This window comes from Melanerpes formicivorus, unplaced genomic scaffold (assembly GCF_026170545.1).
Source record: "Melanerpes formicivorus ecotype bairdi unplaced genomic scaffold, bMelFor1.0.p_v2 SCAF_50, whole genome shotgun sequence".
In the NCBI taxonomy this organism is placed as follows: domain Eukaryota; kingdom Metazoa; phylum Chordata; class Aves; order Piciformes; family Picidae; genus Melanerpes; species Melanerpes formicivorus.
In genome coordinates this window covers 735,018-805,870 of record NW_027142402.1, presented here as the reverse complement: position 1 = coordinate 805,870, position 70,853 = coordinate 735,018, and the positions used below count along the sequence as shown (strand labels likewise).

At 50.2% G+C, this 70,853-nt stretch overlaps 1 long non-coding RNA gene across 1 annotated transcript; it reads right to left on the bottom strand.

Moving 5' to 3' along the window:
* Window positions 1-35,269: 35,269 nt before the first annotated feature.
* LOC137452175 (uncharacterized) lies at window positions 35,270-55,623 on the bottom strand. The gene is made up of 4 exons (XR_010989991.1): window positions 55,457-55,623; window positions 52,666-52,699; window positions 38,848-38,961; window positions 35,270-35,413 (listed from the first exon to the last, which is right to left on the bottom strand). It is a non-coding gene; the product is annotated as an uncharacterized lncRNA (long non-coding RNA).
* Between the last annotated feature and the right edge of the window lie 15,230 nt (window positions 55,624-70,853).

Sequence of the window (70,853 nt, the reverse complement as noted above, 5' to 3'; positions counted from 1 at the left end):
GCAGGGTCACCCAGGGCAGGCCACACAGGAACACATCCAGGCAGGTCTTGAAAGTGTCCAGAGAAGGAGACTTCACAAAGCTTGGCAAGGGATGGGGCTCAGTCCCGGCAGCTAGCTGGGGAGGTTGCTTGAACCTTCCTTATCTGCTTGTAGGGAGAGTAAAGAGGCACATGAGGCCATGGGCCAAAATGATGGCATGAAAATGAGCTCCAGCAAGTGGTGTGGGCTGCTGGGACAGCACCAAATACAAACCCAGCCCATGGGGCCCTGCACCATCATCCACAAGAAAGCTTCAGAAACCAGAGCTTTGTCCCACTGAGACATCTGACAGCCTTGTGAGCAGAAGAGGCTTGGGTGTGGGACTGAGCTGGGCTGAATGCTTTGGATTAACATGGACCCTGGCTCCACCTTCCTGGCAGTCCAGAGCCCATACATCAGTCAGAGATCTGCCACTGACACCAGGTTTAAAGGGCTAAGAGGGCACTGTGCTCTCTCGTGACCCTGCCTGAGACCCCAGCTCCCTCAGGCTGCCACTGAAGAGCAGAGATGGTGACTCCTGCAAGGAACAGAAGTGTCCAACACCTACAGCTTGTGTTTGCTGTGCTGGGTTCTGGTACTGGCATACAAATGCCTTTATACTGAGGTGTGGAGTGTATTAGAGATGATGAATGGCACTGAGATATCAATTTTATCCTTCCTGTAAAAGCAGAGACCATAACTCACGACAGGTGCAGCCTCCAGATGCCAGCAGTGCCTTTGGTTTCAGGGCCAGGAGCAGGCAGACACAGAGAATCTTGCTAATTCCCTCCATTACACGGTTGTGCTCTTACCTGCAGTGTGAGGCAGCTTCTCATGGAGCTAGCAGGGCAAACCAAGCATTTTCAGTGCTATATTCCTGGAATTTGGGCTCCTCTCCCTAGGTGTGGCCTTCATGCGGTCTCCAGGTGCATGTCAAATGAAACTGTGCCAGGGGAGGCTTAGGTTGGAGACTGGGAAAAATGCCTTTGCTGCAGGAGTGGTCAGGGACTGGCAGAGGCTGCCCAGGGGGGTGGTGGAGTCCCCATCCCTGGAGGGGTTCCAGAAATGTGTGGCTTTGGCACCTGGGCAATGGTTTGGTGGCCATGGAGGTGCTGGGTTGCTGGTTGGACTGGATGGTCCCAGAGGCTTCTTCAATCAAAACAGCCCCATGATGCTGTGCCCACACCATCAGCTGCCCCACCTGTGAGCCTATGGAATGGGGCATTTTGTTTCTTTCTAGTGGTGTTTGGGGTCTTGCTGAATGTGGTTGCAAGGTGCTGGCAGAGAGGATGCAGTGTTAGAGCAGAGGCATCATGGTGAAATCCCCACTATCCAAGCCCCCTGTGCCAAGTAACTCCCAGGGCCTGCAGACTGCCTTTGGAATGCCAGGTCTCTGCCACCCCCCAGGGCAGTGGGAGTTAGGACCAGCTGGAAATGAAACACTTTACACCTTGAATTTGAAGTCCATCCCAGGAATCTTCTTTTTGTCTACCAGGATGCTACATCTTCCTCATACCTATTGGCAAAGGAGATCCAAATGGATGGAAATTACAGGAGGTGAGAACTTCATTAGGTCAAAAGAAGAGTTCATAAGTTCATTTAGTCCTCTGCAACACTTGATTAGCAGTAAAGATGCCTGACAGAGTTCAGCCTGCTCCAGCTGTGAATTGGCCAGCACTGTGATGCCAGGGTGGCACCTTAGATATGTACATTTACACTGTGTCTCTTTGCTGCATGAAAAAAGGCTTAACGAATGTATCTGTGGCTTTGCCAACTTTCCTTTCCTTAAGCTGATGGAAGTGCACTGTGCTGGAGCACTCTCCTCCTGCCCCTGCAGCACCGGGTCTGTGTGGCACCCAGCACTCGCCCATTCCTCCTGCACGCTGCCTTCTGCTGCACTGCCCAGCACTCACCCCAATCAGCCCGGACAGCTCCATGGGAATACCCGGACGCAAACCTCATTAGAAAGCCATTTGCTGCTTTCTGTAAAGGTTTGTAATTAGGGGAGGGGGGGCTGCTGCACAGAAGCCTGGAAAGTTTGAGGGTTTCTTCCAGGCTTTACCAGTTGGATCCAGGAATAATTTCACCTTGAGTGCAGCAGGGACGGTGAGCAAGGAGAGATTAGATGCACAAAACCCTTCTGGTCTGAGGTCATCCTAGGCTTTTATCCAGGAGCTTGCTGCACTGGCAGACTGAAGCCGGTTTGAGGGTTCCTGCACCACAGTGAGGGGGACCAGTGGCATGAGATGGTACCCAGGCAGAAGCTGATGCTCCTGCAGCCCTGGCTGTCCCCTGGTGCAGAGCAGAGGCGCTCTCAGCCGAGCAGCTCAAACCCAGGCTCAGCACCGAGATCCTCTGCTAAGATCTACCCAAAGAGGACCAGACTCCCGGTGGGAGCCATGCCCAGTGCTGCAGTCCAGTGGAGAATTCCTGCCTGAGAGCTTCCCTTTCCTCTGCAGCCACCCCCACAGCACGGCTCGGCACAAGCCTCGGGTCCCTCCGGCATGGGGCTCCTGCTCCTCTCAGCCAGCTCTTCCCCTTCCCCTGCCCTTACGCTTTCCCCTCTCAGCTCTTCTCCCCCTCCCACCCACAGCCATCGACTCCTCCTTCCCCCCACCTCCAGCATTACAGAACCACTGCCTCCAACTCTATAAAACCCTTGGCCTCAAACCAGAGAAGACCTAAATGCAGGCAAGTAAGGATAAATTAAAGTGACAGGGTCTCAGCAGTGGAAATTAGTGCAACTCTTCTAATTGCATGTCTAGCCTGAATGATGGGATACTTAATTCCTACACATCCCAGACAATTGCTTTATACTAACATGAGCTCTGGGAAAAAGGCAGATTCCAGAGACATATGGAGCAGTAGATGGAGTGGAAAAATAAATCAGTTGTCCCAGCCAGGGTGGAAAAAATGCTTTATCTGCACTGTTAATATAAGGTGTTGCCACCATCCAACCACAGTGCTGATGTCTCTGTTGCCCATTCCTGCTACACAAACAGAACAGCAAACAACCAGGTGGCAAAAGGGGGCGTCAGGCTCTGGTTGGTGTTGCTTGACCAAGAAACGAGCTTGGAGTGAGGGGGTTGCATTCCTCCAGTTAGTGGACGCAGTCCTGACTGGAGGATCCCAGGAGACACAGTCAGGGAGCAGAATGTTCTGCTCCACCTCTAGGACTGCTAATAAAAGGTTTCAAAACTCGCATGGGTTCTTATATCTATTTAACCTTTTGCCCCAAGAAGCAAAGAGCATCTGGTTAAGTGGGGAGTAAAAGCAGAGCTACTTTTCATTATCAAGGCTTAGAGCCAGACTCTGTGCAAGCCTGAGCTGCCAAGCCTGGGTTAAATGCTTGTTGCCTTCACTGCCTGAGGCCATCTAGCGTGTTTAGAAATGATTAAGTACTGCAGCCTAGAAAGGACCTGTCCTGAGCGTTCATCTCTGACTTCCAGCAGAAAAGAGAGCCTGGCAATGACAGAGGCAGATGGATGAGTCTCATTAGTATGGCGAAGCAGCCAAGCAGGCTGCCTTCCCAGAGCTGTCCGAGGGAAAGAGAGCAAATTAAAGCAGGAGCCCAGAAAAGCAACCCGCGAGTGCTTTAACTCTCTGGTACCTGGATTCCTCCCCAGCAGCTCAGGCAGCTGACTGTCCTCCCCCAGGAGCAATGAGCCGTGAGCCCACGGTGAGTGCTCGGTCGACATGGGAATGCCCACCTGCCCAGCTCTCGTCTTTGCATCTGCTCTGGGCAGCCTTGGGAAAGTGCAGGGTGCCCACACGTGCTGTCCCTCACACACACCTGCTCTGCTCCATGCTAGGGAAGAGCAAACCAAAGCATCCTGCACTCACAGTCTCCGAGTCGGGCTCAGTCCTCATCAGAACCCACAAAGCATCTTCGTCAGGTAAGGGCAGGGACCCACAAAGGCAGGGGGGGTCCAGTCTCACCCGAGCAAGCACCAGAGATACCCTTGAGGGGGATTGTTGCCACTCTGCAGGAGAGCATCTTGCTGAGCAGGGCTTCAGCTGAAACAGCCTTGCACGAAGGAGCAGCAGCCCTAGCACTGAGAAGTCCCAGGACAAGAGTTTGTGACTCAATAGCACCAGATGCCCCACCTTGGAAGCCTTCATGATGTGAGGGGCTGGCAATCCTGCAGCTGGTCTGAATGAAACCTTCTGCAAGACTGGTGAGAAGTTTTATCAGTTTATTACCAGCCTGAACTGATCCAGGCACCATCCTACCACGAGAGGAGAAAGAGAAAGCGCCTCAAGTGCAGGCTGTGCTTTGCCTTGCGTTCAGGTTAAACACTGCAGAAGTGTCCCTGCTGCCCTTCAGCTTTTCCTGATGAGTAAGGAGGACCAGAAGCCACAAGTGAAATGAAGACCTTTGTGAGCAGATCTAGGATCTCCTCAGTGGGAAAGGGGGGAAAACTTTAATCCTCCAACACAGGGAATTCTCCACCATCACTTCTCTGCTGCCAGTGAGGAGATGAATGAAGCCACTTCAGAAAAGGAATCTCATGGAGGGTTTGTTTTTCATGGGGTCACAGGAAAAGACTTCCACAGCTGCTGTGGAAAACAGGGTCCTTGGGCACTCTTTAGCCTCTGGAGTCTACAAGGACAAAGGTTTCAGCCATGTTAACATCTCTGTTCTCCTTTGCTGCTCAGCACTCTTGGCTTGCACTGCTCCCACGTTTGCCCAGAGCCCTCATTCCACCACTGTCGCTGTGCCCAGGAGAGGCCGGGAACAGAGATGAGCATTTTGCTTTTTCTGTTTGTTTCCAGTTTGATTTTTCTGTTCAAGCTGAACCAGAGGTCAGTGCTCAAGGGGTGCTAGGAGCCCAGGTGTTTCTGAGGAGGAACAGAAGTGCTCTTCTGCAGCGTGGGTCAGCCATTACAGCAAGGATTGGGAAAATGGGAGCTGCCACCTCCTCCCCAGTTCCCAAATTACTTATCATTTGAAGCAGGAAAGACGACCTGGTAGAGCATCTTCCTCATCCCTGTACTTTCCCTTACCACCTTCTCCTCTCTGCTTCCCTCCACCTGCCAGCGCCAGGCAGCTGCCCTCTACCCACTGCTCATTCACCGCGCCTGGGCCAGGCTGTTAAAGCCACAATAAGCCAGGAGGAGAATATTCTTCTTTCTTAATCATCTCACAAAGATGATTATGGCACCTAAAAGCCTACAGAAATATTTCTTGTTCCCTTTTTTTGTTTAGCTAATAGAGATCAATGCCATTTTCCCCCAACTGCTTCAATTTAAGGTTATGTTAAGTTAGTGATTAACTTTCAGGTTTCCAGGGAGACCACGGTGGGCAACTAATCTGAGCTGAGATAGAGGCAGAGCAGAGACAATGCTGATTTCTTGTGTTTAATGCTTATTTGAACTAGAGTATTTCCTTTGCTGAAAATCTAATCTGGAATCAAAAGCTACTTGAGACAGTGAATTGAAAGCTGCTCTTAATAAGTTCTTCTAGTGGTCAGATGCTTTTGATAGCACATCATTATAATTCCTCTCTAATCTGAATTTATGGAGCTTTCCCACTCAGCTGCCGAGCACCTCACACATTTGGGAAGAATGGGGGCTACAGCAAATGGTTCAAGCTTCCAACTGTGATGCTTCAGATGGATGCCTGGAAGATGTGGGGCTTGCTGATCAAAGAAGTACTGTTCCGTGCATTGCTTCCAAAGCCCAGTGCTAGCCACAGGAAAGGATTTCATCTTTCCTCTCTGAAACCCCCAGCTGAGCTATCACCTGACACTGGAAGTGCCAGAAGCCACAGCCTCAGTCTCTGCCATTCTTCACCCCTAAGTTTCTCACAACTGCCCCAGCACTGCCAGGGCTGAGTCACCAGATGCCTTGCCCACGCCTAAACCCTATCATCATCATCATCAGTAGAGATGTTTCTCCTCTTAGCTTCATGCAAGGCTTGAGAGAGACTCAGCCAACTTCACCCCTCCCAGGAGCAGGCTACTTTCTTGAAGAGCTCATATTAAGAAAAGAGAAAGGATGAGAGGAGCAGAGTGCTGTTTGGAAAGCTGAGGGAGCAGGGGAGGTACCACAGCACAACAGCTGCCCAGGCATCGTTGCTGGGATTCAGCTCTGGAGGCAGGAGAAGCAAAGGGCTTTGCCCTCCCAGGAGTTCTGGGAACATAGCAGCTGAACATTTTCTTATGGAGAAGCATATCTGGCAGTGAGGCAGGGTGAAAGGAGAAGGAGAAAGGTGGGAGATGGGAGGAGGATTGGAGGAGTTGGACTCCACCTGCAGCTCTCACCATGGCCTGAGGATTTCTGCCTGGGTGGCACCCTGTGAACACAGTGCCAGCAGAACACCTGCAGACACACCAACGTGCACCTGACTGCGTGTGCTGGGGGCACAGGCAGCTAGCACCAAGCCTGGTAGAGCTCCTGGCCAATGCTCTGAGCCCCCACACAGGCAGGCTCCTGACTTGCAGACAACTGAGCAGCGAAAGAGCAGCAGAGGCAGTGCTGAACTCCTGGGGGCCTGGGCTCCTGCCACAACTTACATTTGGGTGTGATCCCCGGAGCTGTTCAAGGCATGTGTGGAAATGACACTTTGGGACATGGTCTAACAGCCCGTGGTGCTGGGTTGATGGTTGACCTGGATGATCTTGGAGGGCTTTTCCCACTGTGAGGATCTGTGAGGATCCCTGTGCCTCACTTGCCAGGTCTCCAGAAGCAAGGGAGACATCTCCTCCAAAACAATAGCAGGTGCCAGTGGTAGGAAAATGCTGGTGGACAGGGGTCAGGAGTTATCCTGCTGTGCTGACCTCAGGAGAAGAGAGAAATTGCAGTAGGTTTACAATCAGATTTAATTACATATTCCAAATTGACCATGAAATTTTATCATTAGGTAACTTTCCTCTTTGAAGTGGGAAAGGTGAGTGATGGAGTGAGGCAGCCTCACCGACTGCTACTGCTTCACCTGCATTCCTGGGCCTCCCTAACGCATCTCCTCATCCTTGAACTGCATCTGAGGAAGGAGCAGGCTTTGTTCAGGCCATTTGCAGAATGAGGAGATGCCAACTTCCCCCTCCTCTCTGGTATTTATTTTAGCTAACAACACAAGAAGGAGCCCTGGAGTTAATCACTTTCAATCAATGTCAGCCACATTATTACTTAATGGGAATTTATCCCTCCTAATATTATTTGTTTGTGAGCCATTTTCTGATGTATTACATCCAGTTAAATGCCTTCTCCTCCTCTGCTCTCAATGGAGAACAAATGCAGGCTAGAACCAGTGAATCTGTAAACATTGGCATAGAGAATTCATTTTACTCAGCCACAACGAGGACACAAGTCAGGAAGGGGATTTACTTCTGCAGGCCTTGTGTAGCAGGCTCTACATGGAGCCACCTTCTGCCTTTGAAGCCTTGTGCCAGCTGACTCTGAGCAGGCCATTACTTCTGATGACTACTCTGAAGAGGAGTTAATCTATTGCAATGGAATTCTCTAACAGAAAATCTGCACCAATATTTCTGATGAGAGGAAGAACAGTTTTTAGCTAGGAATGGAACAACTTCTGCTTTCCATGTCGCTGTGCAAGCCTCTCAAACCCCATAAGCAAACCCTACGCTCCAGCCTCTTTCAAGCACCCCACTGGGCTGCATCTGCTGGGTGTAACCCCCCTTTTGTGGCTGGGGGATCTGGGAGAACTTTCAAACCTGCAGGTTTGCCTTGAATGAAGAAAACTCAAATCAGAGAAGAACCCCAAACCCTAAATTGGCCTGAACTTCACAGCTGAACTGCCCAGGAGCTCTGCATTTGCCATGCTCCACTCCTACTCTCACCTCATATTCCCTCTTCCTCCTGCAGATCCCCTTCTCCTTTGCATCATCCCAACCATTAAGCAAATGGCTCTGAGTAATAGTAGAGGAACAAGTAGATGGACCTTGAATGAGAAAGGAATGAACTGCAGCTGACATAACTCTTCGTAGAAAGGACTTCCTGGGCCATTATTACTTCATAGTACAACAAAAGCCTGACCTGAAAGTTAATAAAGAGAGCATGTTTACTAATTAGGCTTTATTCTCATTGGTCCATGCTAATTGCAAAATATCAATCTATCTCACTTATGAATATGCAAATGGGTGTCAGTGTGGCACAAGTTTCCAGCACCCAGGACTCTGCTAGCTTTAATTAGATCAGAAGTGGGTCCAGCTCCAATTCAACAAGATGGGCCCTACCCTTTAATCAGGAGAAGAAGTTTGTCTCCTAACAGTATCTTCTTTTGACAGTCAGCAAACACTAATTAACAGACATAGCTATATTAATTGCATTACTCCACTGTGCTCTTATCAGCTGGTTGATGTTGCCTGTTTGCTAATGCAAATAGTTGCTGCTTTGGTAAAGTCAACTTGCAGAAGTCTTTCTAATGCTAACTAGCAATCAATGCAGGGAAGATCTCGCAGATTTCTGTAGGGAATTCTGCATAATAGATGTGTGCTGCCTTTGGAGGGATCCACGGCCATTTAGGATAATTATTCCTCAGAGCTGAACCTATCACATTATCAGCTCCTGCAGAGGATAAAGAACACAACTTATTTGTTTAAGAACAAAGGACTATCATAATTTCCTTTAGGAATCACTAACTCACTAAGTTAAATGAAGATGTATGACAATGGAAAACTTGCATTTATAGCAATTATGTGGTGGGGGTTTTTCCCCTTAACATTCCTTGAGCATCTTTGAAGAGGCACCTTCCTGCTTTTAGCAAGTGGTGACTTCCCAGCCCTGCAGTCTGCACTCCCACGGGATGGCTTTACACCAGCTGTGGGAAGACACAGCAGGGATGCCATCAAAAACTTCCACCTTAGCTGGCTCAGCCAACCAGATGTGGATTCTGCTCCTCTGGCTCGCTGACCCACGAATCAGTTCCTGTCCTCAGCCAGTTTGGAGTGAAAGTGCCAAGCTGTCAGGCCTGGGAAATCCCTACCTAAACCCCTGGTGTTCGGTAGAGAGGCTGAAGCTCGGTTCCCAGCACAAAGTATTGCACCTCCCACCTTCCAGGAGGTGAATCTGGTGACTGCACCCTGGGGTAAAGGGGCACAGATGCCATCTTCTGCAACTGAGCTTCAGCCTCTCACATCTTCTGTTTGTGCCTCAGAAGAGTAAATCCAAAGGCTGCATTAGCCTTCCAGAGAATGATGGAAGTGAACTATCTCAGGCTAAGGAAGTTGGGCTCCTGCCCTTTCGGCTCTCCCCTCCTCTGCCAGTCAGCCTTAAAGAACTTTTAGTCTGTTGGGCAGTTTAAGCCAGATTTGAAAGAGGAGCTGAAGCCCTAGACAATGAAGTGCACTTTCTGATATCTGCAGCTGGGAAGTGGAGAGAGTCCCAGGATCCAAAGGCCACTGACAGGAGGCCAGGCCGAGCTGCGCTGCGCTGCGCTGCGTGGGGCGGTGGTCGCCAGCTGCCCCATCTGCATATGCATGGCTGCAGCCCAGCCAGGCCCTGTGCTCCTGCTTGCCTGGCAGATGTCAGAGGGCTGCAGAGGGAGGCAGAGCTATTGTGGAGGGGGTGAGGCAGGGAGAGGGGATACATATCTGCAGGAAGCCAGGCTCCAGGAGCTGGGGCACTCACAGGAATGCTTTTTCATTTCTGGTAAGAGAAAATGATAAGCATTGGAGGGCTGCCTCTGACCAAATGCTGCTCTTTTGTTCCAGTTCCTCACTCAGCTAATTAAAACCCCCTCTGTTGTGCAGCCTGAGGTTTTAAAAGGGCAACCTGGGGAAAGTTCTACCATGCATAGAAAAAAACTGCACTCAAAGTGGTTTCCAGTGCTAGTAGGCAGCATCAGTTGTCACCCAAAGGGGCAGAAGGGCCATGATGAGGTAGAAAAGAGATGTGGGGTGACCAGTCAGGGAATGGTGGCAGCAGTGGCAAGGAAACCAGAGCCCTCTGGGTTAACAGGGCTTGAGAGCAGGAGCCAGGGGGAGAGCTGGGAGATGGCAGCACGCTGTGGTGAGCTCTCAGCACACTCACCTCTGAGAAATGGCAGTCACCACTCTGTCAGATTTCCCTTCTCACCTCATAGCAACTAACCCAGATCCAGGGCTTCAGGGACAAGTTCCTTTTCCCTTTAGAGGGCCTGTAGCCAATGACATCACCCAAAGGTCCCTCCAAAAGAGCATTTTAAATTCATCTCATGGGCTGCCACCCTACAAAGTCAGTCAGAGAACACAACCAAATCAGTGACACTTGATGAAGAGCAAAATCTTGGTCTTGTGGGCCCCCTGAGCTTGTTCTTCTCTCTGAGGAAACCTCTGTGAGGGCTGCCCACAGAGTGGTGTGGGGCAGGCAGGGACATCTGCTTGCCTGACTGCAAACCTGCAGGAGCCAGGCACCAACTCAGCGTGCAGCAGCCCTCTGGAGTGCAGACCTGGTCCTCATGTTCAGAGAGAAGGTCCTGCAAAGATTAAAGGCTGAGCACCAAAGTGCCCTTAGAAAACACTTCTTGAGCAAGTTCTGGTTCTACACAGCCAGCAAACCCCTTCTTAGACCCCACTGTGTGCTTGGTGAGCAGAGCTGGACGTGGAGCATTTGCAGCCTGGCTTGGTGAGTTGAGAAGCATGAACAGCCATGACTGTGAGGAGCAGGGCTGGCTCCTCTGGGTACAGCACACAGCCCTCACTGACAGCAAAAATTCTGGAGGCAATTGTCAACAGCCTACTCAGCACGAGGAAGAAAGGACAAAAAAGAAATGTTACCTCTAGCCACCCTCTTTGCCAAACTTTAATCCTTATCAAATGGAAATCACCATCTGTCCATTAGATCAATGCCTGGCACTTGGGCCTGGCTGCTGTGGCTGTTATGGAGCAGATACCATAGGAGGTAGAGGATAAACGGGGCTCCTTCGTGGATATTTGGTCAGGTTTTGCTCAGCCTCTCCAAATGAGATAATTAGCTATAGCTTTCTAGTTTTAAACTAGTGTAAGTGGTGCAGATTAAGTGACTGTAATCTCCCTTATCCACTTTTCTTTTCACATACATGCATAATGAGCCTTTTGTCTATAATTTTGGTGTCACACTAAAAACATTCAGAGATGTAAGGAGGAGATTTTTTTCCCTCCTGAGTCTGAGATGTAAAAAGTTCTTTATTAGCTAGGATCAGTCGTGACAAATCAGTTCAAAGTTACTCTGTGTAGGATAAGCAAATACCAAAATGCCCCAAACAAGCTGCAGCCCTCTGCTCCCCAAACTGCACAGAGTTTGTGCATCTCTCACGCTCCTGAGCAGTCACAGTGCCACCCCACGTGGCTGTCATCATTCACAGACCTCTGGGCCCTTCTTTGAGCTTCCTGTCACAGCAGAAGGACAAAGCAATAACTGCAGCAACCTGGCAACTGCTGGGGCTCAAACCTTCACTCCAGGGCATCTCCAGGCTGCTGTGGTGGAAGGTCTCATAGGCACACACTTGACAGCAGCTGCCTTTGTCCCCAGCCCTTTGGAAGCCTGTCCTCCCTGTGGCGACTGCAGAACCTGGCTTTGTTCCTGGGGGTGCACATGGGATGGGCTGGATGCAGAGATTTAATCCATGTCATGGAATAGAGTTGCAGAATCATTAAGGTTGGCAAAGACCTCTAAGATCATCAGGTCCACCCAGCAGACTCAGAAGGCACTTTTCTCCCTTTCTCTGGGTTGGATCCATCTGTCCTCGTGGGTTATCTGAGCTGGGCAATGTGGCCTACAGCTGAGTCTTGCCACCTCAGCCCTCTGTGCTCTGCCCTGCACCCCAATGCCACACACTTACCTCTGCCTGCACAGTGTGAAGGGCTAACAGCATCAGCCTTGCTGCCAAGTGCAGCAATCATCTCCCTTATGGCTTCCCTCCTTGTCCACAGCTCCTCCAGGGCAGCCCTGCAGGCAGCTGGCTCAGGGGACAGGGACAGCAGTGACTGCCACCCCCATGCTGTGTCTGTCCATGGAGTGGGCCACACAGGTCAGCTGCTGGAGGTGTTCTGAGCTGTGCTTGTAGGTGTGATGGTGTGGGCTGATGGCAGGGAGGAGGATGGGTGGCAGTGCCCACTTGGGAGTGCTGCTTCTGGTGGCAGTGCTGCTACAGCACACCTCAGCTGCCTGTGGAGCCACAGAGCTGAGTGGCACCATGAGTGCACGGACCTGGCCTCACTGCCCCTGTGCTAGCTGCACTGAGCCCTGTGCCAGCTGCAGAATGAGGCTCCACAACTGATGCTGGAAATGGAAGAGTTTGAACTCGATAAAGGGGCAGAAATAGAGAGGAGGGCACTGGGCAGCCTGAAGGGCTTGAGCCCTAAGCTCCAGCTGACAGCTGAAGCTGCCACATCTCTGCATCCAGCACAGCACCGAACCAGCAGCCTGGTTAGCTCAGGAGCCACACCTCCCCCAGCTCCCTCTTCCTTCCTTCCTTCCCTACCCCACAGGCTTTTGCTAACTGTTTTAAAGTGCTTCTCTCAGTGAGTAATTGCCACCTTCTCCTTGTTTAGATTAAGTTGCTGTCAGTTCATTTTGATCCAGATTCCTGCTTCAGACATTGAGAACTGCTAATGAGAGTGTAAGCTGAACCCAAAGAATATTTTCCCTGCTTAAAGCATTCTCAGATGACCTCAGACACTGGGCTGCATGCAGGGCTGTGGTAAGTGGTGGCCGCAGGACCAAGGGCAGGTTGCACAGCTCTGATCCCACAAAGTTCTGTGGAAAATACTCAAGATACAATTAGCTCCAATGTGGTTTTTAAGCTGTCCAGAATACTTCCAGCTGAGGTAGATTTGTGCTGCTGGACCTGCCAAGAGCAGAAAGCACTTCCTAGGGAGGGGAGGACTGTGCCCCTTACTTGCAGCTGTTACTCCTGAAGGCTACCGGAGATGATGCACATCTTAGTACTTAGTGACATCAGCTGTCAATCCTCCTGACCAAACCGCGGTGATGTGGCTGCTGGGGTGGCTACTTCGCACCGCGCAGCTCCCACTCACTTGTCAGGAAACCTCTCAACCCCTACAGATGACTGCAGAGTGTGGGGCTGGAAATCAGCCCCGGAATGCAGCTAGCAAAAAGCACCCCCCCCGGAGGGTCTTGGCAATGGTTGTTGTGTTTCCCTTGACTAGAAACATTCCAGGTTTTGTTTGTTTTGTTACCTGAGCCTGTGTCAGGGTTTCCGAGGAGCTGTTACAAACTGCCATTGAAATGAGCGAAGCCGGCCAGGGGAGCAGATGGCCAGAGCCTGGCCGCAGGATGCTCAAGCCCTGGATTTCATAGGGATGGGAAAGATGCAAACGTCAGGGGGGCCAACAGTACCAAGGACTGGGCAGGTAGAGCACAGCCACACAGCCACCCCTGGCACTAGCCCTTTGCTGCGTCAGGGGAGTCCTGTTGACTACGAGTGGAGCTTTCAGTCTCCAAACAGAGGCAGAATCTGCCTGTCCCCTGCCTGATGCTGCTCCAGAGAAGCCAGGGGCATTCTCTGGCATTTCATGGGAGGATTTGCTGCTGTTGTGCTCTGGCAGGTGCCCATTTCCTTGGAGCTGGCTCTACTAGAGCTTTTCAAGCCATCAAACTGCTTCTGTATTAGCTTCCCATTATTTTTTCATGACACCTCCCAGCCACTGTAACTTGCTCAGTGCTGCAAGATTTGCAGTCCTGAAAGCAAGCCCTTTGCTGGCCCAGAGGATAATGTGATGTCTTTCCAGTTTGGCTGTGTTCCTCCCGCAAATCCCCACAACAAAACCCAACCAAAGCCCTCAGTAAGACACCGACCCAGAGGAGCTACTGAATGAGGGTACCTGCTAGGGAACTAATTCACCAGAGCCTGTTTCACAGCAACCCAAAGAGCACAGAGCAGCATTACTGCCCAGCACAGGATGATGTGAAGTGGGGTAAGAGCCACAGAGCAAGGGCTGCCTCTGAAGCCTGCTGCTGACAGCTTGTGAGGACTAATTGCTCTGATGATCCACTTTCAGCTTCCCTCCTACCTTGGGTGACAGGTTGGACTCGATGATCTTTGAGGTCTTTTCCAACCTTACTGATTCTGTGATTCTCACCTAACTTCCCCTCCCTCTGCAGTGCTGTTTTCAATGAATCAATTTATTGCCCAGTTGCTGTTTCCTGATGTGTCTTTGTTCGAACACGGCAAGAGTCAGCGTGGGAATCTTTTGTTATGCAGAGCTCCTGCTCCAGTGGAGCTGCAGCCACTCTGCTCCGTGGCTTTTGGGAGGGTTTTGTTTGTTTGTTTGTTTTCATTATTTATTTAATAAAGGCCATAGAAGTTGTCACCAATTGGAGGGGGTTTAAGCTCCTGTAAAGTGGTCAGGTTCACATCAGAAAATGCATGAAGTGGGAATCTGCATCTGCTGCACACACACTAGAAGATGCATTCAGGTAGAGCCCTCTTTAATACTCTGCTACCAATGATATTTACACTCAGGCTGTCACAAAAAATAAGCTTGTTAGGGGCCCCAGGTTATTGTGCAGCAGTAATGACATCAGGTTAACCCCACCCCCCCAAAACCCCTCAGCTCCCAAGCAGACCAGAGCAAACCCCCCTACCCATATAGTTTAGGCCAAGCTGCCAAATCCTATTACAAATTCAATCCTATTAAAATGTTCCCAGGTTTAAGCCTGCTTTGGAGTTTTTCACAGGGGTGCATGACCCCAGCCCAAACCCCTCCATGTGTGGCCGAGGGACCTGCAGATAATTGTAAACTTCAGGGGCTCCCATTAATCTGGGCACAGTCAGATATTAGCCCTTGTAAATCAGCACCTAAACAAGGACAATGGTTAAAGCCAGCAATAGGCTTTTAATGAGGCAGATCAAAAACAAATGGAAGCAGCAGGACACTGGGATCTGCCAAGGAGGGGCAGGGGAAGCCAGGGGGCTTTGTCCTCCTCCCTCCATGCAAGTAGATGGAAGGAGCCCAGGCCCTCTCCTCTGCAATGTCTGCTCCTGAGGGCTGGGCAGATGATGGCTGCCTGGGAAACAGCACAGGACTCAGACTCTCCTGCCTGCTGGTCACCTCCTCACCACCAGGCAGGCAGAGCCCTGCTCCCACCGTTACCGGGCAGCACGCGGCCATGGGCAGCAGGGAAGGAGCGTGGTGGTGGCAGCCATGGGGAGGGGAGGTGGCAGATCCCACCCTGGAGCTGGGCATGGCAGGGGAGGTTGCAGCATTAAGTAATAGCAGGGACACAAAGTGTTGCTGGTGTGCCAAGCACAGAAACCATTAAGCCTCTCCTGAGGATGCTGCCCCTTTGTTCCCTGATTCCCTTTCTCCCCTCCAAGGGTTAAACACCAAAGGGGAGGAATGCAATTGCTGCCTGTGCAGTCCCGAGGTGAGCACACTCGTGTTGTTCCCGAGCCTCATGCTCCTGCCGGTGCCCTGCAGTGGAAGGGGCACCATGAACAAAGAACCTGGGCTGTGAGGGCAGAACTGGGCATGAAGGCCACACTCTGCCTCTTGCTTTTAGCTGTGCTCTGGTCAAACACCTTCACACTGGGGGCAGTAGTGGCTTACAAAGCACCTCCTGCTGGCTTGGCTGAGCAGGAGAGAGGGATGGGATTTTAGGGCAGACACTTAGAGGACTCTCAGACCCTCCTTACTCTGACACCAGCCTTTGCCAGCAGGACCCTGGAGGTGCTGGGAGCTGTGTGTGTGTGGTCAGTTCACTCTCACTTCCCTTCTTCCTTGGAGAGATGTCAGGAGGTAATTCTAGACACCTGCTTATCCTCACTGGGAGTGCTGCATGCCACTTCCCTGCTCCACGTGTGTGTAATTGCAAAGCCAGCAGGGGATACTGGATGATATTAGGAGCTATGGCACCATTAGTATGCAATGCAGCTTCTTCTCTCCAAATACAAGGTGTGCACTCTGTTGCCATCAGGCAGGAAACCACGGGAGAAGGAAGTGATTGTCCAGGCGAGCTGAAGGGATTAGAGCATGGCTCTGGGGTGCTCAGCCCATCCTTTACCAGCCAATGTGTTCTCCAGGCTGTCCTGTCCCACTGTCCAATGCAGGTGGCTTCCCCAGGATCAGCTGTGGCTTCTGCCTTTGTTGTCACCTGCAGCTGTCACACTCTCTTGATGTGCAGCTTGCTGAGGTCAAGCACAAGCCAGGTTCTGCAAGTGCCTCTCTTCAAAACACTGCCTGCCCCCCGGCCTGAGCAAGAGCTGCTCTCAGCATCGCCCTTACCTTGTGCCTCTGTTAGAGCTGCAGACACTGCTGTGTCCAAACTGTGTGCATCCAGACTCCTGCTCAGGCACTGCATTCCTACTGCTTTTGCCAGGCAGTTTAACGAGTGGAGATGGTATTGGTGGGCATTGGATCCCTACTAATTTTGCCAGGCAGATGGTATTGGTGGCAGTAACTGCTCAGAAGTGAGATGCCCACTCTGTGTCTTGGTGCCAGCAGTAGTCACGGGCAAGAGATTGGCTTCTTCAGAAGGCAGTTGATGTGTTTGCCTTCAGAACCCATCTTGGAGGGAGAGAAGCCTCCTGCTGAAGTGCAGCTTTTCTGTCTAGAGGGACTCTACATCACTTAGAGATCTGAGTTCTCAGCCATCAATGATCAGTCTCTGCTTGGTGATTACCACACATCACTGAATACCACAGGTCCTCCTTCCCTGCCTGCTACATTTGGTGACTCTCCATTCCTCCCTAGCTTTATCTTAACTGAATCTTACAGCACAGAGCACTGTAACCCAAACTATTAACTGCCATACTCATTATCACCATCATCTTGCTGTAGAGGACTTGCCTATTAATCATGGCAGCTCTGGTGGTGAGGGAGGCTCATCAGCCCAGAGGAGGCAGAACAATGCTCAATTCCCAGTACCCCTCTGCAGGCTGAGCCTCAAAGCTTGTTGTGAGGTAGAGAAATGTTGGTGGTGATGTGTGGCACAGAAAATCAGAAGGAAAGCTTTGGGAGGATGCATACTGCACAACGCTTCAGATTATCCTTGTGCCTTGAGCATGGTAAAAGATATCACCAAAATACTGCAAACAAACCTCTTGTCTCCAAGTCTGCAACGTGGGTTTGTAATCTGAGGGGGTCTGGGGAAATGGAGCAGTGTTACATGAGCCAAGCTCTCGCCTTGGTCTGGAAGCTGGGGAGTTGAGGGGAAGGAAGAGGCTCAAGTGCAAAACACAGGCTGTGTGCACCTCTGGGACACAGTCTGCTGGAGGCAGGAGCTTGTAGGTGCCTTGGAGTGAAAAGCTTAGCAGGGTGTTCTGAGAATTTGCATGGTAAGTGTCCCTGAAGTCACAGGGCGCAGCCCCAGCCCTGTTTAAATCAGTAGGTGACTGATTTAATAAACCTTTCCTCCCACTCCAGCGCTGCCACTCTTGTTGGTACCCAATCTATTTTGTGGGCAAAACACTGAGCTCCTTCAGGGGCATTAATTGTCCCAGGAGATAAGCAAACCAGGACATCTTGTTATGTCTCACTTACACCACGTAAATCAGGAGAGCAGGAAACAAAAGGAAGGCCACGGGGCGAGAGAGGTTTATTTGTTTATTTGTTTGGTGCATGGAGAGCTCCTCAGTTACATCTCCAACGGCTTGGTTCAATTCTGTTGCCTGAACTGTAAAATATTAAAGATCCCAGATAAAAAAAGTGCTCCCATGCTTCAGATCTGACCAATTCCATTACGTGCACTACTGAAGGATGAAACTTTTCTCTGGGCTCACACTGCTGGCATGGAATATTTAGATTTGATATAAAGCTATCTTCAAGGAAACAAGCAGGCAGAGGCAAGCAAGCAGCCAGAAAATGACTTTTTTCATTCTGAAGTAGGTCAACACTGGGCACATTACTCTTACTGCAGCAGTCATGTTGAGCTTTTCAGTGAGGGGAGGATGTGTCTGTGAGGGTCTCCCAGTCTGTATTGATCCCTGTGTCACTCCGGGGTGATGCATTTCTGTACCAGGCGAGCCTCGGAAGCGTTGCTTCCCCTGACGCTGTCTGCTGCTGGGGGCAATGGCTTTGGCCATCCCAGTGCCCATCCACTTTGCCATCAAAGGACTTCACATTAAAGGAAGCTTCATGCATGTTTAATGTCTGTTACAGCCTCGCCAGGCTCTAAACTCCTTGGTAGACACTAGCCTGCTGCAGGAATTCTGAGCTGTGCCTTTCCCAGCCTCCTAAACATGGCTTTGTCTCTGGGGAATGATCCCAAGTGCTAAATACACTTGGAAGCACTGAGACCCTGCATTGCTTTAGGACCCTCAGATCCAGACACATGCTCATGACTTCTCTGTGGAATGGGGGGGGGTCCATCGTGTTCTTTGGAGGCAGGGCAATGAGCAAGGCAGGGTTCTGGTTCACTGCAGGAGTCGCTTACCCAAGGAAAAGTTCTCCTAAGCAGCCTGCTCTGAGCACTGAGAAACCACAGCAGCCTCCTTGCTCTAATTGCCTCACAGCTCTGATCCTGAGGATGGGCAGAGTCACAGCTTGGCTCTTGAACACAGAGGCATGGGAGATTCCTACTTCAGAGAGGAGGAGGCAGAATTCCTCTTTGTCAGGCTGGCAGAGGAGCAGTTTCCCAGCCTCCCATGTGCTGTGGGAAGCTCCTGTGCTCTCTGGTTTTGACAGGTGGTCCTGTGGATGAGCTCCTGAGTTGATTTGCTCAGGTGTGCTGTGTGGCCAGCTCCAGAAACGGGAGGGATTTCACTGCTGATGGCCACAGAGCCTCTCCTGCTAGCTGTGTAGGTATCTGGTGCCTAATGGGAGCAGGATCTGTTCCTCCTCAGGCAGTGTGGGCGACACTGAGGGGTATGATCCAATCAGAGTTAGGAAAGGGGAGAGTTTGTGCCACTGAAATTGGGTTCATCTCCAGACAGGGATAGATTGTTTTTCCTCAACATATCACAGTATGTCAGTTTTAAAAAGCACTTTTAGGCTGCTGTACAAAAGATTAGCTCTGTAGGAAATGCTAATATTTGCTCAGAGTAATTCCTTTTTGCCATGCTTCAAAAAGTAATAAAACTTCAGTCCTGGCTCTGCTTTGTGTGGTCCTCAGCCAGGCCTGCAAGTCAAGTGAAAAAAAAGAGGCAAGAAATAAAATGCAAAGAAATCCTCTGAGCCTCTGACACCTTCTGAGCCAGGCTGAGCGGAGGAATGAATCTCTTCCCCTGTGGCCACCTGCTGCTGTGGTGGTCTCTTGAGAAGAGAGCGTGAGGCAGGCATGAAGGCTCTGCTCTCTTGCTCAGAATTTCTCTCCTTAGTGTCACCAGGCTGTGCTGGCAAAAGGAGAGAGCCAGAGGTGGCTTCCTGTCCTCTCTTGCCCATTTGAGAGGCAAAAGATTGCTCCAGGGGCTTCTTGCTCTCTGTCCCTACACAAGAGTTTTTCTTCCCTGTGTCCTTCTCCCCACTGGCAGAAAACTACTTTTTGGAAGCATTCCAGCAACAGGTCAAGACCACCATGCCCACGAGGATGAGAAAAGACAAGCCCAGGCTCCTGCCCTTAATCCCCTGCCAGCACATCAGAGGCAGCCATGCTTGCTTCTTCCATGCCTTATGGCACCCAGCACTCCATTCACACAGTGAATGCCAGGCTCTTTGGTTTCATCAGTCACACCTCCTCTCTTCTCCTGTTCTTCTGGCTCCATTTTACCTACCTTTTTCTACTCTTCCCCTTTAGACCTTCCTTGAGGTGTCTCAGAAGAGCCTCCAGCCCATCCTGGCATCTTCCCTGTGCTGGTGGACCCTGTGCTGGTCTGCCAAGCGTGGGCCAAACCAGCCTCCCATTTTAGGGTCCCTGTCTCTGTTCCTAGTGTTTTGCTGGCCGTGGTGGCTGCCCTAGGCTGGCTGGTCAGGCGGAGCCGGGGTGCCCGTGGTGCCCGTGGCTGTGCCCTGCTGCCGCAGCTCCGGGGGGCCGTCGGCAGCCCCGCGCGGCGCCCGTGCTGGCGTGCCAGGCTGCGTGTTGTTAGCAGGCGAGCAGAATCACTGGGAGCTGCTGGAGGTGCAATTAAGGCTTTCTTCCAGCTTCCTTTCATGTGTGCCAGATTGGCCTGGCCTGCCATTTTATTGAGCCTGACAGCAGCTTTCATCCCCGCGACACTGATGAGAGTGCCGAGTTGCTCACACCATCAGCCTGCCAGCTCCAGTGGACAATCTGAATAGCTGTGATCCTACATTAAAATGTCAGCATTAAGGGAGGAGAGTGCACCATTTTGTTGCACAGCTGTAAAACCACTTCAGCAAGGCTTTCAAGCTCATTATTGCACAAGCAAGGGGTTTCAAGCATGAGTGCTCATGCCCTGTTCTCGGCTCCCCTCCTCTCCTCAGCCCTGCTCCTAGAAATCCACTTTGATTTTAATTTTTGCATTCTCAGGTGGTTTTCCCTGCCTCACCCAGGAGCAGCTCTCAGGCTGGGGCTGCAGCGAGGCTGCAGACACACAACACAAACTTTACAACTGTGTGGCAGGCCAGGGGCAGGGCTGGAGGGGCTGTCCTGGAGGGGCAGGGCTCAGCGCCAGGGCATTGCGTGCAGGCTGTCCTGGCAGTACAGAAACAACAGGCTCCCGGAGGGGGGTCTGGTCGGTGGCTGAGGGGAATTCATTATTCAAACAAATAAAGACAAAAAAGAAGGTGTAACATCTAACTGCAACACTTTCCCTCCTCTAGGACATATCTGCTCACAGATTCCTCCTGAGCAGAGCCCTTCACCCGTTCTGCACTGTGCTGGGCACTCTGCAATGTCTTTGTGCAGAAGGCTGCTCTGGAAGAGGGGGCAAGAAAGATGCTCACTGACCTTGCAGGCAGTGGCAGCTGACATCCCACTGACACTTGCTGCAGGAGAGGCAGCCCGGGTGTGTGAGCACAACTCTGGAGATATTCATCTAGGTCCAAACTGGTCCCAGTGGAGGCTGCCCCTGTGCTTATCAGCACAATGTTTGCAGAAACAGGACCCTCAGCAGGTGAAGATATCAGAGGGATGGTGGCAGGGAGCAGGGCTGCCCTGGAAACCAGGCTGCTTTAGGTGGCACAGAACAACTTTGTAAACATGTTGATAAAACTTCCTACAACTCAAATCCAGCTTAGAGGGAATGATTACTCCAGCTCCTCCTGCTGTGTGCATACCTGTTGTGTGCTGTGGGAACCAGCCTTGGCCTGTAGGCACAAACCCCTGCAGCACCCAGGGGGTTGGTCTGCTCGTTTCTAGGAAATGCTTCCTTCCTGTGCTGTGGGAACAGAGCAAAGGAAAACCACACAGCAAGCCTCAACTAAAGAATCCCAGACTTGGAAGGGACCCCAAGGGCCACCTGCTCCAACCTTTCCAGGTGATAGTGGAGTTGAAATGAGCTGGCCCAGCTCCCTGGCAAGCTGAGGCTTCAAACTGCCCAGTGCAGGAGGCTCCACTGCTTCCCCTGGGAGATGATTCCAGTGTCCAGCTGTGCTCATGGGGAAACATTTCCTTCTGGAGCCCAATGGGAATCTCCCCAGCACTAACTTGTCCCCATCCCCTCTTGTCCTTGCCATGGGACCCCTTGTACAGAGGGAGTCTCCATCCTCCTGATAGCCACCCTTGATGTGCTGGTCCATGATGATGAGGTCTCCCCTAAGCCTTCTCTCCTCAAGGCTGAGCAAACTTAGCTCCCAGCCTTTCCTCATAGGGCAAAAGGTTTCCTTTCCTCTGGATTCAATTTTCTGGATACCTTAGGTGCCTCATACACTTGTGGAGATTTATTTTGCTGTTTGATATGTCCCACCTGTGATGCATCACTGAGCACCAGACATCCACGAGGGAACAAGCTCAAGTGTATTTACCTGCCCAGAATTTTTCTTCCCCCGCCCCAGTGGCTGTGGAGAGACCCCACCCAGAACTGTGTCTCATTTGCATCATGTCTCTAATCGTCCTTTTGTCCCTCAGCAAGCTCTCCTGCTGGGAGCTAAGGCAGAAATCCTGCCATTCTTTCATTTTGCTATCTTGCTTCCCTATCTTCATTTCCATTTTTTGTTTGATAAATTAAATAGATAAAAGCCAGCAGCTCCTGTTGGAGATGGCTAATCTTGCAGAATGTTTATTCATCAGGATTTGTACTTTGTCTTCCCAGTTTGGGCAGTTGGCACGAGTTTGAGGAGATGGCAAAAGAAAGAAAACCCCAACCATAAATCAGACAGCTTCTTTGTTTGGAGCAGAGGAATAATCCAGCGCTAATGGGACACAGAGGACCCGGCAGCCACTTCAGAGAGGGAAAATTCTGAGCAGGTGAGGAGGTTCTACATCTCTCTCCAGGTTGTGGGAAGTGCTCTGTTTCTAAACGACCACTATTTCCCATCTGGAGCTGAGGCCAGAGCTGTGGCTGCCTTATGAGCTGTGCCTGAAAGCTTTCTCTGCTCTCCTGGTCCTCCTCCTGAGCCTGACAAGAAAGTGCAAGGTGTCAACATGCTGCTGTCACAAAGCAGAGCCAGGTGCCCTGGAAAGCCTTCCTGGGTCCTGCCCTCTGCCACTGCGACTGCAGATTGGGCACACACACCACACACGGCTTTCCAGACACCACTGCTGCTCCTCACTGCCGGCCCCCTGCCAGCCTCCAGCTCTGCAGGAGTTATTTTGCCACCTCAGAGGGGACAGCCCAGGATGAGTCTCCTCAGAACCTGCCACATGCAGGAGAAAGCCCTTGCAGAGTCACTAGCTTTGCCCTGACTCTGGCTGCCTGAAGCTTGGCATCCACTCTCTGCTTTGCTTTGAGAGGCATTCTGTGTTTGAAATCCATGCCCTGAAGAGAAGCAGCTCCTAAGCTCAGGACCTTTGTAGTGCCTAATGAATGCTAAATGGTTCTGAAGGCTCATGATGCTCTGTTTCTCAGGCATGGGTTTCTCCAAGTGAGAGACTCAAATGTACTTGAAAAGAAAATCAGTTCCAATGCAGAGCTCTGAGCTCCCTCCCAGAGACAGCTCTCCTGAGCAGCAGAGGGGGTTTGGCTATCCCAGCAGCAAAGGGACAGGCACCTCAGCAGCACACTCGGGCAAGACACTGCTTTAGCAGGTGCAACACCTGGGAAATACCTTTCAAGACACTATCCAGGCCTGTTCTGCTTGAGAGAGCCAGACTTTAGACCTCCTCTCTGGCACACCTGGCAGAGCTTTGCCCTCCTCACTCATCCTATCATGCTGGCCTTTGCTGCTGGGCCTGATACCCTCCCCTCTTATGGGACTCACAAGGGGAAAAAGATGCTGGTGTCCCTATGAGCAGCACTGGGAAAAGCAGCCACAGCCCACAGCTTCTTCAGCAGAGAGCTTGCTGTCAACCTGATGTTCAGCTCGGGTCACTTGTCACAGCCTGCCTCCAAACACCATCAACCTGCCACCATCCAGCACAGCTTCACTCTCAGAGCAGCTGAGCAGAGGACAGGTTATGGAACAGCCTCTTTAGTACCCAACTTAGTCAAATTCACCTCTTGCTAAGAAAGCCAGGAGGGAGAACCCATCCTGCTTCGTGCTCAGAGTGCCCATTGCTGGATGCTGCTGGGAATAAAGCAGACATGGATTTGGAGGAAAGCTTCTGAATGCTCCAATTCAAGTTGCTATCTGGGGACCCCAGTAGCCCCCAGTAACTTGTTTCATCTCTGTCTGTGCAGTGTCTGATGCAGCAGCAGGACTTGCTGGGGAAGCAAAAGGTCAGTGGTGAGCATGCAGGCGAGGAGGTGCAGACTTTGGGGCAGCTGAACTCGGCACCGTGTCACTTACTGGGACTAAAACTTTCCTGCCTGCTCTGGACCGCTGCAGTCTCTGTAAGCTGACAGCATCCATGGTGCTGTGGCTAGAGTGGAGGAGCTGTCTGTCCTCCAGGAAGGATTCAGCAGTGGGTGCTGTTTGCCTTCAGAGCTAACAGTGGTTTTAAACCAGCTGTTGGAGTTGGTCTGTGCCGTGGGCTGGAGAATCATAGCATCATGGGATGGCTTGGGCTGGAAGGGGCCTTAAAGGTCATCTAGCTCCAACACCTGCCATGGGCAGGGACACTGACAGAATCAGAGGAGCAGACAGAAGACTGTTTGCAAGCTCTGTGAGCTGTTCCTCAGGAAGAGGAAGGGAATGTCTGGTAGGTGGGAGAAGGTGAAGCTGAGGAAAGTGACCCTGCAGGGTTATCTTCACAAGTGTGGGTTGGATTATTCTCTGGAGCAGGCAGAGGAATCATTTCTTCTGAAGGCAGCAAGTTGGAACATCACATTTCAGCCAGGAGGTGAAGCCTGCCACTGCAAAGGGCAGCTCAGAGCTCTCTCACACAGCCAGGGCCACCTGTATGTGGAAGAAGGGTTGGACAGACAGGGAAAAAAATCCTCTCTGCTTTATTGCCCTTCTAAACACCCTCCCAGGAGCTTTCCTCACCGCTGCCAAACGGCGAGGACTTCTGTTTGAAAGTGTGGCATTTGCTTTGTGCTTCCTCGGGAAGGAAACCATCTCTCAGCAGCACAACCTTCTGTAACCCTCCTGCCCTCCTCACTCCCACACCCCACACAAAGACACTCCTTAATTGTATTACTGTTAGGCTGACCTCCCACCCCTACCAAAATGAGGACAAGGCTAGTTTTGTGTTTCATGGGCTAACAATTTATGAGCAATTAAAAATGAAGAGACACAAAGCATTCATCACAGCCCCAGCTCGACAGGCAGCTGAGGGCAGAGGTCCCAGCAATGAAGTGTGCACAATATATTTTTATTTCTGTTTTCACTAAGAAGGAAACAGGTTAGCTAAAAATGATGGCAGGCAGCCTCCAGTTCAAAATAGGTGCACTTAATCTTCCCAGACAGTCCATGCTTGGGCAGAGAGATTATGACAGCACACACACGTGCACACACACACACACAGCCATTATCTGCAGCAGAACTCACAACATGTTACTGGCAAACCCAAACATGCAGTCCCTGGGATGCTCCTGGGCCTTACAGCTCAGCAGAGTGGACAAGCAAACAGCCTCTTGCCTCTGGCTGCCCCTAGGAGGAAGTGTGTGTGGGGGATGGAGTTCAACTAAAAGAGAGGAGACTTGGACATTGAGGGCAGTGAAACACTGGCCAAGGGTGGCCAGAGAGGTGGGAGCTATCCCATCCCTGGAATCATTCCAGGTCAGGTTTTCTGGGGCTCTGGGTAACCTGCTCTGGTTGCAGACCCCTGCTGAGTGCAGGGGGGTTGGCCTGGGTGAGCTTGAAAGGTCCCTTCCAACCCCAAGCACTCAGTGGTGCTGTGATGCTGGGATTGCATCCCTTTGGTCCTATTTCAGACTGCATGTGGGAGTTCATGGAACCTCCAAGGAGCCTATTTACATGCCTGAACTCCAGCAGACAGTTGAAATCAATACAGAAATGAAGGCTTCCATGCCAGCCTCACTGCCATGGTGCTTCTGTGTCTCCACAACCAAAATCTGATGTCCTGTAGAGACTTCCTGGTTGGTTTCTGTGGTTTTTCAAGGCAGCCCATGCAGCTCCACGCCTGACACTGCTGATTTAAGGTCTCTTGTCTCACTCTGGCAGGAGCCAAAGCATTGGTGACTCATCTGTGACATGGTGCTGTAAATCCTGCTCTGTGTGGCTTTGGCACCCTGTCAAGTTTCCAGCTTGGATCCCAACTGAAAGCTGAGAGGGAAGGGCTGGGAATGGTCCCTCTGAAGGGGCATGGTCTGCTTGGTTAATCAAAGCACCTGCAGGGCAGTGCCAGGAAGAACCCAGCTGAGCAGTGCCTGATGGACTCAGCTTTGCTGGAGCTGTGGAGGAGCACAGTGCTGCAGTGCTTGGTGGCACCTGGAAGTCCACTCACACACCCAGGGACACTTCTGGCCTTCCCCAGCCATTTTCTATGGGGAAGGAAAAGGTAAGTCACAGAAGTGTTTCATCTGCATCAGAATCAGAGCACTTCACAGGTGGGTAAATCATGCACAGAGCCAGGATCCCTGTGCCCTGTTTCTGTTGCTGCAGGTTATTCAGGAAGGGATTCTTTTGAGTACAGAAAGGTGATTGGAGTGAAGCAATGCACCTTGGCTTCTGAATGAAGCCAGAGGATGGGTGGAGAGTGCTGCTGTGGATGGGACTATTGTCCTGGACTGTTGTCCTGGTTTCCCTGCCAGAGCATCACAGGCCAGCCATGCTCTGCAGGCTGTCAGCAGCTTGGAGCCAGGCTGAGCAGCTTCCTCGGGCAGCCTGGGCATGGGCTGAGCACAGGCAGCTCTCTTGGCACCCCCCATTGATTTGGGGGCTGGCTTCAGCAGCTGCCCTGGGGGAGTGCTGCTGACCTGGAGGGCTGAAGTGTCAACGGCCCTGAGTGAGCTGCTGCAAGCCTGGGCTGTGCTGGTGGGGTGCTTGCTGGCAGCAGGTCTCTGCTATTCATTTCCTGTTGCTTTGGATTTTGCTGCCCTTGGCCCATGGGTTGTGCAGGTATCAGAGGTGCTCTGCTATTCTTTGCCTCTGCCTCGTGGTACCAAACGTTCTTCTGCACTGAGGCCAGTTCCTGATCTCCCTGGCATGGCAGTGGACAAAGAGGCTGTACCCTTGGGATGCTTCCACCACCTTGGTCGCATCCTTAGGCCTCTGGAATGTCTCAGAGACACCCCTCAGGGAGGGGTGGGTGCATCCCCTCTGAGCAGCCATCTGAGATCTCCTAGACAGAGCTTCCTGGGAAACCTCTGGTGGGGTTATTTATACTGAGCTGAAGGGGATGGTGTGGGAGGGTGTCAGGAGGTCAGGGGACATTAGTTAAAGCATCACCAGGCTGGGGGAGGATCAGTTCTGACAGGATGCTTCCTAATGTGGAGCACTTCTCATTTAATTGAGTTAATAAATTCAATCAAATGTTAACATTTGGTCTGCAAAATAAGGAATCAAGTCTCAAAAGCATCTTGATAAATGACAAGAATCTTAACTAGGTGGCTCCATAAATGGTAGAGGCCTTTATTCACAAACATCCACCCTGGAGGGAGCATGTCCTTTAGCAGAGGAAGCACAGCACACCTGAGGCATCAGTTATGTCTTGGGTAGACCTTGGAGAAATGCTCTGGGACAATGCTGTGCCCCCTGTGTGGGCACCTTACCTGCTTCTCACACAGCTATGCCACTGCACAGCTTTGCAAGGGCTGGACACAACCCCCTGAGCCATTTCTCTCCAGACATGAAGGTTTTGGTGTGGCCTGAGGCTAAACCTGTTGTTGGCAGTGTTGGAGCTCACCCTGAGGGCAGGGATGTTAAAATGTTTGTGGAGCTGACAAGCACAGGGAGCTGGAGCAGAAGAGAAAATAACCCCAAGCCTTTCCAAGCAGCACGCTCTTCCTCTGCCCTCCTGCTGTAAGGGAAGTTTTGCTCTGCCTCTCCTCCTCCTCAGCTGCTCCTCTGCTGTGGCAGGGACACTGTCATTGAGGTCTGAAACGGGACACGGATGATCCTTGAAGGCAACAGCATCTTCATTAGGAGCTCTGGGGAGCTGGGGATGCTTGGAAAGCAGCCAGCCGGTTTCTAAAAGTCCTGCCCTAAATATTTACCAAAACTATGTAACATTTCACGCCTCTCTGCTGTCCCTCTTTGTGGTCTTGATGAAAAGCATCACAAGAAGAAGTGCTGCGCTGCTGACTGCTTTCCAAGTCTCATTAAGTACAATGGGTGTGCAAAGTGCTTCCCTACATACCGGCGGCACTACATCATCCCCGCATTCCTGGGGCTGAAAGCTGGAGCAGGCAGCCAGCGGGGAGGGCACGGAGAGCACACTTCGGGAGACTCTTTCCCAGCTTCTGTTCTCTGCTCCAACCGAAGGAATGAGATGGCAAAGCCATTACCTCATTTGGGACTGCTCTGGGAGGCTGCTCGCTCTGCTGCTTCCACCTCGGGGGGCATCTTTCAGCCGCACGGAAAAGTGGAAGTTTGTGATCGCTGCCTGCTTGCTTGCTTGTTTGTTTGTCTGTCTGACAAGGCTCACACTTCATCACCAAGTGAATACCAAGCGCTAGGGAGCTGGAAGTTGAAAGGAGAGAGCTTGCAGAGGCTGGTTTCCCAGAATTTGATTACAGACATATGTCTGCCCCGAGGGTCTCAACACTTCAGTACCTCGTTTGCTCCTGGAGCTGGACGGGACACTCTCCTTCCTGCTGCCCTCTCTACCTGAGTTTGGTAAGGGGAAAAAATCATCTCTGGGATTTGGTGAGGCTGCCTCATAAATCCTCTGCTCTGATTTGTTGCCTTGAAATTAGTATATACAAAATATACTGGAAAAAAAATCAAATCAGTACTGAGAGGGGCAGTGTGGAGAGGCTTTAACTAAGTCAGGTACCAAAGTCTCACCTAGCCATAACCCCAGGCACAGCAGTTTCCCTTGCACCTGTGCCTGACTGGTTTGGTCTTTAAGGACACTTCCTTTTTCTTGAAAGGAGAACCTCAAAGGACCAAACTGAGGTTGTTGAGTCATAATGAGATCAAAAGATATTCTCAGGTCAGAGCTGTTCCATGGAGATGGTCTAGGCTGTGTATCCATCTCCTGCAGGATCCTCCTTCAGTGGGGATCCAGGATGATCTCCCACCTGGGCTGGTGGGAGGTGTCCCTGCCCATGGCAGGAGATGGGAACTAGATGATCTTGCAGGTCCCCCCAAGCCAACCCTTTCCATGGTGCTGTGACATAAAGGTGCACAGCAGCACACAGGCCATGGGCAGCATGAACCCTGCAATACTTCATTGGGTTTTGAAAGGACCTCTGCTCTAGCCCCTGTAGATAATGCCAACCAAGACATCTTCCTTTCTCAATGTAATTCTCATCTCTCCTCACATCCAGTGTGAAACCCTTGCTGCTCCAGCTAGCAAAGAGTGGGGACCAGTGGTGTGTGAAGGGAGCTGTGGCAGCAGTATGAAACCACTGTCATGCAGGTGTCAAACCCCTGCAGATCAGTGCAGATCCAAGAGCTGGAACCAGTGCACCACTCCTCACCTACAGTGAGAGGTGTCTCAGGATGCCACAGCGCAGGAACACAGAGGGGAGGCTTTGGTTGCAGCCCAGCATTGTCCAGTCCCAGCTGCCATTACTGAGTGTCACTCTCCCCATCACATACTTCCCTTTGAATCACAGCTGACCTCCAAGACTGTCCATGCCCCCTCCCTGCCACAAAAGCCTCTTTGTCTGTGTGTCTGTGTGTCCATCCTGCCCATCTCCTCCTCACCCTGCAGAGCAGCCCTCGAGTCCTTCCTGGTTTTGTCTGAGAATCACAGTTTGATGGAGAGAGATGAAATAAATCAGCAAGTGATAATATGAAGCCATTAATACAGCTTTTCTGCTCAAGTGGTTTGGCAGTCTTTATCTGCTGGCTTAAACTTAAACAATTACAGGCTTCCAAACTAATTACAGTGCAGAACATTATAGGATTTATGAAATTTGGCAGCTATCACTTAAAAAAAAAAAAAGAAAGAGAGAGAGAAAAGAAGGAAAGGAAAGAAGAAAAGTTCCTAACTACCCAGAAGAGAAATAATGTGCTGCTGGTAGAGCCCCTCAGCAGCTCTGAGCATCTTGCCTTCTAATTTGTACATTGTGTTCATTTTTCATGCTCCATAAGCAAGTGCATGGAAAATGCTATGCAGGTCTTGTGCCAGCAAAGTGTCTCCTATACTGTTTAATTTACAGCATCAATGCCTTAATTACATTAACTAATACACAGCCTGGAAATACCTTGACAGTTGTCTAGTGAAAGCCCTGCTGTGGTTGCTATCCCTTGCCAGGCAGAGCTTCAGCCCCTGTGCCGGGGGCAGGTCACAACAGGGAGAGCTATGGGGCTGGCCAGTGGGGGCAGAGCATTTCTGGGCTTGGAGGAGAGAGGCTGGCACCAGCACAGCCCAGTGGAAGCCTCTGCTGGGGTTGCCAGCAGATCTTTCCTTGATCCCATCAGCCTACAATGCTTGAGGGCCTGGAAAGTTGTCTGAACTGCAAGTGAAGCTCCAGTTGTAAACCAAAGCCAAGCAAAGCAAAGCAAAGCAAAGCAAAGCAAAGCAAAGCAAACCAAAGCAAACCAAAGCAAAGCAAAGCAAAGCAAACCAAACCAAACCAAACTGCTTATCTTATGGCAGAGCAGGCAGTGACAGTGCTGGGAAGCTGAGGAGCCATGTGAGATCTACAGAGCTCATGTTCCCAAGGAGCACGTGAGTGGCTGGCACTGTGCTTGTACCTTCTGCTCTGGAGGGTCTCCATCGGTAAGAAGATCCTTGGGGCCTTTTTCTGTCCTTGAGGAGCTTCAGCACATCCCCTAGAAGGCAGGTGAGGAGGCTGCCACCCCAGGGGTACCAGCAGTGGCACTGCTGCTCTGCACTGGTGTCTCGTTCCTGAGAAAGGAGGCACAGGGAAGGGAGAGCAGATTCACCATGAGGCAAGACCAGACAGCTTCTGCCGAGGGAGGTGACAACTGCCACCATCTGCAGCAGGGCTTATTTTGGTCCTGTGCCTACCTGCATGCCTTGGGGACCTCTCTGAGAAGCAGTTTGTTTTGGTGAGGTCATCAAATGATATTGCACCAGGCATGGTCCATGTTCAACAGAGGCTGCTCGTGAGTCTCTTGCTCTCCCTGCTCAACACTTCTGCCCTGCCCTACATGCAGTGTTTCATCCCAGCAGAGTGCTGCTGAGCTACAAGGCAGAGATTTGCCAGATCTGTTTGGACTCAAATATTTCCCCAGTGTCCAAGCCAGAGCTGGCTGAAACACCAACCATGGATGTGATGCCAGTGGAGCTCCTTTCTTTGCCCCCCAGCATGGAGTCTTCCTGGTGGCCTGTTGGTAGGGAAGGTGGGAACTGATGGGGCAGGGCATGTGCCAGCCAGCTCCTCTCCTGCTGAGGGACCAGCATCCTGTCCTCCCTCCTGAGTGCTGGATCTACATCCCCCAGTTCTAGATGGTCCAAGTTATAATCTTAGCTTGACACATGACAAACACTCTGAAACACAGATTGCTGGAGCCAAATATAGACATCTGGGGAGCTGAAAAAAACCAAGAGAGAACTAGACATGTGCTAGTGGCTCCAAGACAAATGCTAATAAAGGAAACAGAAACATGATGAGTGCCTCTCCTGGAGGATTGCAGGAATCAAGCCCAAGCCTCAAAAAAGGTGCAGAAGTTTGGGAGAGAGATGCATTAGATGAGATGTGGCACAACAGAATGTTGAGCAGATCTCAAACTTGAGAGAACTCAAAGCAGTCCCAAGGCAGTGCTCAGCTCTCTGGGCACACTCTCTGTGTCTCACAAGCCTTGACCCCAACTCAGGGAGGCTAAAGGTAGGAGGTTTGTTGGCAAGCAGTCCTGCCATGCAAGAGAGTGGGTGATGGCCAGATGTGTGACAGCTGGAGAAAGCCTCAGACACTGGGAGTAAGGGTTTGCTGGTGACCTACTGCCAGGGTGACATTCTTGGTCTAGCTAGGGGAGGACTTTGAGAGGTCTGTGTGCTGTGAGCAGTGCAGAAGTGGCCTCAGTTGTTCCCTGCAGGCCAAGGTGGACTAGGGATGGAGTGAGCTTCATTTCCCAGTCATGTGTGGACATGTCCTGGGTGAGGTAAATCAGCACTGGCTGGCAGCATGCAGGATGGAAAGGGAGGAAACCCCACATAGGAAACCTCTTATCTCTAATGCCTTCATGCAGTGGAGGTGATGACCAGAACTGTCCAGCCAAGCCAGTGCTCTTGAGCCCCTGGCAACACACCCAGGCCCATGAGAAGGAAGGAAGTGGTGGTGAACATCCCCAGTTTCTGCTAAGCTCATGAAAAGTGAGGCTGGGGCTGGGGGCTGGCTTTGTTTCAGAGCAGACATCAGCTCTCACCTCAGGGGGCCTGAGCAGGCAGAGCTTGTGGCTGCAGCCACCCCCAGCTCCTTGTAACCTCCGCAGGAAGAAGGGTAGAAGAATGAGAAGCAAAGGTGCAGAAGAAAAGGAAGAGAGGTGAAGGGACTGGACATGAGCAAAAAGCATGTGAAAAAGGGGGAACTGTGTGCTGGGGACTGTGAGCTGCCAAGAGAAAGGAGAAAAGGAGAGTGAAAGGAAAAGGTGGAGGAAAATGGATAGGCTGCAGCAGAGACAAGGGAAAGAAGTGACTGAAGAGAACCCACCCAGGGACTTTAGCCAGCCATGGACAAGACAAAGCACTGGCCAAAGGGGAAGTGATTCCAGGCCTGGCTGGGAAACAGTCAGAAGTGTGGCCTCTGCCTGGGGTTCTGAGGAAGGGACCTTGCTGCTGCCCCTGCAGTGGGGTGCCATGGGGTTTGGAGGTGGAAGGCCACTTATGAAAAGGCAGCTCTGAGCCCTGTCAGAAGACAAAAATTGGAAGAGGACTTGAAATGTGCCATTCTGTGCAAGGTGTCAGATAGCAGAGAGACAGAGGACAATTAAGGCTGCACAAGGCTCTCCATCAGCAGCCTACAATGGGAATAGGATTTTCTTTTTCCCCGGATGTCAGCCCAGCCACTCAGGCGAGACGAAGAGAATTTCTTCCACTTAAGAAATCCTTTGTTCAGGAGAGAGCTGTTCAGGCCTCTCTGCTCTCCCCAGCCAAACTGTGTGTGGTTTGCACCAGAAGACTTCCCTCTCTGAGGGGCGCTGGTAACCAAACAGCTTCTGGACAAACTGCAAAGTGCAGCAAGTCCAGAGCAGCCCTGAGCCGGGCAGGGAGGCACAGCACCCACAGAAACATTCTCACATGCAGAGAGGCTGAGAGTTACCCTTGCAAAATGTGCTGCTGTGGTTCCTGTCCTGTGGCCCTGGCAGGAGCAGAATTCCTGTTCGGTTTCTGCAGGGTGGATAGCCCAGGGCTGTTTGTGGTGTAGCTGAACCCTGTTGGCTGTGCTCTCAGTACAAGACACAGACCTGTCAGAGACCAGCCCAGGTCCTTGTGGAAGTGGAGCTATTCCCACGGACACTGTTTAAGCAGCCCATGAATAGCCAGCATCTGTGCTGCATATTTAAACCCCACAAAACACAGTGGAGCTGTTCAGCAAGGCAAGGAGGGAGACTTTCACACCACCAACTTTGCTCTCTGACATTAAACCCTCTGGGTTCAGCAGGAACTAGCTGCCTGCCTGGGTGTTTCTCTTGTGCTGTGAATGCAGCTGTGCACACACAGCAGAGCTGCTGGCGTGTACCTGAGGCACCTGCACACACACCTCACACGGAGCTGCAACACAGCCTCCACCACCCAGCTGACTGTACCAACTTAGCAAGCCTGGGGGCTTGCTCGCCGGGCTGATAGTAGAGCAAAGATCCCAGCTTAGCAACCAGCACAGGGCAGTGCAAAGCGTTTAGAGACTCCTCACGTTCTTGGAACAAACGTAGCTTTGTGTACAGTTCTTGAAACCTCTCCTTCAGAAGGGTGAAAGCAATGCTGGCTGTGCTTTGGAGCACAGAGGCACTGCAGTCTGCCCTCTTTCCTTTCACTGTGGCTGTGCCCACCGTTAGGATTTACATGTGGTGCTCTGACAGGCCAGACTGGAAGCCTCACAACTGCTTTTGACACCAGATCCTAGCCGGTGGGGGAGAGGAGCCTGCCTGCCCCAGCGTTTCGAGAAGCCATGCAAAGAAAATGCACCTTCAGGTCTTTGTGCCACAGTCTGAATGCAGAGCTGCTCAGGAGCCCTTTCTGCCAGCAGTATCTCCCTTACTGGGTTACTGACTGCTGGGGACACAGCTCACAGGTATCTGCAGCTCAAGATCTCTTGGAAATGTCACCTGTTGCCTACTGTGGCTATTCACTTGCTGAGGGCTGTTTCTCACCAGGATCTCATTACACCTATGCCCTGTTGTCTGCCCTCACTCCCCCTTCATTTTCAAGCCTAGTGTCATACTCTGCTTCAGGCTGGTCTGCTTTTGAATGGCTTGGTTCCTCCATCCCCAAACAGAACACCTCTCCCTTCATCTGTCACCAAGAGGCTGAGAGCAGCGGAAGGGGACAGCAACTGCCTGGTGCTTCCCAAGCTGCCCCAGCAGGAGGAGGCTGCTGGTTGATAGGTCACAGAGCAGAGCCCTGGCTTTGCTTCAGGGGGCAAGAAAGGGTGGGCTGTGCCGACTGGTGAAGGGGCTCCACATGCCTGGGGGGTGCAGGTTATCCTAGGGGTTTGGATGCTGCTCTGGTTCAGAGCTTCATTTCAGAGTGTGGATTGGAGCATCACATGGCTGTGTTCATAAATACATCAAGTGGGTTCCAGGAAAAATTAGCAATTAAGCAATTAGCTACAGAACATGTAGCTGCAAATTCTTCTTGCTGCACAGATTTGACATTCTTTTGCTGGCACCCTGTGCTTTGTAGTCTGGTTGTCTGTACACAGCCTGAAACTGCCTCTTTCTAATCCTTCCTTATTTTGATCAGTTTAACACAAGTTCCAACAGGGAAAACCCCTCAAGTTCTGCAGGAGCTTTCTTTTCCCCCTCCAAACCAGGCTGTTTCTGTTGCCTCTTGGAACAAAAGCTACGAAGTGCACATAGGACAGGGCTGGAAGTCCAGGTTTGGAGCGGAGTGCATGTTGGCAACATTTCCCTTTGACAATTAGGAACCAATGATGGGTGCAAAAGAGAACAAATAATGCAAAACAATGGTTGAATTCTGCAACAGGAGAAGAAAAGGCAGAAGAGTCTCAGGTGCTCTGCATCCCCTCGGTTATCTGTTACTGCCTTTGTACTGCGTATTTACTCCAGCCAGGGCTGCACTACCCGGTGCTTCTCATTTTAAAACAATCATTTCTGGGTGTTAAAGGATGCCTGTGAAAGCAGAAGTGTACTGTGTCAATCAAAGCTAATCACTGGTACAGGCAAAGTGCTTTTGTTGGCCTCCATGCTCTAAGCCGCGCTTCCACATCTGTGTTTGAAGAGATTAGAGAGGTGCTTCATACAAGGACTGTATTAGTTAAAGCTGATCGACAGGATTTGGAATAAATCATGGAAAAGTTGAGTGCCAGGAGGAAGGGCATGGCGAGCCAGCCTGAAACGGACCAGGGCTGAGCCTGGCCCCTTCTCCCCAGCCTCCCCTCCCCCAGCCGTGCAGATGCGAACACCGACACCCTGGTGCCTCGCAGGGCACCGGCGGTTATCTGCCTGCTGCTCTGTGCTGAGATAGGTGCTGGGCACGGGCCGAGGCCCTGAGCCCATCTGTGATGTGTTTGTGTCAGTCAGCACCGCGAGGGATGGGGAAGTAGGGAAGAAGAGCTCCCGCAGTCTGCTGCGGTTGGGAGCGGTGCAGCTCCCCCACCGCCATCTCCAGCAGCACTCTCTCCTCATGAATGCCATCCACTCTCAAATAAATTATGAGTGACAAGTATTTGAACCAATAAAGAGGCCACCATATTTTATATGCAGTAAATTTAATTCCAGATTGTGTTTCACCTCAGCTGTGTGACATGTTTATTGCTGCTGAAAGATGAAAGCACCAGGAGTTAGAGACGAGCGTCAGCAGTTCTGGTGGGCACCGGCAAAATGAAGCTTTGACAGGCTGGTGGCTGAACCTGTGAAATGAAATGCCAGATCAAATTTTACCCAAAAGGGGTCAGATGTACTGTCGTGCCCCCAGACTCGCAATACCAACTGAATAAATGACTCTGGTTCAGCAAGCTGCAGAGGAAGGTGGTGTGTGAGCCCTAGCCCGCTGCTGCAGGGCCTTCCGCCGGGCACTGGTGGCTGCTGGTGCTACAGCTGGCTCCTGCAAAGGGCTTCAACAGCATGAGGTAACCCTGCTGGGGGGTGAGCCTTTGGAAAGTACTGGTTACCAACCTTGACATGTGCTTTTGCTCTGCCCTTGTCACCTTTGTCCCACAGATGGACCTGTGACCGCCTGCACTGAGAGTGAATATCCAGCAAGAAGGCACAAACTGAACGACACAGAAATGTGGCATTGTTGTGGTTGGAAGAGACCTCCAGGGTCACCCAGCCCCACCATCAACCCTACCCCACCAGTAAACCTTGTCCCCAAGTGCCCTGTCTATGCACCTTTTTTGGACACCTCCAGGGATGGGGACTCCACCACCTCCCTGGGCAGCCTGTGCCATCCCTGACCACTCTTGCAGCAAGGAAATTTTTCCTCATCTCCAACCTAAGCCTCCCCTGGCACAATTTCAGGCCTTTTCCTCTCCTTCTACCACTTGTTCCTTGGGAGAAGAGACCAACTACCACCTCACTCCAACCTTCTTTCAGGGAGCTGTTGAGGGCAATGAGGGCTCCCCTCAGCCTCCTCTTCTCCAGGCTAAGCAACCCCAGGTCCTCTCCAGCCCTGCTCTCCAGACCCTTCCCCAGCTTTGTGTACACACAGCTGAGAGGTTTCCTTTTGCTGGGGCTAGGTGAGGTGATGGGCTGCAGAACTGGACTCTAAGCCTTGCTGCAGTCTAGAGCAGTTCACTGTCAGGATGAATGGGGCATCTAACTCTGCCAGAGCCTCAGCTGGGGATACACTGTGATAGATTCAGCCCCACACAGCCTTGCTGAGCAGTTCAGAGCCTGCAAAGTTTCTGTTATTTTAGTGTACTTCAGCCTTTTGGGAGGGACAAGTCTTGAAGTGGAGCATGAGGAGAACAGATTCAGTGTCTATCCCAGGCAGAGTTTCTTTGTCAATCTGGGCAAATCCCTTGATTTTTCAGTGCCTCAGTTCTCCATCCATAAACTGAGGAATTAATGTTAGCTCCTTTATCTGCCCTGTCTGCTGGCACACAAGATCCCTTGCAGCAAGGATTGTCTCTTGCTGTATGTATTGCATTATTGAAGTGACACTGCATCCCTTCCCTTCCTCTCTCTTCATGTTCAGCTGCCTTAGCCTTTAAGGTTCTAGAGGTATGCACTATTTTATTAATTTCTGTAAAGTGGTTAGTGCTCTGCAAATGAGGAATGATAAAAGTGAAAGGCAGTCATAAATCATATTTAGCAATGAAAACACTTCCTGGCTGCAGTCGAGGCTGATCCCAGCATTTCCCTAGCAGCCCTCTGTAAAACCATCTCAGTTAAACTCTCCTGACAAACACTTCTCCTCAGACTAAACCCTGGCTCAGATGATTTTTATTCCACACCTTAGCTGCTTGGATCAGAGGGCTTCTTTTCAAAACCTTTTGAATTGCATCCATCCTTTCTCATAGGCCAGAGCCTCGGCTGGAGTAAGGCAGAAGAGTTCCCAAGGTGCTCTTGCAGAGTGCAAAGCTCTAAGGAGCAACACTGACTGCAGGTGTGGGTTTATTCTATCTCCTGCCTTCCTGCACAGCAGGGGAAGACCTTGGCCCTTGGTGAAGGCCACAGAAAGCTGTGGACACCAGAGCAGATCACACCTCTGTCTTTCCTCCAGTTTCAAAAGGGTTTATCTTGAAAACCTCTCAGCCTCTTGTCCTTTTGATTTATTTACATGCTTAGAAGCTTCAGGTTAAGTTGAAGGCTCACCTTGGCAGGTAAGCAACTGGTATTTTGAGGGGAGGAGCTCTCCCATTAAAACTTAGGTTAGGGCTTTTCCAATGGCAGTGGTTCTGTGACCCTATGACCTAAATCTCAGGTCTAGCCTAAGCCTGGCAGAAGAGAAGGCAGCAAACCTCTGTGTGTGCTGACCCAGCTGCTAAGGAGCGTGCAGGTGTCAGACAGTGACAGTCCTCCTAGGATAACACACAACCAAAATCTCCCCTGCTTGCACTGCTCCTCAACAGCTTTACAAGCTGGGAAGGTATCAGGATGTGCTTTATGTGTACCAGGAGTGCAGTCACACCCTGGGAGCTGTACAGGAGGCATGGAGGAGGGCTCCAGTCCCAGGCACTGCATTGGGAGACTCCTGTGCAAGAAGAGCCACCAGAGCTGCTCCTGTGATCAGTGTTTTGGGGAATAAAAATGTTTGATGACTGAATCTGGTGAGAAGTTCAGGGAGAAGAGTGGCTGAGGAGAAAGGGAAGTGCAGCAGGTCCCAGCTGGGAAGAGCATTCCTGTATCGCTTGGTGAGGGAAGTTCGGAAGCAGGGGAATCATTATTCCTAACCCATCCTTGAATTTAGATTGCACACTTAAGCAAACTTTGAGCCGTGCCACACAATGAGCATAACAAGCAAACCTGTGCTGTTAATAGTTAATCACCTGGTGCATGACAAGAGTCGTTCTGTGGGAGCTGATTCACAGAAATGCTGCAGCGAGTGCGCGTGGGGCTGCAATGTTATCAGAGACGCAGGCAGGCAGCCAAATGTCTAATGACTAACTGGAGGGGTTTGAGATGTGTCTGCCTCTGTGCAATAGAGAAATTGTTTGCAAAACAGAAGCACCCTGGAAAAGACCCAGCAGCACCACGTGGACTGTAGCACTGCTCTGAGGGTTCAGTCAATAACTCATGCGTCTGATAGGCTTCATCAATTCATCTCTCCTTCAGCTTTGCCGCTGTAAGGGGAGACCTCATCACCACGGACCAGCACATCAAGGGTGGCTACCAGCAGGATGGAGACTCCCTCTGTACAAGGGGTCCCATGGCAAGGACAAGAGGGGATGGGGACAAGTTACTGCTGGGGAGATTCCCATTGGGCTCCAGAAGGAAATGTTTCCCCATGAGCACAGCTGGACACTGGAATCATCTCCCAAGGGAAGCAGTGGAGTCTCCTGCACTGGGCAGTTTGAAGCCTCAGCTTGCCAGGGAGCTGAGCCAGCTCATTTCAACTCCACTATCACCTGGAAAGGTTGGAGCAGGTGATCCTTGGGGCCCCTTCCAGCCTGGCATTCTGGGGTTCTGTGTGGCACATTTTTTAGTGGCCCACTGACTCCCAGAGCCATAACTGGCAACATTTCCTTTGGCTTCCAGAGGAGAGGATTTCTTCCTGCATCCAGCATCCATCCTGACCTGCTGGACTTTTCAGGCAGCACAAAGAGCAGGCTGCAGAGCCTGGAGAGGAGCAGGGCGAGGGGCAATCTGTCACTGCAGTGCTGGCTGTCTGCAGCATTACCTGGCTTGCAGGTGTTAGTTCCCTTCATTTATCTTCCAGCCTTGATCTGATGGATTGGGGACCATTGCTCTTTTGGCAATCAGATCCTGAACATGTCTCCTACTTAACTCTGGGCTGTAAAGAAAGGGAAAATTAAAAACCATTATGAGACCTCCATATAATTAATCTTCAGATGGCTTGAAGCTTAAGCATGTAATGTCCTCAGTACACTGTCTGCTGTAACAAGTAACAGGAGGGGGGGGAGGCAACGTATCAATGCACTTTATCCAAGGGAAGGCATTCCAGCTGCAGCATTAAATATAAATACAATAGTGTGTTGGCATAATGTAGGAAGGTTCCTGCACTGTTAAAGGCTTTGTTCTAAAGCGTATCTGTGTACACAATGAGATGATGAACACAGTGCATCACATAGCTAAATTTAATATATGCAGGGGTATGATGTTTGCAATGCATGCATTTCAGCAGGTCCCATTAGTGTGCCTTTCCCCTCCAGTGAAAACAGAATGAACCACAGCCCCTTCTGGTTTGCATAAAGCAAACAAAATTAGATTTGCTTTGCTGAATTGAAACCCGCTTGGGATTGTGAGCCTCTCTCGGGGACAAATTACTTCAAACAATCCCTTTGTACCATAACAAAATCAAAAAATTCAGGCCAATCAACATGGCTCAAAACCCTTAACACAGGAATTAATAACACAACCTAGTCTATTTTTATTGCTTCTGAGCTGCAGATCCTTGTTTTAATGTAATTACACTTATTTGTGGTCCACATGTTAAATAAGCTTGCATGTGTTAACTAATGTGACATGAAACAACTTCTGTAATTCCACTATTGCAGCCACTTTTGTTCCCCCTAGAGTCACAGCCCCAGCACAGGACAAGCAGAACTTTAATTGCATTAAACCAAATCAAATCTATAGGATGGCTTTGGTTTGGCCCTGTATAAATAGCGTAATAGACACTGCTGAAGTTAAATGACCAGAGCATTCCCTTCCAACTCCTCCACCGGTCCTATTTCCCGGTGGGTTTCCAGCTCTAACCCTTCCTCCGGTGAAACAACTTCTGCTCTCTACAGAAGCAGCTCATTTAAGGTGGGACAATGGTTCCCCTGCTTATTGTCACAACAGCTTTCCCCTCCCTGGTGTGTGTGCAGTGTGCTTGCCTGCCACAGATCACCCCAAACACAGTTCATTGCCTGCATTGTTTGCAGGCTGTGCAGAGCAGAGCGTTCTGAGCACTGAGAGTGCTCCAGCTGAGGAGCCTCTGCCATCCAAGGCAGGGAGTTTGCCGTCCTCTGCCGCACACTCCTCAGGTGAAGCTCAGGGGGGTGAGTTTGTCTCTCCTCTTTTCACCACATGTCAGATATTGCTCCAGACAGCATTATCTCTTAGCATTTCCCCACCTCCAGCCTTGGTGTTGCACAACATTGTTCCAAACACAACACAGTAAGGGCAAGCAGAAAGCAGTTCTGATTCTCCATCCTAACGCGGCGCCAGATTATGGACCGAGGAAAGGCAGGAGGTCACTTTTATTACTTCCTAATAGGACTTTACCTTATATGAGGCTATAAGCAATACATCAAGATGTCACTTTGTGCCTCCTAATATGACATTGTGGTGATGGAAGGAAGCAAGGAGTTAGCACAATTCCTGAAATCCTCTCCCCAGAAGCACATTTCTGCAATGCAGAGGCTCAAGCGGTGGGGAAGGAAAATGCTGACACAGGGCAGAGCCATCCCCTGACTCACAGTCCCTGTGACCCAACTGATGGATGCAGGAGGTATCAATCAGGACAGCTCTGCTCCTGGAGCAGATGCTTTCTTCACAGAAAACAAAACCAACCTTTGCCTCCTTTCACCTGAGAAATGGAGCCTGGAGCTGGGCAGGAGGGAAAGGTCGAGGAGTGCAAGCAGGCGTGCTTTGGTGATAGCCACAGGAGTGCTGGAGCAAACCTTTGTGTGCAAAAGTGGTGCCAAAGAACTGAGGTGCACAGAAACGAGCAGAGAGCACCTGAGCTCTGCCCCAGAGTGCCACTGTGCCTGCAGACACGGCCAGCAGGCAGCAACACTTTCCTCTCACTGAACCTGGTGCTGATTCCTGAAGATGGTTTCTGTGGTTTCCATTCTTCCTCTTTCCTGTGGCTGCAGCGTGGACTTAGCCAGGCTGCATCCCTAAATGAAGTCTTTTTGCTACAACTCCACATTCCTCAGGACTTTAATCCATGCTTTGACATCTATTTTCCTCAGGCTTTTAATGGTTATTTTGTTTGCAGAGATAATTGCTCATGTCCTCTCTCGTTTGGCTCCAGACAGGCAAGGGGAGGTTTTGCAGTAATATCCTAGCTATCATTTGATGCTGGAAGGAGCACACGCTCCACAGGAAGGGCACATGGTCATACTCCAGACACTGGGGGAGTTCATAAGCACCATACCTAGGAAGAAGCCTGCCCCCTGCCAGGTATCCTTGCTTCAGACAGCTTGTGGTGGTTAAAACAGATGAAGAAATGGGCTTGCCTTACACACTCCTCATGATGCAGAGGTTAGTCCAGCACAACCAGCTGCACTTTCCTGCTTATTTAAGTTTGGATACAGAAGGCTCTGCAAAATGAAGCTAATCCCAGTTTACCAAGAGGATCAGGTCAAAACCAGAGGCAATGGAAAAGGCAGTTCCAGGTTCAGCAGCTGGTGGGGGTGGTGCAAGTGGGGCACAGGGAGTCCTTAATGTGAGGGAGAAGTGGGCTGCCTTCACTGTCTGTCCAGCTGAGAAGGGGTCATCAGATCTGCAGACTGGTATTCAAACGACAGAACTGCTCCAGGTGTAGCTGGTGCTGGATTGTGTCAGCCTGGATCCTGCAGAGCAGGCAGCCCCACATTGCAGCCCCTAAGAGCCTCAGAGTTCTGATATGCTCTGTTCAAGTCCCCTCTGGGTGCCACTGCATGGCTGTGTGAAAGAGCAGCAACTCTGCAGAAGTGTCTGAACGCCGGGAGAGGCAGGTCCATGGAGAGCAGCTGCATGGCACAACCAGTGCTGATGCCTTCCCTGGAGTTAAATGCTGATACCTGTGCAGTGCTGTTCTCCTGCTGCACCAGGCACCCCCTGCATGGCTCTGCTGAGACAGAAAGGTCTCAGGCAGGTGTAAGAATGGGGAGGGATGCCACGACCACTCAGATTCAAGCTGCCCTGGTGTGCACAGTGTGTGGTTGATCCTCAAACAGTTAAGGTGCTCAGGAGAGCTCCCAGCCCACCCTGTGCTACCCAGCTGAGCCTGTGCAGGGCTTTCCACACATTTGCTGTGTATTTAAGTGTGTGTTAAACCATTAGATCCCAAGGAAACCACAGCCATTCATGACTCATTGAGTCATTCATAGCTGAAAGTTGTGCCCTAGCCCCAGTGTGTTTGCTGGGGTTGAGATATGTTCCTCCTACAAAATATATAAAGTATTATCCACGGGCAATTACCTGCTTCTGCCATATTTCAGAGGCAGCACTTGGAGCAAGATAAATAATTCATATTCTCTAAAGCAGCACACAAGTGGTGTGCTCTGCCAGAAGCCCAGCCCTTCCTGCTGGGGGATCTGGGGGTGGGGGGGTTAATTGTTATTTTATTTTTCATTTGTTCTGAGGGCAAAATGCTCTTCACACCCACTCTGCTCCCCTGTTCTGCAGCCTTTCGGGGTGCAGGTTTCCAAGTGGAACGAGGGATGACACGTGTGTCAGTGCAGTGGATCAATGTAATTAAGAACTCTAGAGCAGATCAGAGAGGAGATTCTGGCCTTGCAGGAATATATCATGCTTTCAAAGGCAAGGCAGGTTAATTACATTTCTGTAATTAAATCAGTTATTGGTACTAATGCCTTGCTTAAACGGCAGGGCCTGGAGAGGCTTCTTCTCACCTTGTTTTGGTGCATGCCCTCCTGCTGTGGTCTGGCTCTGTGCTGCACCACCGCTCCTTGTGTCTTTTCTCATTGCACTGGGGAGAAGAGCAGGACTAGATCTGGAGGAGAGCCTGGCTCCTGCCACGGAGAGCAGGGGAACCGGGCCCCTGCCTCCGCCGCGTCACACCTGCTGCACAGGGAGAAGGACAAAATCGATGCAAGCGGTGGCTCCGTGCCATGTGGACAAATAGAGATTAAAAACATCCCCACTGTGAAGTGCTGACACTCAGACCCCAGACAGCACGAACTAGGATGGTATTGGATTGCCCTCACATTAGATTTTCACACTTCTAGCCCTGGTTTACCTTTTCATAGTCTGGAGCAGGTCCAGAAGAGGCTACAAAGATGATGAGAGGGCTGTCCTGTGGGGACAGGCTGAGAGAGTTGGGACTGCTCAGCTTGGAGAAGAGAAGGCTCCAGGGACACCTTCCAGTACCTGAAGGGGACTACAGGAGAGCTGGGGAGGGGCTTGTGACAAAGGCTTGTAGTGACAGGATGAGAGAGAATGGATTGAAACTTGAGGAGGGGAGACAGAGACTGGAGACTAGGAAGAAATTCTTGGCAGTGAGGATGGAGAGACCCTGGCACAGGTTGCCCAGGGAGGCTGTGGATGCTCCTCCATGGGGGTGTTCAAGGCCAAGTTGGATGTGGCCTTGAGCAACCCAAGCTGGTGGGAGGTGTCCCTGCCCATGGCAGGGGGCCTGAACTGGATGCTCTTTGAAGTCCTTTCCAAGCCAAAGCATTCTATGGATCTGTGACTTCTGTTGTGCCTTGTTGCAACAGGCATGCAGGGAGCAGCAGTGCTGACCCTCACCTGCACCTTGCTCCGGAGGTCAGCACCATCACCTCCGGGACGCTGCTAGCAGCTGTATTAACTCACTGGCGTTAGCTGCAAACCTTGGTGCTGCTCTTATAAATAGTTGCTGCTAATGCATTTTGGGTGAGATGCTGCCAGGTTTCAGGGATGCAAATGAAGATGGCTGTAAAATTGTTCCTGAGATGGAAATGTGCAGCGCCGGGGAGCGGCGTTCTGCTCCTCGCCGTATGTTCGAGCTAGCAGGCAGAGCCCCACTCATTTGTATGATGGCAATAGCATCCTGCCTCGACTTGCCCAACACTCTGCACGAATTAACGTTCAGATCCTTAATAACCAGGCCAGCTATTAAAGAATTCTGTGCTGTGCTCCAAACCCAGGCGGGTAACGCCTATTGGGTTCGCACAATGATGGCAGCCTGGCTGCCGTCTGCTCCTCTCGGCACACTGACACCTGCTAGCAAATATGTTGCTAACTGTGTTTGCAGCATTACAAATAGGCACTCACTGCCTGCTACGGGCCAGGCTCCTTGGCCTGGCTGTGCACCAGTGGAAGGTGGTTTAGCAGCTCTGCTCCTGCGAGCTGCTTTTCGCAGCCTGAGACTCTGTTTTGCGCCCTGGAGTTCCCCAGGTGCTTCTCTTTTCACCTCTCCCTCTTCCTGCTGCAGGTTTTTGGGGCTTGTTGTTATTTCCCCCCCCTTGGTTTATTGGCAGTTCTGCTGAAAAAAAGTGTTGGAATAATTTGGGAAGCTGGGGGCCAAAAACTTCCTTATGTCTGTGGTCATGAGAGTGTGTGTGTGTGAGGTAAGAGCAAGAGATTCCCTCCTTACCCTCGCAGCATTATGTGCACAGCCTTTAGCTCCGTGTGGACTGAGATGCACTAAGAATTCTGGAGCTCTCTCTTTAAAAATAACTGCACATCCCTGCTGGGAAGATTCTGAGGGCCTAAAATGTGTTCCTGCAATGAAACAAGAGAATGGGAAGACATATTAAAAGCACAGTGTCCAGTCTCAGGCCATGCACAGAGGCATCCCTGTTGTAAACAGGATTTGGGCTCGTGCTGGAGTGTTAAATTGGAGACTAGAACTATTCTGAGACATTTGGTTCTGTTTTTCAGTGATCTGAGTGTTGTCTGGTTTAAACTGCAAGCACAAAACCAGGACACAGAAGGTAGAAGTACCTCCACCAAGCACCAGCTTCATTCAGCCAGTGATCCACTCCCGGTGATGAGCACCCTCAATGAAGAGCCCTTGTGCAGCGCTGGGGCACACCTCACGTTCCTTACTGCTTCTGCTGGCTTACTAGAAGCATCAAACTTCCTCAAAATCAGGCTTCTATGCCATGCAAAATCTGTGCCATATGAGAATGACATTTGCAGAATGTCTGAATGTCTGTTTGCAGGTGGGAGGGGGCTGGGGTGCCTCAGGAAGGGAGGGACTGACATCAGGATACAGCCAGGTCCTTGAAGATGATGGAAAGCTGCTTCCAACCAATTTTCTTAACAGCCCTCGTGGGTTGCTCAAATGAAGGCACAAGCTCTGAGAAACTGCACACTCCATAAGCTGCCAGGGTGTCCGACATGGGAGGCTGTGGAGCTATGGTCAGTGATTCTCCCACGCCACTCCGTTGTCCTTCTAAAGAGAGCTTGGTGATTCGGGCACAGAGCGGCCTGAGGAAACAGATGGGACTTGACTACCAGAGAAATCTGGGCACAAAATCTGCAGTGTACTGATATAGAAAGTGATTTTCCCAACCCATAAAGGAGTGGGAAAAGAGCTGGGAAAAGAGGGGTCGATTTCTGAACAGCCTGAACTCAGAAGTAAATTTCTGTTTAGCTAGTCAAGACCTTCTGGGTTTGCCTTTCAGCAACTTGAAGCCTGAGGGTTTTCTGTAGTGTGAACACTTTAAAGTGAAGTTATTTTGATGCAAGATGTCAGAGATGCCCTCCTCCTGACACCCTGCCTCCAAATCCTGCATGGCAGTTCAGTGAAGTACACTTAGGTGTACCATGGTCGGTCCTTGTCCTCCCAGTTTGTGTCTCCTCATTTGGAGCAATGACTGTGAGGGACAGCTTAAGCCTGCAGATGATGCTCGCAGATGATGCTCTCAGATGATGCTTTCCTGGCAAAGCAGACTGATGTGCCAGGTGGCTCTCAGCACTTGCAGGGTGATGGAGAGGACTGAGCAGAATGGTGGACACCATTTAGCAGAAGGTTTCTCCGTTGGTCTGAACTGTTTGAACTCCTTCCCTGGCCTCAAAACATGAAATTTCCCCCTGCATTTTTCATATCAAGCCAGTGTCCCCTGGGAAGGAAAATGAACTGCCCAGGAGCACCCAGCACCTGAGAAGCCATTTGCTTCCTTCTTGCCTTCCAAATAAGGGTTGTGTAAACAGGCCAGAGGTGTGAGCAAGGTCCTGCACGTGCCTGGCTCTTGTGAGAGGTCTTTCACAGCAAGGGTGCAGACAAATCACAGCAGCTCAACTTCATCTTTAAGGTCTAATGGATCTTCTGACCCTCTGAGCTTTCACCAATTTCTTCCACCCCACTTTCACCAAAGCAAAGAGAGTTTGCTTCTGTTCTGTGCTGACACTTTCTGATCTTGTCCTCTGTTCTACGTCTAGCCAAGAAAAGTGAAGCTGGAATGCTAAAAGATAAAATTACCTAAGCCATCCCCAAGGGGAGTCCTACTCAGGTCCAGCGCTTGCTTTCTGGGAGCCAGCCATCCTAGCACACATGAGGCAGGGTGGCAGTGACAGATGGTGGCATGCCTCACTCTAATTTTAGGCTAGCAGATAGATTGCCCACTCGGCCTCTCTTCTGCCTCAGGATGGAGCAGGAACTAGCATCCCCTCAGTTGTGGTGGCCAGAAGCTTAGGAGACCTCCAAGCAATCAAATCTTAGCAGAGGCTTGTTCCCAGCAGCCCAGACAGGTGTGAAATCCTATGGATGTAGGGAAGGGTTGGTGCTGGTCCTGCTAGACCCTCTCTGCTTTCCCGAGGAGCAGTTCTCATCTGTTTGAACTATGCAAGTGAACTTCCTCAGATCCTAAATGACTTTTTCCCTGCCCCTCAGGCTATGAATATTCTAATCTGGTCAGGCTGAATTCTGCCATTTTATTACTGAATGATTTAGGATCAAGCACATCAAATGTGAGGACTAAAGACCTAACCAAACAGCTGGAGATGGAGAAAATGCATGATGGATTTTCAGACCCAAGAGAACAATTGGGTTCTTAATCTCAGCATTTGCTCTTGATTCCTATTTATTTTTCCAAAGGAATTCTTAAAGGATTTAACTTTTAGAATATGCAAAGGGCAGAAATGTTCAGGATTTAAGCAATTTAAATTCACACTCAACAGGAGACTGAGTGACACAGGGATTGGTGCTGGAGTGTGCAGTCTATCACCTCCGTGGCACTGAGCCTATCCATGTCTCTAGGTGCGTGTAGGTGTCCAGAACAGCAGAAACTGTGAGCTCAGCCCCAATACACAACAGATTGGGTTATGTAAGGGCTAATGGGAGGTGGATGGCAGGTAGGAGGAAGGAAAAAGACATCAACACTTGCCAGCAGTTCTGGGAAGGGAGACAGCTCAGCTACTTCACATCCTGAGCACAGGCAGAGGGCTCAGGCTGATGTATCCTGGGCTACATCAAAAGCAGTGTGGCAGCAGGTCAAAGGAGATGATTGTCCCTACTCAGCTTTGGTGAGACCCCTCCTAAGTCCCTCTCCCAGCTCTGGGATCCCCAGCACAGGAAAGACCTGGACCTGTTGGAGCAGATCCAGAGCACAACATTGATCAGAGCCACGGGGGACCTCTCCTGTCTCCTTTCACCTGTGTAATGCCTTTTGCCAGAGATCTCCTTGTGTGCACCTCACAAACCCATTTCCCTGACTCGTAGGCTGGATGCACCTTCCAGGGCTGTGGCACAACACGGCAGGAAGGGCAAAGCAGCCTCAGTTTCCTGGTGGTCTCTCAGCACAAGTGGTGATTAAAGGACTGCAGCAGTGGGGAAGGAAAGGCAACATGGGAGCTGCCTACCCAAAAGCACCTCAGAGAACTTTAATTATCATGAGATAATCTCTCTTCCTCCAGCAGTGGTCCACCTGGATCCCTCTGTGGGCAGCTACCAATTAGCTCAGGGGAAGAGAGGCAGCAAAGTGTTTGTCTAATTAACAACTCCGGGGGTCCTCATCCAGAAGTTCTTATCCTGAAGCAGTGTCTGGTGAGCATCTGAGCTGAGCTCCAAGCAGGGATTCCCCAAACACAAGCTGCAGATGTTGCCTGAGCCTCAGTAAAGTGAACCCTAATTGAGAGGGGAGGGACAGTTTGTTCTCTGCGTGTGAGACCCTCATACAATTTGAAATCCCTTTGAGGAGGGGAAAAAAAATCCCCCTGGATTTATTACCAAAAGCTACAAAAAGCCTGAGAGATTTTCCAAATGGCTTTGTTCTAGAAAGATGAAAGGGCAGAGCTCTAAGAACAGCAAGTGTAAGAAGTTTGGTCTCTGTGGGAGAGTCACTGAGCTTGGGAAAAATCCTGGCAAATGCACCAACTTATTTGAATAAAACCCTGAAACAGTCTTAACCAAAACAAACAACAACACCACTCTGGAGCACAGGGAAGAGGCTGATGAGGGCCCCACCAAAGCCTGCAAGACGAAGTGCAACGCACTGCTGGTGCAGCTGCTGCCAGAGGTGTTGAAATGATGGAGTCAGGGAAGAGGAGGAGCACCACAGCAGCAAATCCAGCTGGAGCAGACACAGATATCTGCAGGGTTACCAAGGAGTCCGAATGTGGTGGAGAAATGCTGCAGAGCCTTGTGCAGGCAGCAGAGAACAGCAGGCCTGGCAGACCCAGCACGGGCCAGAGAACCTCCTGAGCAGCATCTCTCAGTGCTTTCAGATTGCTTTCTCCTGCCCCTTCCACTGGATGGCTGATGGAGAGATGCTTCATCACACAGCTTGTCAAAGTTTCCTGGAACTAGGGTGGTGCAGGGAACCAGCACAAAAGAAAGTCTGACTCCATTCTTAGCTCTGCAGAGGAGCTTTGGAAAAGTGACTTTCGTGTTGTGTGCTTTGGTCTCCAATGCACAAAAGGAAGCCACCAGTAATGACTTTCTGTATGAAGTGTTTCAAGGTCTCTGAATACAAGGGTCTGAAGATATCAAAGCCCAGCCTTGTTGTTATTATTATTGCTTGAACTGGGTGAGGTAGTTGAGAGGGAACATCTACAGTTATCTGACAGAAAGAAGTTAAACATGGGGAACAAACTATCAGGAGGTTGAATGTACCTCAGAGCAGCCAGGAAGGAAAAGCACTTCCTTCAGACACAAGTCTTGCAGCCATCTCTTTGTCCTGGGTCAGAGCCTCTTGACCTCCTCATAAACAGCAGGCCCTTAGCCAGCCTGGCTCTGCTCTCAGGTTTTGTGATGGAGTCTGGGGAGAAGGCCACCTCCATCCCTCTGCAGGGATGGGTTCTGCTAGAAACCTCTCCAGACCTTGTGGAGAGAGAATCAGATCTAGGAAGAAATCTCACAGCATGACCTTGCCTGCTACACGACCCTGTGCTGTATGGGATTGGAATGTGGGTTGCTCCTGCAGGCTGGGTCTGCCCCAGAGATGGAGGTGGCTTCTGGTGAGGTGCCTGTTTGCTGTGGGTCACTGAGAAGGATCCAGCCTGGTTCTGTCTGAGCACAGAGGCAAGGCAGCACCATGGCAGCTTTGACGGCCGACGGATGCAGGACTGAAAGTGGTTATGAACCAGCAGCAAGCCATCACTAGGAAGTGACTTCAGCTTTAGAGACACCTCCTTTGACATCTCCATCAGAGCTCAGCTTTAGCTATCATGCCTTCTGACATCTGCTTAGCCACGGACTCAGGAGCTGCTCTCTGGTGCACAGGATTCCTGTTGGCAGGGAAGCCATTCAGCCTCTCGGTGCTCACAGCCATGACTGACACACAGGCCAAGATGATTTTAGTGTCTGGAGCTCAACTGTCAGCCCTGAGACCTGTCTCAGCCCTCAACTGAGAGTCAAAGGCTGATTTGTTTATTCCCTTGCAGGGCTGATGCACATTTCCCCTTGTAAGGCTGCAGAATGACTTGCAGCAGCAACAAAACCAGCGTGGGCTAGAGCAGCTCCTGGGTGCTGAGGGAAGTTTCTGGGCTCTTGTGACTAAAGCCTGGGCACCCAGAGAGGAATCCTGTCAGAAATGTGCTGGAAGTCTGCTTCCTCCTGACTTGTCTCTCTACAGCAGCAAGTCTGGAGCATTCATGTCTGCCAGGCTGTGTGCTCACATCTATCTGACCAGACAAGTTTCCAGGAAGGTTGTCAGCTGATGGCAGTCCTGACTCCTCAGACTCCTTAACACTTCATGGAAATGGGCTGCTGGGAGAAGGCAGACCTTGTGTTGACCTGAGGGAGAGATTTCAGAGGCAGAGGAATCCTTGTCAAAGAGAGAACTTCCCCAAGAGGAGAGCACTGTGATGCCCCAACAGCACAAAGAGCATCAGCCACAGCTCCTCCATGGGGAGGCCGTGGCAGATCTGCCCACAGCAGGCAAAGCCATGAGATGCCAGGCTGCACTGATGCCACGTTTCCTGGACCTCCTGATACCCAGCGAGAGAGCAGCAGGGTCAGAAGCAGTGGGGAAAGCTGGGGCAGCGCTGTGGCAGCTGCAGAAGAGGTGGAAAAAGGCCCAGGAGCAGATGTGACACAGCCACCTTGATCAATGTTTGCTTACAAACAAAGATTTGTATTCCTTGTTTATATCAAGAACCTGAAGTGAGATATGGAGCACTTTGAAGCGAGTGACAGATCTCCCATAAGCAGGATCCCATCCCAGCTCCTTTCTGTAGACTCCTCTGTGATTTGTGCTGCTTTAATAGCGAGGGGAAGGGAAAATGCTCTGAATCAGGAGAAATATTTTACAGCATGAGGTAATTCGAGAAACATCTTTCATCTGTTAAGGTTTGAGCTTCTCCCAGTAATAACAAGAACTTGATCAAGCATGAACACTCCCCAGCTATCTATAGATTTGTAGTACACAGCCTCAGAGATGTCACTGGCACACTTCACAGGGTGATCAATAACTTCTTTTTAACCTTTGCGCGAGAAGGTTGGGATGCAGACTGAGATTGATAAAAAGACTCTGCTGAGGAGGGAGAGGTGCAAAACCAGAGGAGTAGCGGGGCTGGGAGAGTTTGTTACTGTAATGCACAGACTGAAACCTGCAGTGCTCATTCCTAGGGGCTTCAGACTTCCAGAGTGAGCAATCCAGATGCCTGCTGTCCTCTGGTCCCAGACTCCTTCCCCTTCTCGGAGGCATTGGTCTCTTGGCACTCTGCCTTATCTCGCTTTTTGTGCTCTCCCTCGAGCATTCTGAAGGCCTGGAGAGTTCCCTTGGCTGTTTTTAGGAGTGCTAAGTTCTGGGAGAGGACTGCTGCCCCTGGCACAGCCTCCAGCAGGGTGGGAAGTGATGCCTGTGCTGGCGTACCTGGGAAGTTCTGCCACCGCCGCTCTGCTGAGGCAAGAGCGTGAGGTGCCTCGGATCTTCTGGAGCCTTTCCCTAGCAAATCCCCCAAGGGTTTGTAGCAGCTAACCAAGAGGAAAAAGAAACATTATCACCTCCACAACATGGTGTTTGCTATGAATCTGAGAAGAGCTGAAGTGCTTAGCAAGGGTTTTTCTCCTCCTGCTGTCTTATTAGAGGGCAGGGATTTCTTGACTGTTGACCCTGTCCCCCATCACAAAAAAATTCTGCTGTGCCAGAGGAAATGTGGAAGTGACTGTGATGGGACCTTGTAGTGACATTACAGGATTGTGTCTTGAATCCTGGCGTGGAATGCTTGCAAGCACGCAGAGTGAGCCCAAACAGGAGCCTGAGCCTGTCCAGCTCTAAAGACAGGGGCTTGTCCCTAATTAAAGTGTTTAAGCACTTCTCAGTATATTTCTTATGTCACCAGAAACAGATTTCACCACATCTTGGTCATCTTATTTTGCACTTTCACCCCCTGGAGCTGCTCACTGCTGTATCATCTTTTTCTATTTGCTGTTTTGTTTGCCCCAGGTTGCATCTGACCCTGATCTCTGAGGTCCCTCCCAGTCCAAACCACTCTATGATTCCATGGTTCACTCTTTTCTGTTTCTATGGACACCTCCTCCAAAGGCTTACGGGTATGATACCCCTCCCCAGGTGTGAGCAGGGTGGTGTGCAAGGTGTGACAGCTGATCACAGGAAGGCTGCAGAGCCCCAGTGGAGCTCCCACTCCAGCACCTCGTACAACGTGCTGTTCCTTTTGCCCAGCGCAGCGTTTTGCACAGCAGGTAAAATTCCAGAGGAAAGGAATGGAAGAGCTGCTAGTGACTAAAATCAAATCAGTATTTCACCTCCCCATGACATGGTTTGCTTCCTTCCAGCTAGCATTAAATAGCAGGCAACAAATAAAGACACATTGCACCAGAGCCAACCACAATTGTTTCTGCAGCCCACGCGCCTGACAAATGCCCTAAAAGAAGATGTATAAGGGCTCTCTCCTACTAAATTTAGTATAGGAAATCTTTAATAACCAGAAGTGACTATAATTTCCTCCTTTAGACCGTTCTGTTTGGATGTTTCATAAATCCTTGTATTGATTAGCTCTGCGTGGAGCGTTGTACAGCCCTAAACACAAGGAATTAAGCTGAGTGGCAGGTGAGTTCCAACACAGCCCCTTCCAGCCAGCACAGCAAAACAGCAGGGCAAAGAAATGAAACCCACTGAACAGAAGCCCAGATGGATACAAAGGAATATTAATGACAGTAAATCAGTCAGCTGCAAAGGTCTCCAGTTTGTTGTTGGTTGGTTTTGTTGGGTGGTTTTTTCTTGCTGAGTTTCCAGAACCCAAAGCATAATGGAGGCAAAAAGAATCAAAGGGCTAATGGAGAAGGGTGGGGGGTGGGGGGAAGGACTTTACAGACATTAACATTGGATTAGAAGAATTTGATGCTTAGAATGAGATGTGCAAATAAAATCCAATAGCAGAGAACAGGAAAGAATGAAAAGTAAACTGGGAGAGATGCTTCACTGACCTCTGAGACAGGTGATTGCTGGGTGAGTCTCCTCCTTGGAATGGAGGGGAACAGAATAGAGAATAGAAAATAGAATAAAATGGAGAGGAGAGGAGAGGAGAGGAGAGGAGAGGAGAGGAGAGGAGAGGAGAGGAGAGGAGAGGAGAGGAGAGGAGAGGAGAGGAGAGGAGAGGAGAGGAGAGGAGAGGAGAGGAGAGGAGAGGAGAGGAGAGGAGAGGAGAGGAGAGGAGAGGAGAGGAGAGGAGAGGAGAGGAGAGGAGAGGAGAGGAGAGGAGAGGAGAGGAGAGGAGAGGAGAGGAGAGGAGAGGAGAGGAGAGGAGAGGAGAGGAGAGGAGAGGAGAGGAGAGGAGAGGAGAGGAGAGGAGAGGAGAGGAGAGGAGAGGAGAGGAGAGGAGAGGAGAGGAGAGGAGAGGAGAGGAGAGGAGAGGAGAGGAGAGGAGAGGAGAGGAGAGGAGAGGAGAGGAGAGGAGAGGAGAGGAGAGGAGAGGAGAGGAGAGGAGAGGAGAGGAGAGAATTGAATTTCAATTTCAGTTGGCAAGGGCCTGCAGTGCTGATGCAGCCCCACTGCATGCTCCATTCTCTTTCTTTCCTGTGAATTCCCCAGCTCAGGCCTTGATCTTGACTCCTTGTGCTGAAGCAGTGCCAGCAGCCCTCACCCACCACAGGACACTTCTCCTCCTTTTCAGGAAGGCCAGTAAGAGCATCACCAGATTATGGCTCTGGAAGTTATTGGGGGAAAGCCCCTCTGGGTCTGATTCACTTTGGTAGGAAGGGTTCTGCTGGCCCGTTGGCAGTGCAAATAGCTGTAGAGTGGGTACAGATTAAAGCTGGGCACAATCAAAGAGCCCTGTGAAGTCACAAGAAGATCAAATGGATAAGGCCCTTAATGGGGCTACAAGAAAGATGGGGAGGGAGGTTTTTAGGGTGTCAGGGAGTGATAGGACTGGGGGGGATGGAGCAAAACTGGAAATGGGGAGATTCAGATTGGATGTTAAGAAGTTCTTCCCCATGAGCGTAGTGAGAGACTGGCACAGGTTGCCCAGGGTAACCTCATCCCTGGAGGTTTTTAAGGCCAGGCTGGATGTGGCTGTGAGCAACCTGCTGTAGTGTGAGGTGTCCCTGCCCATGGCAGGGGGGTTGGAATTGGATGAACCTTGAGGTCCCTTCCAACCCTGACAATTCTCTGATTCTATGAGTCTTGAATTTGGAGATGGACTCTTCCAGCAGCTCAGTTTCCCAGTCAAAAGCAGTGCTGTGCTAGCTGGGAAAGGGGCAAAGAGCAGATAATTATATCTAATCTTTACTTTCTATCACTTCACAGGTACGAGGAGTCAGCCTGGGAGAAGACACAGAAGCCTCCATCCCTCCTGCACTCCAGCGCTCAGGCAGCCAAGCAACCGAGCAGATTTTGCCTCCGTTTGCTATTATGTGATATTTTTTCAACAAACTAGAGTGTGCCACAACGTCCTGATGGTGACTGCCTACTGAAATGCTGTTCTGTTTCTGTCTTTCCTCTTTCAGGGCCTCCAATGTGCAGGGTGGTTAAAAACTGACTCAAAGTTTTGGCATTGGGGAGATTCAGTTTGTTTCTGGCACGGAGCAGCTCTGAGCTGAATGAGGAAAGAAAGGACAGGAAAGCATTGCCAGCTCCCACAGGGGCTTGGGGGAAAATCTTGAACTTGGCAAAAAGAGAAAACTTTGAAGATTTGGACCAAGAGCAACAAGGAATTTTTGCTGCTCTGAGCCTGGCTCTCTGCGAAGGGCTGGAGCAGTGTGCCAGCTGCACGAGGTGCAACAAGTCCAGGGGCAAGGGCCTGCAGCTGGATGGGGACAGGCACAGATCCAGGCTGGGTGCAGAGTGGCTGAGAGCAGCCCTGAAGAAAGAGACTTGGGAGTGCTGGCTGCTGAGCAGCTTCCCAGGAGCCAGCAGTGCCCTCCTGCAGCCCAGAAGACCATTCTAGGATTCTATGAAAAGTTTTAAAAGTTTTAACAACTGTGGCAACTTTTCCCTTCCCCCATTCAAGTTGTTTCTGCTCAGCTTAAGTGCCTTGAGCTGCACCTTGGAGGAGTCCTGTGGCAGAGGCTTGGACAGACTCAGAACTCTTGGTCAGAAGGTTTTGCCTTACCTTTTCTTTTTCCTCTACTTCAGCCTGCACATCTTTGCACTAACCAGAGCAGGATGTCTAAGGAGAGCAGACACCTTCCCTGCTTCTTTCTGCTTCATCCCTGCTGCAGATGCATTCCGTGGCCCCAGTGATACAGGGCTAAAATCACAACCAACCAGCTCGGCAGGGGCTGCATCCCCCTGCAGGTACCGGAGGAGTGCAGGCGAGTGCTGAGGTTACCTAGGCAGCACAGGGTAACTTCACTGCAGCCTTGGAAGAGGACAGGCTCTTGTGGGCTCAGCCCCTCCTGTACCCCTCCCTCACCATGTTTCCCTCCCCACTTCTTTCCCCAGCCCCACAATCCCAGTTTCACCAGTCCTAGTTGCTGCTCTCTAAGTGTGCAAGCCTGTCCCAATCTCCTGCCCTCAAAAGTCCTCAGCTCATCTTTCCTGGTTTCCCTCACTCTCTTTCTTCCTCCCTGTACCAGTGCAGAGGAGGGTGTCACCTCTTCCCCCTCTGATGCCAGTTCCAAGCACCAATTTCTCTCTGTGCTATCCCTATCTTCTGCCACCAGTGAAGCAGTTTGAAATCCCCTGTGTGATCTGTGCTTTGAAGAGATGGAGAGAGAAGCTCCCAGCCTGGCACCCTGCCCCTCCACAGAGCCCCCCAGAGAGCCCCTTTCCTACCTGGTCAGGGGCAGCACTGGCAGCGTGGCATCCTGGCTCCTCCTCATCTCACGTGTCAGTTGGGTTTTTTATGTCTCAGCAAAGCAGGGCTCTGGAGAGGACCCATCCTCTTTTACAAAGACTGCTGCTCTTGTCTTGAAAAGAGACCCAGTCCTGGAGCAGAACTGGCTAAGTTTAGCACAGGATTAAACTTAGCGTGAAGGATTAAAGCAAGCCAGGCAAGTGAGTAATGAGAGAGCAACCTACAGCTCGGGTGAGATACTCTGCTGTGCAAGAAATAGAGTCAGGTGGGAGTGTGAGAAAACCCTGTGTTGACTACAAGTAGGAAGCAGAGCAAGCTGCTCTGATCTGTGCAGTCAGTCATTCCAAATGAAAACTGAGAAACCTTCCCCTTGCTGAGCACCACCACACACCGCTCCTGACATCTCCTCTTTCTCGGGAGCTTGGCAGGAGCGTTTCCCACCCGGCTTCCTGTAGTAGTAGAGCTATTACCGACACCAGGCTACTTAGAGCTGGGGAAGATTTATGAGGGATTATTTTTATGGCAAGCCTCGTGACTGAGCCATCCACCCAACTCTTCTCTACTTCATTATTGAGGGATTTGCATTCACTTCACACCAGCCCAAGCTCTAATCATAAATAAACTGCAACAAGCACCGCGAGGAAGTACACAGAGCCACATCTCCAAGTGTTGTGCACAGTGCTCCCAGGGACAGCAGAAAGGAGACAATGAGGGGACAAGGCCCCCGCAGCCTGCAGCCCGAGTAAGGTGCAGCCACTGCCTTCCACCCAGAGCTTCTTGCTCCTGCACGAGAAGCTCCTTTGCCGCTCGCATCCTGCTTGTAAAGGTTTCACAGCCCTCCCACTGCTTTTCGCAAGGTTCATCCCCACTGCTAATAGAATAACAAAGTTTTTCTGCTATATTGTTTTAAATAGTTTCATGTCACAGATGTCTCCTGCACAGAGGGCTTGTGCAATGCCTTCCCTGCCTCGCTGCTTCTGCTGCAAATTACAAGCCAGACGGGGTTTGTTCACCTCTCCCCCTAATGCTTTGAAATAACTGGGTTTAGTAGAAAGCTTTTCCTTCTGGATCTGGGTGTTTGCTCCATCTCACACTCTGCTTTCCCATCTTCCTAGCTGCCAGGATTTCTAAGCTTCTCCAGACGTGATAGTTTTATACAAGTAAGCTAAACAGCATCAGTGGCCTTCTACCTTCTTATGTTCATCCCTGTCATCGTGTACACCATTCACAGCTTCAAAGGTTTCCCCAGGGGTCCTAGCACAGTAGAAAATCCTGATTATAAGTGACATTTGAGTGGATTTTTAGAATTAGTGTATTAACAATTATACCCAACCTTAGGCTCTTTATTAACAGTATCAAGACTGGAGTCTAGTGCAGCATTCGATGCAGCTGTGTCATCTTTTCATGAAAGCAATTTCCAGCACTTGCATTCATCTGAATGGTGACCTGAGAAGGGGCAAAGAGCTCAGTACAAGCCTTTTGCTAGAAGGAATGGGGATCTGTGGCTCTGTCTGAAGGGGCAAATGTGACTGGAGCTAGTGGGGCTTGCACCATTTGAGGCAAATAACTTACTTGCCCTGCACGTTTCCGTCTGCAAAGTGAGGACAGCCTGGGAAACATTTGAGAGATTTCATCTGTAGGGAGTCCTCTGACAGAGGCATTTGAAAATCACCTGGAAATCGCCTGAATTCCATGTAAGATATGATAGGAAGCAGTAGAGTGCAATAGTTAGAGGACAGACAGAAGATGGTTATGACTTCATCACTACGATGCAACCCCATCAGAAACACCATTGCCAGGGCAAGAGCAGTCCACCCAGCAGCCCCTGCTGGGCCGTGCCTGCACTTCCCCTCACCTCTCTAACCCAGGTTAAGGCTGAAGTCTACCAGCTGGGGTCAGATTCTGGTCTGCTTGGTTGCCTGCCTGTGTGCCAATTAGTCACAATCAAGTGATCCTTTTCCTGCCCCTGCATTAGAAGCTCTGTTTGTGGTCTGAGCGTGAGAGGGCCTCTGCCGCCCGCCTCGGTCGGTGTTTTCTTAGTGCTGCTGCTGGCTGCCACAGCAGAGAGGAGGCTGAAGAGCAATGTGCCTCCTGAGAACACCTATGATGACTACAGATGGCAACTGCAACGATTTCAGCTATTGATTAACCTGTACAGAAAATATTAATAACTAGCTGCACATATGCTTTCTAGCTAAGAAAGGACCTGCAGAAGGAAAAATGGGAGAAGTCAAGTATCAGGACAAGGTGATTACTTAACATCTGTGACCAAGGAAAGGGCTCAAGGAGAAAAAATCACCCAACATCTGCACTGTCGGTAAAATACTTGTAAAAAACACAAGTGAAGTGTGATTAATCACCATGGCTGTATGATTGAGTCAATTGACTGTTACTTTTTCATGATGATTAATCAGCTACAAAAATTATAATTGTCCCACTTGTAGTGGCTGCATGCTGTGCCTGATGACATCATTTGGGCTACAGATACTCAATGAGTGGTTTTCAAAAGGATATGCAGATGAAGCGGGGAGGGTGGGTGAGACCAGGGCTACAGTCTGAAGATTGTCTCTGGCTTCAGTAACCCACACTGGAGACTGCTTTCTCAGCTTGCTGAAGGGACAAATTCTCTCTTAGCTGATGAACATCAGCAGCGGATCAAGCTAAAACCAGAGGCAGGGGGGTTTGTCATTTCGTGCCATTGAATAATATTTACATCAGGGAAGCGTTTGGAGGCAGGGAACAAAACCCAAATCGTTTTGGTGGCAGCAGATGAATGAGTGGTGAACCCTCAGCGTGCTGCGTGCAGGGCAGCTCAGAAAAGAAAGAGCTTCTGAAATGGCAGTGGAATGATTAGGTGAAAAAAGGGAAAGAAAAAGGGGCTGAAATTACTTGCTCTAGAGTGGGGGTGAATAGCAGAGACCGGGGAGGGTGTTGAGGATCAGTGTACAGTGGGGGAAAAGGAGGCTATTTACTGCAGCCATCAAAAGCACAGGGTCAGTGAAAAAGAAAGAACATTCAAATGCAACAGAAGAGGCTTCAAAAATGCCCAAGCCAAGCAGACTGAATTAATGAACTGCACGTTGGTTTGTGCCTGTGTCTAAAGAGTGTGATCTGAGAGGCTGTGTCAGGTCAGGAGCCAGATACTCCGCATCCCCTCCCCATCTCCAGCCAGGACTCGCTTCCCAGGAGAAAGAAACTTGGGCACATTGCCTAAAAGCCAACTGCAGCCCGTCTGGGTCAGCTCTCAACCTGGATAATGATCAGGGAAGCAGGGCCGTGCTGAGGAATCCAGACATAGCCCTGAGATCAGGGATGTGGCACAATATTATCAGGGCAGTGACAGCTCCTGCAATTACACCAAACCCCTTCCGCCTTCCAGGGCGTGTGTGCAGCCGTGCTTCAGGGCATGAACCAGCCACTTACTCAGGTTCAAGGAGCAGCTTCCTCTGCAGGCAGGTGTTTCTACAGCTTTTTTTCCCCCCTCCTGACAAGGTTTCTCACACCTTCCTCTAAAGCAGCAGGGATTTGGCATCTGTCAGAGGCAGGGGACCAGGCTGGATGGATCGCTGATCTAATCTGGGCTGGCAGCTCTGATGTTCTTAGGAGGAGGGTGCAAGGCTCATAGCAGAGAAGGGCTTTGCATGTAAGCCTGAAAATGTCATCAGGCTGTTGAGTGGGTAAAGTGCAGCATTTTATATACACACAGCCCTCCAGGCTCCTCGGGAAGGATTGTTACTCTGGGATCCTGGAGGATCTGAAGGAGATGATGTGCTGAGATCTGACACAATAACCCCAGTGATGAATTATTCCAGGCAATTTTGCCCCATCAAGCTAAATTCAAATATACTAATGGACTGTGCAGAGCAAAAGCCTTAACCCCTGCTCACTCACTGCCATTTCAAAGTCTTTCAGCCTACAAAGAAATAGTCACTTGCAGAGTACAAGATCCTGCTTTAAACCCAAAGTTCAAAGTCTTACTTAGGAAGAGAGATTTTTTTAATGGAAAAATTCTTTCAAATCCTCCAAGATCCCATCCTTGGAGGAATCCAATCTTTTACACTCATTTGAAACAGATTTCAGACTGCTTGCCAGTCTGTTCTGAGCAGGCAATATCCTTCTGAGCTGTACATAAACCCTCACTAATGATCTGTAATGAAGTGCTGCTTTTTGCACACCCAGCATTTTCGCTCCAAAGTTGAAGGCAACAGCAGAGTTTCGCCTGCTGCCTCCCCCTCTTTGCACCCTGCCTTTGCTTCTGAAGTCTGTCAGTGAGAGCAGAGCCCTGCACCTCCTCCTTAGGGTGTCACTTTGTCTTCCAAACACAGACCCTAAAATTCTGTCCTGTTTTATGCTCTGACTGCTCACCTTTATTTAGCACACTTACCTCCTCCGAACAGCCCCAGCAGCAAGATTTTATTTCCAGGGTTGTGTTCACAGGAGGCAGCTTTGGCAACTCCTTGTATTTAGATAAGAAAGGGTAGCATGGGAGCTCCAGTCCCTTGAGTTTTTCCTAGGTAGCTACTAATTGTTAATTATTAGAGACTAACTAAGTCACTGAAGTGAGTCGTTTGGCTGGTGTCTCCAACGCTGTCATTTACTACTACACAAATCAGCCTGGTGATAGAGTGTCTTTAAATTAGGTTACAACCATGCAGTTATTGGACAGGGAGTAATTGATAAAACCATTAGTAACACTTGTAGAGATAACAGCTAGCAAAATCATGCAACCATAATTATTCCTAATGGATACATGCTATAAATTGTGGCAAGGAAAAAAAAAATCATCTTGCATTATCTTTCAATCAAATCTGACAGTCCTGGGAGATTGCTGGAGACTAAATGCTCATGGAGGGGAAAAAAAACCCTAAAATGACCTATCAGAGTATCTGTGCTGCTTTTTTCCCCCTCCCCTTCCCCTTTTCTGTCACATTATGTGGGTTTGTGGTTGGGTTGGGGTTTTTTGTTGTTCTTTTCGCAGTTTGAGGCTTTCAGGCTGAAGCCCGCGGAGCCCCGCTCCTCGGCTGCCTCTGCCACGGCGTGCTGCGTTCCCAGGCAGACACCAGGCGCGTCAGGACTTTTTGTAATGTGACAAGATGAAAAGAATTACCAGTTTGAATAAATGATTCCAGGTTGCATCACGTTTTTCCAACAGCAAAATGTGTTCTTTAATAATACATAAAGTTTTATCTGTATTCTGGTGTTGACATTTGTTTCGCTGAACAAAGCCTCCTGTTCTCAGTGTCCTTCCCCGCCCAGCTCTGACTTTCCTTCCCATCAGAGGGGGAAAAAAAATCAAATCAAATCACTGCTTGTTTCAGGGACTTTTTCTCCCTTCCTCTGCAAGTAACAAAGAGCAGAAACTGCCTTCAATGACCAAAAGATCAGACGTACAGAGCAGACGTAGAGCTTGTCTGCATCTCCTCCTCCCCCACGTGCACGCCGGCACCTCTCAGCCACACACAGGATGGATTCAAGAGGGGATGGCTGAATCAGCAAAAATGAAAAGACGAGAAAAAGAAGCTAATTAGATATGGAAAGTGATTCTGTAACAGCAGCAACTTCTCAGGAGAGAGGTGCAGAAGTGACTGCAGTTCTGTAGCAGCTTTAAAATCACTTTGCTGCCGTGGCCATGGTTTGAGCCATGAAATGCAGCCTGGCTGCCATGGAAGGAGTCGTGGGCACCAGGGGAGTTTTGTTTTCCTCTGGTACATGGGTCACAGTGTGCCTATCACTTCTGCATTAGCCAGACCCAGAGTGGCTTAGCAATATTTCTTGGCAAGTCCTGAAGTCACCCTGGAGTGAGTCATCAGCATCCTAGCAGCACACCAGAATGACTCCCTTACCTGCCAAGCAAGCACCCCAGCTCCTTATTGATTTGCTGCATGCAGATTTAATGAAGATCAGTCAGTGCTTGCCAGGAAGTGCTGGTGAGCAGCAGCCAAACCTCCATCTCTTTGACAAGTCCTGGGTGGGAGCAGAGTCATCTGCCCAGTACTGAGAGGAGGCAGTGACTGCCTCGGGTCCTGGGCAGAGTCATATGCCCACTGCTGAAAGCATGCAATAACTGCCTTGGGTCCTGGATTTGCTTTCCAGTGGGTGCTGCTCTGCCACAGGCAGGTGCTGACACGCTGCAGCCTCCTCAGAACCTTCCATGTCCAGCTTCCTGCCCTGACAGGCTCAATGGATTAGTTTTAAGACTGAAGCAAGGACATCCCCTCATGTATTATATGCATCAAATTTCCAGCAGGTAAACGCTCTCCTCATCTTCAATAACCACATCCACTTGATTTTTCTCTCTGGATGATTTGTGGGATGTGCACACAGAGCCATCCATAAAATGCTGCTTATTACAATACCAAATTGGAACCCAGCCTAGGCTCCTGTGCCTTTTCATGACACCACCCCAAACTATCAAAATTCCATTCAGAAACCAGGTTAAACACACAAAAACCTGGCAGTAAAAAACCACAACTGAGCTTTTAATGCTGCTTTTAATGGATTGTTAAATGCTTATAAACCAGCTTTGAGTATAACAAATTAACTCAGGGAAAATTAGTTCAGGTGAAACCCTTTGATTTTCTCATTGTCCTCTAAATTAAAAATTAACCACCCTGGCACGTGCACTGCACCAGAGCCATGCAGGCTTTTCATACAGCCAGCTCACACCACCCTCAGGCCTCCCCCGAGAAAGTTGAGTTTCTAAAGATCTAATTCAAGTTCCAAGGTCAGACTGAATAGATCTGAATTTCTCCTTAAAAATGGGAGTTTCATTCCAATGAGGACTCGGCTTCAATTTGCTGCTCCTTGCCAAGTTGTGACAATATGGCACATAACATCAGATGCAGACAGCAAATCAAGAGCACTGACAGCCCAATGCCAGCCAGGGTGCCCAGCAGCCTGCTCTGGAGGCTAGCTGGGAGTTAGGATGCTGCACTTTTTTACTTAAACCCTGGTTCTAAGCCTTTTCCAAATCACACACTTGCAGCTTTCAAGCAGAAAACGCTGTTCTTGTGTCTTGCAGAAGAGCCACAGGAGGCATCAAACCAAAGCCTCCCACCTGTTTTGCAGGCAACAGGAGTGTGTGCCAGCAATACCCTCCTGCCTGAGCACTTTGTCTCTCTTTAGAATCCACTTCTATGTAAATCTGTCTCTATGGGCAGGTTAAATGGTGGAGAAAATAGCCACACACCTTGGGGGACAGATTCTGGGCTCCCTTCAGGCTGCTTGGCTTAGTAACTCCAAGTTGAGACATGGAGTCTCCAGCTGTTCCCTAGAGAGGTGGTGGTGGAGGAGCTGCCTGCCTGGCTCTGTGCTCTGCCTGCCCCAGCTCACGAGCCACAGAGTCATTTTGGTTGGAAGAGAGCTTTAAGACCATCAAGTGCAACCATCAGCCCAACTCTGCCAGGTCACCACTAAGCACCACACCTACACAACTTCCAAACCCCTCCAGGAATGGAGACTCCACCACGTCCCTGGGCAGCCTGTTCCAGTGCCTCACAACCCTTTGGGTGAAGAAAGCTTTCCTAATAATCCAACCTAAACCTCCCCTGGCACAGCCTGAGGCTGTTTCCGCTTGTTGCTCATGAGAAGAGGCCCCTGCCCACTGCTCCAGCACACCAAAGCAGACCTGACTCAGGGTTCCATCTAACTGAGACTTGCTCCAACGCCAAGCTGCTCTCCTTGGATAATTTCCATGCTCTTGCCGAACCTCTCCTCCACTATGGAAATGAAGCAGTGCTCTGCTGGGTGGCTATTGAAATGGAAATAGCTCTCTGTAATAAGCCCTCTAATTTATTACAGAGTTTTCACAAATTATGTGCTGCAGAAACTATTTACTACAAAACCCCTGCAAATGTGCCTGTAGTGCTGCTTTGCTGGGGGAGCTGTGCCTGGGCTGGGAATAGCAGGGGAAGAAAGTGAAGGTGTGTAGCTACAAGCCTGAGAACCACAAATTAAAAACAGGGAGGTCTCTCTGAAAACAAAGCGCAGGAAGAAAATCAATTCCGAGCAGAGAGGCTAAACAGGAATGAATAACATTAAAGTTAAATGTAAAAAGTTTTGCTCCATCCACTGCAAGGTATTTACATGAGTCTCTGGACTAATGTTAGTAAAGAAAAAAAGCCATTACCAGGCTCTGGGCTCAGCAACACAAAGCACATTTAGAGGTGACTGGAAGAGCAGATGCAGCTGGCTTCAACAAGAAGGGATTGCAAAGACCTGCTGCCTGGGACAGCCAGCCAGGGCAGCAGGATGGCTGCGGTGAAGAGGGTCAGAGACAGCAGCCGAGCTGCGGAACCTTTGCTGTGCACCCCGGAGGTGATACTCTGCTCTTGAGAAGGTGGCAAGGTTGAAGGTGGAAGTTCTGAGGACAAGCTGAACATCTAAACCTGTGAAGTCTGGAAAGAAAAATCTCTTCAGAGAGGATTTAATTGAAGGGTTTAAAAATTTAAATGGACCAGATAATGTCAACAGGAGCTGCTATTTTTAAGAGCAGCACAAGAAGATAGGACAGGAGGAACATAAATGGAAATTAAAGGAAGAACAAATTCAGAACAGACCTAAGGACTCATCCATGATGGGAATAACAAACATGCAAAAAGCTGGCATGGACAGTGAGGATCTGAGGCAAAGGAGCTGGGGTCTGCACTGGCTGTGCTCTGCAGAAAGCAGCCAGCAGCTTGAATGCAGAGAGTGGCAGGGAAGACATCCCTCATTGCATTCAGCTCTTCAGATCCCATCCTGAATCTTCAAGCCTTTCCCAGCAAGTGTGCAGGACCAAAGCAAACTAGATGTAGAACTAGGACCAAAGCAAACTAGATGTAGAACTGGGACTTCTTTGCTGTGAGGGTGCTGGAGCCCTGGAATAGGCTGCCCAGAGAAATTGTGGAGTCTCCTTCTCTGGAGACTTTCAAGACCCACTGGGATGTGTTCCTGTGTGACCTGCCCTGGGTGACCCTGCTCTGGCAGGGGGATTGGACTCCATGATCTTCACAGGTCCCTTCCAACCCCTACCATTCTATGATGCTACCTTCCACAGGCACACACACACCAGGTGACCTTTAAAGGCCTCTTTCAGCCCAAACCATTCTGTGATTCAACTTTATCTCCCTTTGAGGTTGCTCCAGACTCCATTGTCCTGGTACACCAAAGGCTGAAGGCAGGCAGGCAGTCACCTACAGTACCTGCAGGCAAGGCAATGATGGTGAGAGCAGTAACATGAGGACAGAGAAGCCTTGCAATCCCCACACTGATCCAGCTCCTTCCCTCCCACCTCAGAGCAAGCAATGATTCATTTCCCAGCCCGTGGTGGAGCTGTGTCACGATGTAAGAGTGCACAAAGAGTTTAGGCAAAGACCTGCCTTGCTCAGGGCAATTAACAGATTTCCTTGTACACCCTCACTAAATGGATGCAGTACTTAGGGAGTAAGTGCAACAATATTAGGAGAGATATCACAGCTTTCCCCCCCCCCCTTTTAATTCCTAAGCAAGAGGCTGCAGCCAGAGCTGTGAGGGCGTTTTGTCTTGAGCTAAGCCAGTCACTCTGGTTCAAGTAGGGGATATTAATTAAACAGACTGAACTTTCTGTTTGCCCTCCCTCACCAACATTTATATTTGCTTCCAACAGCACAAAGCAGCTGGTTGATAAGGGGATGGTGCAGTCATTTTCAATTAGCTGTAAAGTATTTTCTTACAGTAGTCTGGTTTCTGGTTAGCTGACCAGCAGAACAATTCTGGCTGTTTTATACTGCACAGACAGTGCTGACAGGAGGTATAATGAGAGAAACTGTCTCAGATTTTCTTATTAACAAGTGGAGCCCAAGCCCCCTTGGCCCCCTCGATGGGTAACAGCACATTAGTGTGTTGGGGGAGGCTTGAGGAGGTGGCAGACAAACTTGGTTAATTAGTGGGATCTGAAGTGTTGCTGCGGATGCTGTCCCAGCTCTGCAGTTCTCCTGCAGTTTCTAATGACTTGCCTTTGCCTAAGCACACAGGACTGGGCTTCCCCACCTGATTATTTCATAACATCTGAATGGATAATCAAGCCCTGCTTACTGCAATCAAACCCAGCCCAAGTGAGCTTCGCCGCAGACCCACGGATACGGCAGGGCTGGTATTGGTATTGATTTTCCAGTAAATCATCTTAAGTTCAAATGATCAAAAATCAAGACAGGTCAACATCAAAGAAACAGGAATATTGGCATGAAAGCAAGCTCCCTTGATTGGTACAAATTAAAAGATCATTTATTAGTGATTATGCTGTATAATACTGCCAGTGCCAAATGAATGCAATTAAGATGAAATGGGCCCCTGCAGCTACAGGGGTTAATAAAGACTGAATTCCTAATGATTTTTCCATTAATTATGAAGATGTCCACAAAACAGCTCTAACAAAGCTGTGGCCACCTCAGACAAATCTTTGTAATCTGTATAAAATGCCTGCCTTAATTGACACGTTGTTGGGATAATGTAAAGATTCGAGAGCTCTGCAATCGTTACGAGGAGCGAGGGCACCGCCGGCAGAGCAGGGCTCGGCGGCTGCGAGCAGGGTGATGGCTCTGCAGGTTTTGGAAGGCTTGGGGAAATCCACAGTGTTCCACAGCTAAAGGGATGCCCAACCTCATTAGAAACATTGCTGCACTTCTGAAAGCCAGGAGCCTTTCCTGACGCTGCCATGGGACTAGAGCTGCTGCCTCTGCAGACGCTTCTCTTCTGAGTATGGATTTGGTCCCAAACCCCTGGAGATAATGAAGGTGAAATGCCTCACCTTGGAAAGCTGCTTCCCTGCACAGGCCATTTCCCACTCTGGCATCTCCCAGCCCTGCTGTGTGGCTGGCTGGGTCTTTCCCAAGCCGGAGAGGAGCCTGACCTTCCTGTGGGAAAGGTAAAGCCAGATGGTGTCTCCTTTTTTGATGTTGCTCCTCCAGTGGCTGCTGGGAGCAGGCTCCCCAGGCTTCTGGCTGCTTCTTGCTTGTGCAAGGGATTTCCTCAGGTTTTCTGACTGCTTCTCTTTCATCAGTATCATCATTACCTCTCAGCTGTCAGCCAGCAAGGGAAAAGCCCCAAAAGATACAAAAATGAGGAGATTGCTTGGATGCTCGATTAGGCACCTGTTGCCTCTCAGCATTAAGTTAATTTCCCTGCTAATTATCCCTGGCTTTCATGCCCCTGTCTCTTGGTTTTGTATGCAGGATGACTTCAGTTTTCAGACGGATTTCATGCATGGATTTCCAGCAACTGGAACTGCATGGAGGGAACACCAAATCTTCACTCTTCGTCTGAAATGCTTTGAGCACCTCTGATGAAAGTGCATAAAGATTAAAAGCCCTACAAAGAGAGGTGAATTGCTACAGGGGATCCCTCCGAGCCCTGCATCTCTAAAAGAGCTGCAGCAAATCCACACTCTGTTTCATCCCTTGGCCCACAAGGACTCTCCAGTCAAAAGCAGGTAGGGAAGAACAGGCAGAGGATGTTCAAGGAGGGATACAGAAGTAGTTTGGAAAGCAAGGTGAGACCCAGGCAAAGTTGAGTGCAGCAGCAAGCCAAAGAATTTCCAGGCACACTGGAGGCTGAGAAGCTGGAGGGGGGAACACTAACCTGCAGCTGCTCACAGCCTCCACTCTGGCTCCCAGCCCAGGTGCAGAAGGTGGAAAGACTCCCCCCTTTCTGTACCCATTTCCCACTTGCTTTTGGCTCACTAATGCACCTCTGGGATTGTTGTTGACTTGCTAAAATCAGCTCCTTCTGCCTGCTTGCACATCCTTTTCCCTGAAGCTTGCTGGCCCACATGCACCAACCTACCTTGTCCCAGGCACTAGTTATGGAAGAGCTTCCCTGTTCTTGTCTCCAAGAATTGCAGCTCAGTCCAGTTCTCTCTCTCTTCCTTTTGCTGACCCTGAGGTTTTGACATGCCCAGGACTGTTTCCCCAGTTCCTTGATTTCTCTGGATTCTCTCTAGCTCAAGTGTCAGACCCCATCTGAACCCCCAGTATTGACTGGTTGGTCTGATGCTCACCAGTCATATGTGCCCTGCAAGCACATTGGAATTTCCTTGGCACGAGCCGGGGTGATGGATTTGGGAGAAGCAGGCTGTGTGTTGCACGGCTAAGAGCTCCTAGTGAATATCTAATTGGGCTCATCCTACAGGGTATTCTTACCAGAGCTAGTACTAAACAAAACCCAAACAATTCTGTTAGAAATAATCTTTTTAAGTGTGAAATTGGATTTTCAACATAAAGATCAAATTCATTGACTCCAGTGATGTTACAGGAGGGATAAATTGGCCTTTCAGTCATCTTATTGCATCTGCAAACTCACACCTCACACCTTATCTTTGTCTGATCTGCTATCAAACACTTATTCATACAGCAAATAACTTACTGGGCTCCTTAGCAAAAAGGCACAGAATTCAAGTGATAGCTGCCAGACCAACAGACACAAAAAAGGCTGCCAAACAGGCAGAAATAAATCCCCATAATCTTACTTCTTAGATTTCCATCCACACAGGATATGCTAGGAGGAATATTAGAGAGGAGCTGGGTCTGATTTTGATCTCTGTGGTATGAATCAGGAGCAGCTCTCTGCCTGTCAATAAAATTACTCTGTTACATCACAGTAACTGCTCATTTCTCTCTTCTCTGAAATGCTTCAGCACTGTAGGGTTAACAAACACCTGAGAAGGAGAAAAATACTCAGATTTCATTGTAATTCTTTTCCTGCATAATTAGAAGATCCTCACAGAGGAGGAGCATACTATAGATCTTGTACAGAGCAGGATGTGCAGGCCACCAGCATCCCCAGCAAGCACACAGCTGCTGTTCCTGAGGCCTCTACACCATGGTCAGTGTTTTCCACTCCAGGTTGCAAAAGAATGACAGAAAGCATCAGATACCAAATAAGACTGATAACATTTTACTCATTCCCCACTTGAATTTGATGAAGTGAAAGAACTTCTGACCAATTTCTTCCTTTGAATCCCCAGGCCCTGCACAGCTAAGCCTTTTACCTCTGCCACCTGCAGAAATCAAACCCAAGCCCTGTGATGAGCGACATCCAGCTGAGCTGGTTCCTTCTGCTTCAGAAGAATAGGGAGGAAAAAAGAAACCCAGCCTCCTTCTGTACCTCAGCCTGTGCCTCTGCTGGTTTGATTTGTTCCTTTTTGTGTACTGTGAAAAGAAATATTCATAAACAGCCTGGCATCCTGTACTTCACTCATTCAAGAGTGGTGCTGAGATGGTGAGCCAGGGAACAGGAACAAAACTGGGTAAGCACAGTCTGCTTTTAACTGTGTTTCATCATCAAGGGAAAAAAAGAGAGAGAGAGAAAGGACAAGGAAGCCATCAGCAGAGAGGAAATGCTAAAAAGTCTATATATTATTTTGAATTACCTCAATAATGTGTCATAATTGCAGAGACAACCTTGAGGAATGGATACAGGAGAATCATAAAGACATCCATGAATGAAACCCAGGAAGACCAATCGAGAAGCCAAGGAAAGTTCCCTTTCTTTCTCCCTTAGCTATAGCCCAGAGAGGGTATTTGAGCAAGAATAACATCAGGAGAAGTTTACAGAGGGCAGAACAAAAGGAACCCCTTTAGCAGCAGCTTGCCACTCATCTCCAGCTCCTTTGACTCAAGGCAGCCATGGGTGGGTTTCATGTCAGGCCTGGCAGGGCAGTAAGGTGCAGTTAGCCTCAGGACTCACTGCCCCAACGTGGGCATGTACACATCCTCCCCTAAAGAGCCAGACCACCTCAGTTCAGGGCCATGATGCTGCTGTGAGGGCTATTTATTGCTGTGGCTTAGATCCCCTCTAACTATGAGTTATCTGAGCTAGAGGGCATGGTGAAGGGGCAGCTAGAGAAAGCCTTGGCTGGTGGCAGAAGACACAAAGCTGAAGCCAAGTGACTGCCAGCTCTTGAGAAATATACCTGGAAACCCACCATGTCTTTGGAGCAACAACTGTCCTAGGGCCATTTGTTGCTGTCACGAGATCCAATATAGACATAAAAGCAGAGAGCAGCCCTCAGCTGAGGATCAGTCGTGGTTAAAAAGTGAGCATCAATGAAACGTGCTGAAACCCTCTGCTTTCTGAGCTGTGGCTAAGAGCCTTCACACAGGCAGGCACAGCACCTTCCAGCCAGGTGACCAATGACCATTTGCTGCCTTGGCCTCAAGGTTTTCCTTTCTCCCCTCCTGGCTTTGGTCTCACAGGAGCAGCTGCAGTAGTCCCAAAGGGAGATCCACCTCAAAGCAAGGCAGCAGAGCTGCAGCAGAGCCCCAAGCTCACGAACACTCCAAAACTTCAGTGTTCTGCTGCATTTCAGCTCCAAGCAAGTGCAGCTGCTGCACTCGTCCTACCTCGGCACACATCTCCACAGGCTGTGCTGTCTGCACACCCAGCAGCACTTGAAACAGGTCTTCCACATGAGTGATTTTTTCCCTTCTCTTTGCAAACTTCAGTTCCTTCTCTGCATATCCTTTGCCCAGTATCTCTCAGCTTCTCCATATTCCCAGTTAACTTTGAAACAAAAGCAACCTTGTCATCCATCCAGAAGCTCAAACACATTCTTAACCCCAGCATCTCCTCGCACACTCCAGCAGAATGTATTGCTTTACTTTCAAGCACCCTGATTGATATGGTTATTAGGTTCATGCAACTGTGCAAGGAAAACATTCTACACTCGGCAAGAGAGATTCAATTGCCATCAGCAGCTCTGTTTTTCTGGGCAGGCAGAAGTTTTGAGATCAAATGTTGCATCTCTTTCCTTTGTCTGCCAGCGGAAAGTATGACTTGGTGGACCTCTCGTTCTTCAGAAGCGAGTCGGTGCCTGCAAGAAGCAGCAGCCAGCGAGTCTGAGCTCTCTGTAAGAGGCTGCTGCGCGGCCGCTCTCGGTGTGCCACAGCTTGCCGAGGCCGCGGGGGGTGACTCTCATTACCTGCTCCGCTGGCCTCCGCAGCGCCAGCTGCAGCACTTGTTTTCATTCCTTCCCGAAGTTCACCAGGAGCTGAGGCAGACTGGTGCCTGGGTCTTTTGCTTCTGGTAAACAAGCAAATGAACAAAGCCCAGACCCCGAAGCCTTCTGCACAAAGCACACCTGGATTTTACAGCAAATTTTCATTCTTCAGGTTTAGAAGGAAAGGCTCCAGCCCACATCCCACCCAGAGGGCACATCTCAGCCCCTGGGAGAGAGGGACACTCCCCGATGAGCTTTTAGAAGGTGGAGGAGAACATCTCTGGGAGCCTGGATGCTGAAGCACCCATGGAGCTTGAGGAGCTCCTCAGTTTCAGGATGCTTGATCGGTATTTGGTCAGTAGGCAGGGCTGCCAAAAGGATGCAAAATAAACTAACTAAAGGTGGAGTTGAAGTAGAGAGGA